Genomic DNA, 72,089 nt, shown 5'->3' on the forward strand with positions numbered 1-72,089 from the left:
CAGGTTGATAGATTGGGTCCCTAAAGAACAGCTGCCCACTTTCCCTCTCAGGCTTTGGGAGTAACCACAAAGGTTTGGGGAATGGTTTCTCTAGAATTATTCACAAGTCCTCAATGGTATGTTCTCTGTCAATTATCAATTGATATCAATTAGCCAGTCAGACTTCATTAGCCTTTAGAAACAGGTATTTTGTAAGGTGTTATAGTTTGTATAAAAGACACCCCCCAAAAAAAAAATCCCTTTTCCACAAGTACGTATGGAGTTCAGGGGAAAGTGGCTTCAAATTTAGAGATCACATGTGGCAAAGGGGTGACCTACAGTTGCTATTTACAGGAAATTCTTTCCTCCTCTTCATGAGACCCTTCTGAAGTTCTGCTTAGGGGGACAGTCTTTTTTTTCTGGGTCAAAAGGATGGGTGAAGGGAAGAGGAGTCTAAATGTAACAATAATAATATTGACTAACATTTATATATGCCTATTATGTTCCAGGCATGCTTAATAAATATTACATTTGATCCTGTCAAAAATCTTGGGCGAGAAATCTTATTATTATCCCCATTTTGCGACAAAATAGAGGCAAACAGATGTTTAGTGCCTTCTCCAAGGTCATATAGCTAGTAAGTATCTGAGGTTAGATTACGAACTCAGGTTTACTTTACACTAGAACCAGTGCTCTATTGATTTTACTCCCAAGTGGCCCATTTTATATATATGTATATGTGGCCAAAGCCATTACATGAAGATGTCCCTTCCTCTTTTTCCCTTTCTGAAAGATTGACCAGGGAGAGAAGGATGCATGAGCCACCACATTTTTCTCCCCTTCCCCATTCAACCAGTGATTCTCCTGGGCATCTTGGGAAGCATTCCTAGCCTCTATCTAATTTCCTGACATAAAACCTGAAGGTTCCTTCCTATTCTCCACCCTAGTTTCTATGGAATCAGCAACAATTTGGGTATGTATCTTGCCCCTGACATTTAGTAGTTACCGTATGTCCCCATGTATAAGACTCACCCTTTTTCGAAAAATTTGGGGTCTAAAAACCAGGAGCAACTTATACAGTGGTTATAGATTTTTTTACTTGCGTTTCCTGCTTTTTCGTATTTGTTGTCTTTGTGTTCATTGTTTTGCATTTGTTACTGGTATATTAGGTTATGTTTTGTCACATTCTGCCCAGAAATGTTTCAGAAAAGACTGTCATACAGTGCTGAATTCATGTTCAAAGTGATCCAGTTTGCAAAAGTGAATGGAAATTGAGCTGCCAAACATCAGTTTGGTCCTCCAGCAACTGAGAAAACACTCCAAGACTGGCTACAGGAAGAAGAAATTCTCCTGAAAATGCCCTGGCAGAAAAAGGCCATGAGAGGCTAGTCAGTCAAATGGTCTGAATTAGAGAGGGAAGTGAAAAGATGGATTGAAGAGCAAAGGGCCAGTGGAATTCCTGTGTCCACAAAGATGGGTCAGGAGGAGGCCAGAAGAATTCCTGATGAAAAAGAAGTGACTGATTTCCAAGGAGGACACAATGGATGCTTCACAAAATGGAATGGACTTGCCCCAGAGAGTGCTTGTAGTCAACCCCCTCCAGAGCCCAGGCAGGAGAGCAGTCAGAGCCTCTCCTAAGACAGTGATTTTTCATCAAACACAGATGAGAATGAGCTAATGGATGGGAGTTTTGACAGAGATGAGGCGTTGTATGAATTTTATGATGAATAACTTTATGCAATACTTTTTTTTTCAAATTCTGAGCCCCCAAATTAAGGTGCATCTCATATATAAGGAAATACAGTATGTGGCTATAAGCCAGAAGGTGAAAAGATTCCTAGGTAATTCCTCTAAAGACCTTCAGAGGTTATAAAATGTAGACTGTTTCAGTCAATCCATTAAACCAGTTCTAAATTCACCTAATTGTATTTTTATCTATAGCTTACATCTCTCCATTGCCTTTTCCCTCCTCTACATTTGACTGTTATGGAAAATGTTTCTGCTAATTTCTTCCATCACTGTCTTCCATGTTTTATAAATTAAACCTTTATGAAAATATAGTATTATCTTTGATTTCTTATAGCTCTCTGCTTGGCAAAGTGATCAAAAGTTTGCTGGCTGAAGTAGTTGGAGGCATTTTTTGGTGTCCTTGTTGTGACAACTATTATGCTTAAGGTAAGTTATCAGAAATGACTTTAATTGAGATTAATGTCTTCACTTTGTGGAATCAACAACTTGTTTAAGTAGCTTGGTTTAGTGTTGTAACTGTATGTTGTTATCTACTTATCTTTTCTCATAATTGTTTTTTCATATTGATTTTATTCATTCAATAATACAACTACATCCAGATTACTGATTATAAAATGACTGACACACTAGTAACCTCCTTTTTTACTGAGAGGCACTGTCAAATAAGATACTGAACTTGTAGTCAGGAAGACTTGAATTTGAATCTCACTTGAGATGCTTTTTAGCTTCCTACTAACTATATACTCTGGATAAGTCTCTTAACCTTGTTTGCTTCAATTTTCTCTTCTGTAAAATGAGCTGGAGAAGGAAATGGCAAGCCACTCTGGATTTTTTAAAGAAGTAGACATGACTGAAAATGATTGAACAACAAAAAAAGCATTGGAAAAGTCCATTAATTATATTAGTGAGGGCCTGAACTAGAGTGGAGGAAATTAAAATGGAAAAGAAAAGACAAAAGTTAAAGAGGTCTTGGAACTCCTAGGAGAGGGCAATACCATTCTTCCAGGCCCTCAGACTCACAATCTCTCTGCTTTCAGTTTCCTCATCTATAAAATAAATGAACAGTCTCAGCAACCTAGCATCCCTCCCGGGTCTAAAATCAGGATCCCATGATAAACTAGTGTCAATTTTGACTCTTCCTTAGTAGAAAATATTTAAGGTAAGAGCTTTTGAGGTTACAAACTTCTGCTAGGGATATAAAAAAGGCAAAAGAATAGTCCTTGTCCTCAACTAAGTTACAATATAATGATAGTGTTGGGGAGAAAACATGCAAACAAATTTATAAAAAGAAAGGATAAATACAAAATAATTAAGAGAGGGGAAAGTACTCGAATTAAGAGGTGATTTCCTGTAGAAGATAGAATTTTAGTTTGGACTTAAAAGAAATCTTGGGCAGCTAGAAGGTACAAGGGATAGACTGGCAGGGATAGAGTTAGGAAGACCTGAATTCAAATCTGGCCTCAGATACTTATGAGCTGTGTGATCCTGGACAAGTCACTTAACCCTGTTTGCCTCAGTTTCCTCATCCATAAAATACAATGGAGAAGAAAACAAATTACTTCACTATCTTTTCCAAGAAAACCTCAAACAGAGTCATGAAGAGCCAGACTTGACTAAAATGACTGGACAACAATAAGAAAGAAAGTCAGGGAGGTCAGAAATTGGAACTAAAGAGGGAGAGCTTTCCAGGCAAGGGAGATAACCAGAGAAAATGATGAGAAATTGAGTGTCTTGTTCATGGAACAGCCAGAAGGCCAGTGTCACTGAAACAAAGAGTACGTGTGAGGGAGGCTGGAAAGGTAAGAGGGGGCTAGGGTATGAAGGGTTTTGACTGCCAAACAGAATACTTTGTATTTGCTCCTAGGGTTAATAGGAAGCCACTGGAATTAATACTGAGTGGGGTTGGTGGGAGTGGGGAAGCTGACATGATCAGACTTTTGCTTTAGGAAAATCATTTTCATGGTTGGTTGGAGAACCAAGAGTGGGGAGAGACTGAATGCAGGTAGATGTACTATTGTAACAGTCAAGATGGGAAGTGATGATGACTTGCATTAGAAAGGTAGTAGTGTCAAAAGAGAGAAGGGGCGGGGCGGCTAGGTGGCTCAGTGGATAAAGCACCGGCCCTGGAGTCAGGAGTACCTGCATTCAAATCTGACCTCAGACACTTTATAATAACCTAGCTGTGTGGCCTTGGACAAGCCACTTAACCCCATTTGTCTTGCAAAAACCTAAGAGAGAGAGAGAGAGAGAGAGAGAGAGAGAGAGAGAGAGAGAAGGGGCATCTTTGGGAGACATTGAAAAGGTGAAACCAATAGGTCTTTTCAGTAGATCGGATATGGTGGAGAGGGTGGTGAAAGAGAAATCCAGGATAATTTCAAGGTTGTGAGTCTGAGGCCTGGGAGAATGGTATTGCCCTCTCCTGTATTAGGAAGGTAGGAGTTCCAAGACCTCTTTCACTTTTGTCTTTTCTTTTCCATTTTAATTTCCTCCACTCTAGTCCAGGCCCTCACTAATATCATTAATGGACTTTTCCAATGCTGTTGTTGTTCAGTTATTTTCAGTCATGTCTGCTTCTTTATGACCCCATTTGGGATTTTCCTTGATAAAAAATCCAGAGTGGCTTTCTATTTCCTTCTCCAGCTCATTTTACAGATGAGAAAATTGAAGCAAACAGGGTTAAGAGACTTGTCCAGAGTTATATAGTTAGTAGGTATCTAAGGTTATTTGAACTCTGGAAGATGAGTTTTCCTGACTCCGTCTGGTACTCCATTCCCTGAACCAGTTCTTCCAGTAGTCTCCTAATAGATCTCTATTGCAAAACATTCATTTTTAATACATTGTAAACATGGCTCTTAAAATCCACTCTTCCTAAAAGTTTGTTAGGAAAAAAAGCACAAATGGTTCTCTCTAGCCCCAGAATTAAAATCAACTAGCTTCAATTAGCCTAGTTTTCTAGTCCATCATAATTTTTTGGATCTTGACTATTGTCTACTACAGAAGGGTCATACATGAAGCTAGCAGACTATCAAGCACCAGAAGCATAAAGTTCCCCAGGGGACACTAACAACTTCTTTTAAAATGAGATGTATTCTTAGCCCAAAGGACCTGGGATAGGAAGGAAGATTGCTAATTATCAATTGATACCCCAGTCATAGGGAGATAATAAAATGTAATTCTGAATATTGAAAGAAGGGTAGAAATTGATAATGAGTCATTGACAGTGATCTTAGAAAGATCAAAGAACATGAGAAGTTCTACAAGTTTGGAGAAGGGAAATATTAAATTGTTTTTTTCAAAATATGGAAGAGAAGGAAACTATGAAGTAGTAAATTTGATTTTAATTTCTGACAAAATTGTAGAATATATGTGAAAAAGAAAATTAATGAAAATTTTAGAAAAGTAATCAGGGGGGCAGCTAGGTGGCATAGTGGATAAAGCACCGGCCCTGGAGTCAGGAGTACCTGGGTTCAAATCTGGTCTCAGACACTTAATAATTACCTAGCTGTGTGGCCTTGGGCAAGCCACTTAACCCCGTTTGCCTTGCAAAAACCTAAAAGAAAAAAGTAATCAGGGATCATACAAAGCAAATGATACTTTGAGGTCATGCCAGATCAACCTGATTTCCATTTTGATAGGATTACTAGACTGATAAATCAAGGGAAGGCTGTAAATATAACTTATCTAGATTTTTAGCACAGTATTGGACAAAATCTCTTATGCTATAATTGTGGAAAATGCAGGAAGAGGGCACAGATTCAGTAAAGACAAGAAGAAAAGTCTGCTCCTACAATTGTAGGTAAAGATGTGTACCTTGAAACACTACTGTTTTATTAGAAAGCAGGAGGGATGGGAATTCAGTGAGTGAGATGAGCAGAACCAGAGAAACACTGTATACCCTAACAGCAACATGGGGGGTGATGATTAACCTTGATGGACTTGCTCATTCCATCAGTGCAACAATCATGGACAATTTGGGGCTGTCTGCAACGGAGAATACCATCTGTATCCAGAGAAAGAATTGTGGAGTTTGAACAAAGTTCAAGGACTATTCCCTTTAATTTAGGGGAAAAAAACTGCTATCTTATTGTCTGATCTTGTTATCTCTTATACTTTATGTTTCTTCTTTAAGGATATGATTTCTCTCTCATCACACTCCATTTGGATCAATGTACAACATGGAAACAATGTAAAGACTGACAAATTGCTTTCTGTGGGGGGATTGGGGAGGGAAATGAGATTGGGGGAAAATTGTAAAACTCAAAATAAATAAAATCTTTAATTAAGAAATAAAAAATGTGTATTTTGAATCTACACATTAGAATTCTGAATGCATATCTTCCTCAGAAACACGTTCCACATATTTACACTTGTGTTAGTTTATACATGACGATTAGGTTTTATTTATTAGTAGAGGATCACACATCAGCTACATTATGAATTTTTGTGGGATGGCTTGTATGTAACCAATCCTATATTTATCTTATACAAACATGAATTTTTATGTAATGAGGTAAACATGATAGATATTTCTCAATATGAAAATTTATTTAATATAAAATAAATATAACACCAATAAACATTTACTTTAAGCAATCTTTTAAAGTATGATTTAGTTTAACTAATTCAACTTACATTACCCTGTAAAATTAAGGGCCCCTAGACTTTCACATTTGATTTCTGATCAGAAGCTTATAACTTGCAAAAATAAAATCTTGAAGTCTTAAATGATTGGATAATCTAAAAAAACCCAGGAAAACATACTTTGTAAACACATTTTATCCTCAACCAAACAATTTGGGCTTATGAACATCAAAAGTAATAATATTTCTCACAATGATTTTTTTTCATAACGTATGTCCTAATTCCTAAAGCTCTTAAGTACAATATGTTACATTAGTGCCATCTATAGGCATGAATGTCTTAGAAATACTTGCACCAATTTTTCTCTCACTGCTTTCTGGGGTAGTAAACATTACTGCTCTTCTGAATCCAAAACAAACAAAAAAAGCTACATTCAAAAAGCAGTGGTCTCAAAAGGCTAAAAAGATTCTTTTCATATAAGAATAAATGCCAATTTTCCATCCCAAATTATTTTGATTGTTGTGTCAGACTAAAGGGAAATCAAAAGGGCATTCTATTTAATATAACTGATGATTTTTTCAATGTTATTTTGTGAATTACAATTTTTAAAACCATCATCTTTTAACAGTTTCCAGGTTCCAACCCGGAAAACAGTTTCTTGACTCTTGAGCAACCTTCCATGATCCTTCCATGACCCTGCTGTTATAAAATAATTGGCTACTCTAGTACCCAACCATAATGAATGAAAGTGGAAACAGTCCTATGAGATTACTACCTTTTGAGATGTGATAGAAATAGCTAATCTCAGAAATCTCCTCTCCACATCCCCACCCCTTCACATCCCTTTTTTATCACTATTAGTGAAAAAACTTGATAATTAGGAGGTGAAGACTGACTGGCTTCTGGAATTCATGGTTCAGAAGAGGCCAAGTATCTCTTTAGCTCTAAAAGAGATTTGCAGTATTGAAATCTCTGAATCAGGAAGTAAACTTGATTCCAGTTTAGGAGTTTTGAAAAAGACATATACGTACAAGCTATGAGCAGGCTATGACAGAGCTAAGGGTACAGTTGTTAGAGGGTAGAGTATGAAATCAGGAAGACTCATTCCTTATTTGTAAAATGAACTATAGAAGGAAATCGCAAGAAAACCCCAAAGAGGATCAGATTGAACAACAAGAAAATGAGAAGACAGGGGAGGAAGAATGTGTCAGAATTTCTGGAGTGGAACAGTAGCACTGGTAGAGGCAGTGCCTTCAGGCCCAACAGGAACTTTTGGAACTAACCTGAAGAGAAGTGTTACCAAAAGATGATCATAGAGAAGGTTTCAACACAGGGAAGGAAGAGATTCATCATGGGTTTCATGTTCCTGCTGCCATCTTGGAACAAAGAACTCAGACTGAAGGTACAACTTGTAATCTAATCTTTTCTTCAAGGACTAAGGGAAGTTCTAAAAGTCTATTCTTTTCCCAACTTAGCAAGCACTTTTATAGGAATTTCTTATTTCTTTTTAGTTAAACTGTTTTCCCATGACCTGATTTTGTTTTATATAAAAAAAACCATGATCTCCCATGAAGACTTGTATGATATATCTGTAAACTTAGTCTATGCCAGGAAAAAGGGAAGAGAAGAACCCAGGGGTTAGTTGAAAAGACTTTAATTGGGGGCAGAGTTAAGGTTAAGAATTTTCCTAACTGGAGGCTGTAAGCAATTATTATTGTTAAAAATAAATTATCTTATATAACTCCATAAAATAGCCCCTAGTCTAATACTGAATTTATTGCTGTAACAAGGCATGACTGATTTAAATCTTCAACTTCTGATATGAAAAATGGATAGCTAGGTGGTACTGTGGAAAGGGTGCAGTATCTGGAGTCAGGAGACTCACCTTTCTGAGTTCAAATCTAACCTCAGACATTTACTTTCTGGTGGTAGGATCCTGGGCAAGCCGTGTTTGCCTCAGTTTCCCCATCTGTAAAATGATATGGAGAAGGAAATGGCAAACCTCTTCAGTATTTTGCCAAGAAAACCCCAAGTGGAATCATGAAGAGTTAAATATGATTGAAAATGATTGAAGAACAATAACAAGAGAAATGGGAGAGGGGGAGGCAAGGAGAAGGCAGTGACCAAAGTGAAGGACCCACCCTGAACAGGTCCTTGAGAAGAAATAATTGATGCCTGGGAGGATGAAGTTCTTTCCCTTTCCAGAAGGGAGGACATAATAAGAAGGAGCAAGTATTGACTAGCCTACATTGTCCAGAGATACCTACTTATTACATTATTAAAACCTACCTCCCTTTCCCCTCCATCCCTTACAAACCTATTAATAATGAAGAGGCATTGCTTGAGTGCTCAAAATGACTGAAATAATGAAGGCTTCACAAAATCCTAGTATGCCATGTCAGATCCCACATAGCAATGGTAGTGGCTGTGTTGTTAGGCTCATCAGGAACTTATGGAACTAACCTGAAGAGAAATGTTAACAAAGGATGATCATAAAGACGCTTTCAACACAGGGGATCATGGGTTGTCTTGTTCCTGCAGCTATCTTGGTACAAAGAATTCAGACTGAAGGTCTAATCTCTTCTTCAAGGTCTTTGTAGAGTCTACATCCTACAAATCTCAAAATTGTATCATTTTGCTATATGACTTCCAGCACTGACTTAGGTCCCCCCACCCAAGTCTTTGTATCTATTCTACTGGTTTATACCAAGGAAAATACTTAAAACCCCAACTTATTACCAAAGAAGCTTTCTGTTGAAGTAAATTATATTTATTTTGGTTGGCTTTTAACTTTAAAATTATTATTAGTTATAATTAAATCATCATAACTCTTATGTAAGAAAATAACACTTTGAGATGAACCTGAGGTCAAGTCCTAAAGGGTTATGATACAAATGGGAGTAGAGGATAGCTCTTTTATTGGATCTAATTCAGTATTAATCGGCCTCATGCGGAGCTCATTGCTAATTTTGTTTTGTCTTAAGTTGTAATGAGCATGCTTTATGTTTATAAGAGGATTCAAGTTCCATTTGAGGCTTATTTCATTACATGAATGAAATATGTGGATTATAATTATCCAAGTTTGAATGGCTGATAATAAAATAGCTGGCATTTATATAACACTTAAATGTTGGCAAAATACATGTTTTCTCATTTGATCCTGACAAAAATCCTGTGAAATAAGTGATATCATTATCTCCATTTTACAAATGAGGAAATTGAGACTGAGAGAGTTTAAGTGATGGCCCAAGGATACATAGCTAATTGTCTGAGGCAAGATTTAAATTCAGTGCTTCCTGATTCGGATCCATTACTCTATCTACCCTAGCACCCAGCTGCCTCTAAAATCTACCACAGCTGAGAAAGATACCTCAAAAAAAAAGATGATAAATCCAAATGCATGTAATGCATTACTGACAATGCTTACAAAATCATATTTATTTTTTCAGTCTCACTAATTATATAAAAGTTTCTGCTGCAATTAAGCTAGTTCATTTTCATCCAGGCAGCTGGTTTGACTCAGTTTAACTCAGATACCTCAATTATAAAAATGTTAATAGCATCTACTTTGTAGGGTTGTTATGATAATCAAATTACTTTCTGAGGAAGTAAACCTTACTAACATTTTATAACTATTACCTTGTAAAAAGTCTTAGTGTTTGGTGATATATAAATATTTATTCCCTTCCTCTTCCCTTTCTCCATTTTTCTGATGTCAGTCAATTGTTCTTGCAAACTTAAATAAATGGGAGTTTCCATATACATAGAAAGGATTATACACAGAACTGCAGATCTCTATTATGTACAGCTTATTTTTTTTAACGTATATAACAAATATATAACAAATTCAACATGTAACTTTCAAAGCTGTCCTCAAGTCACCAGCCTCACTTTCTCCTCCAGAGCCATCTGAGTCCAAAGATCAGATATGAATCACAATGACTGGAGATGGTCCTGGATGTGAGGCAATCAGGGTAAAGTGACTTGCCCAAGGCCACACAATTAATTAAGGTCAAATGTCTAAAGTCAGATTTAAACTCAGGTCCTCCTGATGCCAAGGCTGGTGCTCTATCCATTGCACTACTAGCCCCCATATAGCATAATAAAATTAAAATAAATGAAAATTTTGGCTCAGAATATTGGAGAAAATATTCCTTCAATTTCTCTCTGTATACTCAAGTAGTTTTTATAGACTTAAATTATGGGATGATATACTATAAAGGTGGAAACTCATACAACACAAATGAATGAAAATAAAGTTTGGAGATTTGGAAAAAAAATACAAGTTTGCAACACGAATGATTTTTTTTCTGGAATATCATGAATTGTTCATTTCTATGATGATTTCCCCCCTACCTCATTCTTATTTCAGGTGTTATTCCAAACTAATATTTAATGGACATTCCCCTTTCATAGATGACTGAGTCCTTCATTTTTTCCCTTTTTACGTGTGATAAAGGTTAGTATTATTTAGAAGTAATAAATTAAAATAATTATACCACCAGAGTCAGTGTGGTATAATGGGTAGTGAGCTTCCTCAGAAAAGGGAAGTGTAGGTGATAAACTTATTTGTTCAAGCCCCCCTCTGATAACATGCTGGTCATGGGACCCTGGTCATTAAACTCCAGTAGTTTAGGCAATTCTCTAAGACTATAAATAGCAGAGAAGGTTCCTTATACCAATTAAATCACTGGCTCCTATCCCTAATCTACCACGATGCTATTACTAGCATGCTGTGAACCTGTCCAAAGTACTGCCAAAGAAGCGTTGGTTTGATAAGAATCATCATGTTGATTATATTTCCTATATCCCTAAGGTGGCAGGAGAGCTCTGACTGCTCTCCTTCCTTGTATTTCCATCAGTGCTCACTATGTAGGTCTGTTTGGTACTTTGGTGCTCGGGTGTTCTTTAAATATATCTGACCTACAGGGTCATCCATTGGAAAGAGCTGACTCCTGTGTACAGAGATATGTACAAACACGCCCACACTAATACATATGTATACCCAAGCACACATCCAGAAATGCACATTATTCCTCAGAAATAAGCCTGACATCAGTGAGCTCATTTAAGTCAAACCTATAACCCTCTGCTACAAAGGTCACATCTTGTTTTCAGGCTTCCTTCATACTGTGGTTCAGTCACCACCTAGTCTGGTTCAGTTTCCACCCTGGGACAGTGGGATGACTATTTACCTGGTCTCAGACCCACTTTGATATTCCCTGGACATCCTTTCCTTATGGATCCTATTTTCCTAGTCTTTTCTATTTCTGAAAACAGAAACCAAATGAACTCCTCTTTGGCCATCACTCTCCTAGTTGTGTTGTCTTAGTGGAATGTTTACTGGTATTCACAGTCCAAGGACTTAATACAGTTTGCAATAAGTGCTGCTCCATTCCACTCCACCTGGCTTTTGCCTGCTAATCACTTTGCTTTGGCCAACTCTTGAGCCTCAAGGGCATGTGTAGTGTGCCTCTTTGGGGATTCAATGTCTCTGGATCCAGTAAATATTTTTGCTTGTTTGTAAGTTTTAAAGATCTCTGAACCCTCTTATTTAATAGCCCCCTTTAGGAAACCTGTGCTTCCTTTACATGTATAGGTCATCAAGATTGTGGGTCCTTATTACAACTCATTCTGATGAGTTGGATCCCTCAAGAACCCCATGAGGGTTCTATGAGTGTGGGGGATGGGAATTAATCTAACCAGTGCTAGTCACTGTCTCTTCAATATAGTACATGTCATTGATTAGTGCCACAGTTATTACTTAACCAATTAATATTAATTAGCTTTTTAGAAAGGAATAATTTGCACGAACAAAAGTACAAATACTTTCCTTCAACTATGGGCACACTATCCTATGCCATCTCAGTCTCTGGGGAGAGTAAACTTAATCTTAAAGCTTTTCTAACATTGAAATTGTGAAGACCAGTTCATTACCGGGGGCACTTTGCAGGTTAGTCTCTGGGGTATACTGGCAGCTAACTCTGGTATGAAGTTTGATGCCTTGAAGTGAAATCCTTTAGAGATCTCATTCTGTCTCATTCCATCTCATTCACTTAAGAGAAGGAAAGAACAAATGCAAAGAAGTACCATCTTAATGGCCATATATTGTCAGGTAAGTGGCAGCAGGAGGTTACCACTTCTTTCCCCATACAGATATTTATAGCAGTTATTGTGATGCAGAAAAGTAAAGGAGAGCTTGCCAAAGCTTACTTAGTTCACACTTAGTAGCCAATTGAAGATTACTAAATAGACAAATGATTGCCATAGAATACCTGTTCTGAAATTCACCTGGAGGTTTGCATCAGGTGAAGCTGTTGCACCTGCTTGGGTTCTCACTGAACAGTTTCCAAACTTAAGATCTTTTAATTTTATGAGATAATGTTTCTTGTCCAGTTGTAGTGAGGAAGGTACATTCTTGGAGCCCTTGGCAAAGGAATAATTCATATCCAGTCTTAGATACTTTCTAGTTGTGTGATCCCAGGCAGTTCTCTTAACCTCCATCTGCCTTAGTTTCCTCAACTGAAAAATGGGAATAACAATAGTAGCATCACACTCCCTGTATTGTTGTGAAGATAAAAGGAAATATTTGAAGAGTATTTAATAAACCTTAAACTACTATAAAACTACTAGCTATTAGTCATTTTTTTTAGGTTTTTGCAAGGCAAATGGGGTTAAGTGGCTTGCCCAAGGCCACACAGCTAGGTAATTGCTGAGACCAGATTTGAACCCAGGTACTCCTGACTCCAGGGCCGGTGCTTTATCCACTGCACCACCTAGCCACCCTGCTATTAGTCATTTTAATGAAATTTTAATCTAAGGACAAATTTCCAAATCATATTCATCAAAATCTGAATAAACCCAATCAGATAAATGATTGGTGCCACCAGAGCTTGACTTCAGCAAAATAAAACGTTCACCTTCGTCAGTTAGAAAAGAGAGACAGAAATAATTAAGATTCACAAGAATTTTTAATATATTTATATAAGCAAAAATGTTTAAGACAGAAGTATAAAGAGGTAATTAAGGCTATTTTTCTTTTATGGCATGAGGATTTAATCTTTAATTCATTTATTATTGGAGTGAGAGATGACTATGGCATATTGTCTAGGGGTAAATCACTATGAGGAAAACTCAGCAAAGTAGATGTATTGGCCTTGATGTGTTATTGGAGAGGTTGAAAGGTCTCTTCCTGCTTAGAAGTTGTAACTTTGAGAAACATCCAAGTTATTAATTAAGTCATTTGGGGTAGAAATTATACATAGTTTGCGGTTTGTCTCCTCCCCCTATCAAAAAGAGATAAAGCAAAATAAAAAAGGATACTGACCAGCTGGAAACATGCAGAAAACATCTTGGATAGTGAAGAACCTTGAATCTATGCCATATGAGCAGCTGAAAGAAATGGGGATTTTAGCCAAGAGGAGGGATGAGAATAGGAAGAAATTTGAATACCTGACAGGTTAACATGCTGAAAAGGATTAAGTTTGTTGTGTTCAGCCTAGAGGGCAGAACCTTTAAAATTACATTATATTGTATGTAAAAAAGCAAATTTAGATTGATGTTAGGAAAAACTTCCTGAAGAAAGCTGTCCCAAAGTGAAATGTACTGTCTTATGAGTTAATGGGTGTCTTCTTAATGCAGGTCTTCAAGAGGATAGATGATCATTTGTTAGGTCTGTTTTAATGTGGGAAATTGGGTTTGGAAAAGTTACCTAACCCATTACAGCTATAAAAATTTTGATCTTCAAGTTGCTCTATGATTTTTTGGGGAGATTAAATAGTTGCAATTTGGCCTTAGCACCCTAGAACAATGGAGTTGAAAGAGCATTTAAAGGGTAGAGCCCAAGATAGCATAGTAGCAGAAAGTAAAGTGAATTTCCCAACACAACTCCTCCAAATAGATCCAGAAATCATATCAGCTCTGATTTTGATAGGGAAATCAATAAGAAGTCCTAGCAATTCCTTTTTTCCAGTTCGAGTCAGCACAGAGGGATAGCGAGATCTGTGGATGCTGGGGACAGGGTCTGAGTTCACTACAGTAGCATTCCAAGTCAGGGAGAGGTTAAGGACTCAGACTCATACCAGAGTTAATCTAATGCCAAGGAACAAGGGCCAAGTGATAACTGCTCTGCAGAGCTAGGTCACAGATCTAGGTGGACTGAGAAGGGGACCCATGCTGAGGGGCAGCATTTCCAGGCAGAGAGTGAAGCCACAGAGAATGGAGCAAATTCAGAAGCAAGCAGCAAACTATTAAAATAAAATTTGATAACTATTAAAGCAATCTGAGAAAGACTGGAGGGTTAAATTCAAATATTTTCTCCTTCTAGAGGAGCAATGTTATATTTTCACTTCAATTAACATCATGCATTGAATTGATGATTGTACACTTTTCCTATCTGTAAATGTTTCTTGCATTTGTATATATATATCATTTCTTCAATTTTGGTAAAAACTTTGTTTAAATAAGTAAAGAATTGATTTTCTCACTGTTTAAATTTCTTCTGAATTTTTAAACATTTTTATTAAAAGTTTTGAGTTCCAAATTCTATCTCTCCTTCCCCTCCTCCTTCCCTTTCATGGTAAGTAGATACAAGTTACACATTTGTAATTATGTAAAACATTTCCACATGAGTCACTTTGTACACAAAGTCTTGAATAAAAGAAAAAAAAGAAAGTGAAGAATTATATTCTTTCTCAGGAGGCAAATAGTATGCTTCTTCCTTAAGTCCTTTGGGATTGTCTTATATGTTGCAGAGAATAGCTAAGTCATTCACAGTTCTTCATTGAAAAATATTGCTTTTATTGTGTACAAGATTCTCCTGATTCTGTTCTTTTCCCTATGCATCAGTGCATTTGATCCTTTCCAGGTTTTTCTGAAATCATAAAAGAAGAGAATTATAAAAGAAGGGGGAGGGGGAATCTTCTGTTTCTAGTGCATTGGTTCTTTTTAATTTTTTTAAGACAATGGGGTTAAGAATGACTTGTCCAAGGTCACATAGCTAGGCAATTAAGCATGTGCGGCTGGATTTGAACTCAGGTCCTCCTGACTCCAGGGTTGGTGCTCTATCCACTTGGCCACCTAGCTAGCTGCTCCTAGTGCATTGTTTAGATAAATAGTATGTTTAATTTAAAACAATTTAAAAATGTGTATTTCATCATAGTAAAAAAAACCTGACCTCGAAAAAGAAATTGAAGACATGATTTAAAAGTCACTGGACTATTTGAAATTCATCACCAAAAAAACCAAGCCTAGACATTATATTCCAGGAAATCTTAAAACTTCCTACCTCTCCTAGAACCATAGGGCAAGGTAGAAACTGAAAGAATTCAATGGGGAAGAAGCTTCCAGGAATATTATAACTAAAATTTAGAGCTTTCAAGGTCAAGGAGAAAATACAAAATGGGCCAGAAGCCAGCTCTCCTGAGTTTCCCTCAGAAACGACATGAATCAAGCCTCTTAACAGATTTTGAAGCTACAGAATGCAAAAAGAAAAAAAAAAGAACAGTATGGACCATCTCCTGGCAGTCTGTCACAGGGGAGCATGGGTGTGCCCAGAGCATCACCTGCAGCAGGTGAGTCAGGGAACTAACCTGACAATCTTATCTGTGGGAGCAGAGGCTGTGCAGCAGATGGACTGGAAGAGCTCCAGCGCTGGTGCTTAGGCCCTCCTTCAGCCAGCATTGCTGGTCAGGGCTGCTTGACCCAGAGGGTGAGCCCTGCTGATCCCCAGGGACCCTGCAGTTTCCCAGCACCAACAGTCCAGAAACAGCCCCAGGTGTTCTCACCTATCCCAATAGCTCAGGAAGTGGGCGGCAGGCTTCTCCAGCACTGACTGTCCAGAGAGAGCCACTGGTGCTTCCAGCCCTGACAGCCTAGCCCAGTGGGCAGACCAGAGATTGGTCTAGCATTCCCAATGGTCCAGGGAATGGGTGACTGACATGCATAGCATAGACAGTTCAGAGAGAGCCTCTGGCTTTCCTCCCATAGGCTCAGTGAACAGCCCTTTGGACAGTAAACAAGCCTTTAGGGCTTTCAACATTGAAGGTCTGTGAGAGAGCCCCCTTCCCCAACACAACAACCTTGGAATAAGTAACAAATTCCAAAATGAATAAGATCAGAGAAAAGCAAGATCTATTGAAAGTTACCTTAGAGAAAAGGATACTAGCTCAGAAAAGGAGGGTAGAAGAGATGCTGCTACATGTGAAGCTTTGGAGAATATGAATTGGTCTCCAGCCCAGAAAGACTTCTTAGGAGAGCCCAGAAAGGATTTTAAAAATCAAATGGAAGAGGTTGGCTAGGTTGCACAGTGGATGGAGCACCGGCCCTGGAGGCAGGAGGACCTGAGTTCAAATTTGACCTCAGACACTTAAATAATTACCTAGCTGCGTGACCTTGGGTAAGCCACTTAACCCATTGTCTTGCAAAAAAAGAAAAACCCTAAAAAAAATCAAATGGAAAAATTGGGAAAAGAAATGCAAGAGAATATTAACAACTTGCAACAAAAAAATGACAGAAAACAAATTCTTTAAAAATACAATTGGGCAAATGCAAAAAGAAAATAATTCCTTTAAAAATACAACTGGGCAAATAGAAAAAAAGATAAAATCTCCTTTAAAAACAGACTTGCCGGATATGGGCTCCAGGGCTGTGGCTCCGTCCATTGTGCCACCTGGCCATACCTACAATTATTACTATTATTTTAATTTTTTTCTCTCCCCTTTATTGCTCAAGCGAGTCTATATTTTGTGTGGGGGGAGGGGGTATTCTGTTTACTCTTAAACAAGAATATTTTATTAATGTATATAAAAAAAACATTATTTGTACAAAAAAACCAGACTTGCCTTGGGGCAGCTAGGTGGCACAGTGGTTGGAGCACTGGTCCCGGAGTCAGGAGGACCTGAGTTCAAATCAGACCTCAGACATTTAATAATTACCTAGCCGTGTGGCCTTGGGCAAGTCACTTAACCCCATTGCCTTGCAAAAAAAAAAGAGAAAAAAATAGACCTGACTAAATGGAAAAGGAAATGTAAAAGTTAAATGAAGAAAATACCGCTTTAAAAAATATTACAAGCAACCAGAAAGAATTCAAGTACTGAGAAGCCACAACTACCAATATAAAGGAGGGAAAATGGATCTTTAATGAAACAGAAAACTTCCAAGCTTTCCTGATGAAAAGACTAGAACTATGTAGAATTTTGAAGTTCAAACACAGAAATTAAGAAAAACTTTAAAAAAGTAAACATAGATGAACAATTTTAACCGATTAGAGAAGGATAAATTGTGTATATTCAAATATGAGTTATACATTTATTCTCTCTAATCATCATATATTTGTTCCCTAGTAGTATCAAGGGTCATAGAGAGTCCTGGGAGTGTTTCTGTTATGTCTTGATTTTAACAGAAGAATGCAAAGAGAAGGAGAGAGGAATACATTGGGCCAGGAGAGGGGAAGGGAAAATTATCTCACACATCTAAATAAACAATAGTGAGGCGGAGCAGGCAACACTTGAACCTCTTTCTTATCTGAACTGGCCAAAGGAAGAAAGAATAAACACATAAGTTCCCACACACAGAGTTGGATATGGAAATATTTCACTCAATAGGGAAATAAGAAGGAAGAGGAAGGGGGGGGAATTAGAGTGAGGGTAGATTAGGAGAGATATTAGTCATAGGTAAAAAAAACCTCAAAGATTTATAAAAAATATTTATAGTTCTCTTTCAAGGTGTGCCCATATATTGGGGGAATGGACAAATTATGGTATACAAATGATGGAATACTGTTATGGTATGAGAAATGATAGGATGATTTCAGAGAAATCTGGGAAGACTTGTATGAATTGATACAGAGAACAGACTAGAGAGAAATTTCTAAAATATTTTAACTACAAATAATTTGGAAAAATTAGAAACACATTAGTATAAATCATCCAAAATGATTCCTGAGGACTAATAATGAAATATGCTACCTACCTCCTGAGAAGTGAAGAATGAAATAGCAGAAATTCAATATGACCAATGTGGAAATTTGTTTTGCTTGACTATACATGTTTATAATAGATATTTGTGGGGGGTGGATCTCAATAGTGGGAAGGAAGAGGGGAAGAGGGATTGCTGACTGAGGTAGGAGGGTGAGGTGGATTTTTGCTAACTGAAAAAAATTTTTTTTAATTCCACTAGGCCTCAGTTACCTCATCTATAAAATCTGGAAAATGGGACTAAATAATCTCTTAATATCCTTTCAGGCACTAAACACCAATGAAGTTCTGAGAGAAAATGGTTTGCCTACAGTTAATGATACATCTGATTAGCAATAGATTTTTTCTTAAAAAAATGTATTTAATTTATTTACACAGTACTAAAATATTCTTAAGGGTAATCATAATACCCCCTCCCCCACAAAAAACAAAACCTCATGAGGAAAAAAGTGAAAGAAAGAGGGGAAAAAAAGGTGTTTCAGTCTGTGTTCTAATACCATCATCTCTGTCTCTGGGTGGATCATATTCTTTATCATAAGTGCATCAAAGAAGTTACTTCCATATTTTTCCACAGTTGCTGTTGTTGATTGTAATTCCCTCCATCCATTCCTCCCTGCTTCCATCTATTATATTTTCTCTCTCCTTTCACTCAGTCCCTCTTCAAATATGTGCTGTGGGACAGCCAAGGCAGTGGACAGAGCACCGGCCCTGGGGCCAAGAGGCCCCTACCCCTACATCCTACAGAGACCTAGCAGGTACCCGGCCCCATGGTCCTGAATAGATGCCCAATCCTAGCACCTTGCAAAAAAGTAAAAATGAAAATGTGTTATATCTGACTGTCCTTTCCTATGATTTACCCTCTCCTCTATCACCCACATCATCCCTCCCCTCCCCCATCCCCCTCTTTCCTTTTTCTTCTAGATTTCTATACCCTATTGAGTATGTATGCTATTTCCTCTCTGAGTCATTTCCAATGAAAGTGAAGGCTTCCTCATTCCCTTCCCTCCTTCCATACCATTGCAAAAACTACATGAAATATCTTTTATATGAAATATCTTAGCCTATTCTACCTCTCCTTTCTCTTACTCCCAGTACATTTCCCTTTCACCATTGACTCCAGTTTTACAAAATATTTTATCTTCAAATTCAGCTCTCTTGTTCCTCATCTATAAAAGCTCCTTCTATCTTCTCTATCAAATGAGAAGGTTCATATGAGTATTATCAGTATCATCTTTCTGCAGCAATAGATCTTGCGTTTGTAATATTTAAACCTGACAAGGAATAGAATTTAGTGATGCTAAGACAAATATCTAGAAGCAAATGTAATATTTCACACCTATTTTTTAAAATTTAATGCAGTTTCAGAATGGCACCATGGATTCAGAGTGAGAAGGGGCCTATTCCATTATCATTATTAGCAGGTCAGACTAACTCAGGCCAGTTTGTTAGTTTAAAGCTTGAGATTATAAAAGAATTAATCTCATTTTGTTACAGTTAACAAAAGGTTTACAAGGCATAGCAGAGAAAGGATACTGAGCAAGGTTAGAGCTTTGGTTCAGTGGGGTGTTTCATCCAAACCTTTACAATGATGATGCTCATTGAAGTCTGAGGAAGGAGATGCTTGATGACTTATTCAGTGATGGTTTAGTTTGTAATCCACCAAGAAGTCATGTCAATGGCATAAAGTCATAGGTTTCTAGGTCAACTATTAAGGATATAGGATAATTTCAACACCTTTTAAGGAAAAACTAGTTTTTTCTCACAAGGCTTTAGAATATTGCTTCCAACACATCTTTCATTTTTATAGCTAAGTCAATCTAGGGTCAGAGAAGTTGTTACTTTTTTTCAAAAGTAATTAGTCAGAGCTGGGATTTGAACCCAGTTCCTCAGACTCCAAACCTAGTGCTTTTTCTACTTGTGGGAAGGTGGTGTCAGTAAATGAGCTTTGTGTTTTCCTGAAAGCAACTCTGGGTCCAGTTCATTGTCCAGCAGATAGACTGCTGCCCCTTAGAATGAACCATATATGGTTTGTCTATATAACATCTGTATTAGAAGAAATTTGGTCAATGTGTGAATCCAGAAAATTTTGTTACTTGTAGTACACTAAATGGAACACATTATTTGTAATTATTGTATCAATTTTGAGGAAATAAATCTATTCTGAGATATGATAATAGGTGAAGAGGATTTAATCCTCATTTTAATATTATACATTTTTTTTAGTTTTAGCAATATTCAGTCTAAATTAAAGGTAACTGAGGAATTACTCATAATAATTTTTAGGCCTGGAAGGAAAAAAAGCTGATAGCACCATCCCATTTTTAAGCAATACTCAAGATTCCAAACATTTAATATCCCTATTTATTAAATGCAGCAAATATTTTTATTTTTTCATTTTTCTTCTTTTAATAATGTTAAAATGGTGTTCAACATTCATTTTTGTAACATTTTGAGTTCCACATTTTTTGATCTTCTTTCTTTCCCTTCTCTCTCCCCTTGAAGGCATAATCTGATTAGGTTATACCTGTTAATCATATTAAGCATATTTCTATATTAGACATGTGAAAAAAGAATCAGAACAAAAGGGAGAAAACCATGAGAAATAAAATACATAAAACGAATTTCAAAAATTGAAAATGGTATACTTTGATGTGCATTCAGACTCCATAGTTCTTTCTCTGGATGTGGATGGTATTTTCCATCACAAGTCTGATTATTTTACTGCTCAGAAGAGCTAAGCCCATCACAGATGCCTATCACATACTGTGGCCATTAATGTGTACCATGATCTCTGGTTCTGCTCACCTCAGCACTATGTTTTGGTTATTTTTGTTTTTAGGTTTTTTGCAAGGCAAATGGGGTTAAGTGGCTTGCCCAAGGCCACACAGCTAGGTAATTTATTAAGTGTCTGAGGCTGGACTTGAACCTAGGTACTCCTGACTCCAGGGCTAGTGCTCTATCCACTGCCCCACCTAGCCACCCCACGGCACTAGGTTTTTCTGAATCCCATCTACTCATTCTTTTACAGAACAGTATTCCATCATATTCATACGCCATGATTTGTTCAGCTATTCCCTAGTTGATGGGCATTCCCTCAATTTCCAATTCTTTGCCACTACAAAAAGATTTTTAATGGAATAGGCACATTCAAAAACATAATACCCATTTTTATGTTTCAAATATTCAAATGGACCTATGATATCACAGAGTGGAGAATTTCTGCGAGTGATACAATCCATTTTGGCTTGCCCATATTCTCACAAAATTTCACTACAGTCATGAATTCACTACCATGGTGGCTTTCCTCACTTTTGTAGACTTAATGAGAATAATATTGGAGTACTCTGGCTGTCTCTTGCTTTTGCCATGTGATAGATTCATCTTCTCTTCTTGTCAGACAACTCCACCATGACATTCTTGACCATTGTTCTTCAGAAATCCTTGATTATGTTATAGCTTGCTCACAACTACTACGTGTCTCTCCTTGCCATTGCACAGTCAGGCCTGTTCTCCTTTTCAATTCTATGGCCAGTTCATAGCCCATCTATACCATTTGTTCCATAGATACTGTTGGACACTATTGAATATAAACATCCACATACAAACTGAAATCTGAGCAATAGATGTTTTCCCCCTACTTGGTCTTTGACTTATGGATAGCCAGGCTGAATTCTTTTAGGTGAATACAGTAATAACAGATATCTGTCAGAGGGATCTGCAATGTTTTGGAAATCAATTAGCACAATGCTACCTGCAAACAGAAGTTCATGGAGGATTCCATCATTCACAGGGAATCCCTTTCTTGAGTTGTTGGACTTCCCATATCCCTATCATAGTGGGAAGTATAGATTTCCCCATTTTGTATCTTATTTGATATTAATTACTGGTCACCAGAGTTGTTTCTATTGTTATATCAATAGCAAACAATCTTGATGCATGCTGTGTCTACCTGTAGGAGCAGCATTTTGTTATAAGTAAGTGTAAATAGTATTCTTATATGCTATGCATCTGAATGGCACTTATGAAATTATGCTTATGATATGAAATTATTTTTTACTAATGTCTTATTTAGTTCAATTATGGTAATAGTACATCATCAAGGACAGCAGAATTATCACTTGGACTGTAATGTCACAAATACAAATGCTTCCATCTATACAAAATGAATTTAATTATCATGAGACAGGGTGTTAAAGCTTAAACCTTCACTAAGTCTTTTGGAATACCCTATATAGGGTGTGATATCTGAGAATCTTGTATATTGGAGGCATTTATAGATATAAGCAGAATTTACTGTGCCTTTTTTCTAAAAGCCATTTTATTGACTTGAAAATTACTAGTTTCCCTAAAAAAACAAATTAAACTAATTTTATTCATTCTGAGAATGCTTCATAAAATTATTTGTCTCTGAATGTTTCATAGAGGTTAAAACTATAAATTTATTATGAGAAATTATTCAATTTAAAATGCGTAACTTTCTTGGGGGTTGTGTTTACAATTACAAATACTTCAAAATAAACAGGGTAGTGAAAAGATGGTATTATTGAAGATTTAATTCTTCACATAGCAGATTAAATCACATTGCACAATGATCTCAGAGAGTTGTTACTACATCTGTTCTTTTTAAAATGCTCAATTTCCCAATGAGATAATTTGAAAAAATTACAGAGAAAATAAAAATGGTATAAACATTAACTAACCTAAGGAGTTTGCTGGGTTTAGATGTCTAAACCAATTATTCTAACTTTGTTGTCCACTTTGAAGATTGAGTTCCTTAAGTAGAAAATGGTCATCATCACTTGTAGTTACATGTTAACATTAAAAAACGTCTGAGACACTTAATTGCCATTATGTCAGAAAAGCAATTTTCTAATGAACAAAAATTCTCCCTATAAGAAAACAAAAAATTCCTAGAAATTATATCTTGATGTTGATAAGGATATATTTAGAACTAGGTGGTCTAAGTGTTGGACTTAGAAGAAGAAAGATCTGAATTCAGATCCTGCCTCAGTTATTTGCTAGCTTTGTGTTTTGGAGCAAAAATTTTCAAAAACTTAGTTTCCTTATTAAATGGGGATAATAATAACAACAACCATCTCACAGAGTTGTTGTAAAGGATCAAATGAGAAGAATACTCTTGAAGTACACTTTGCAAATCTTACATTTATTACTGCTATATTCCAGCTACAGAAAAATTTAATGTTGAATTTAATTCAAACATACATATATGCACAAAGAAGGTTCAAAGCATGAACAGAAGTAATTTTATCCTTTAATATTCTATTCTGTAAATATCTTATCATATACAACCACTCTAACATAAAAAAAGAACAGCATAATAATACCAAAAATAAACATCCAACATCAGCGATCAATGAAATCTCTCTGGAAATGTACTTAAATATTGTTCCTAGGATGTTGTGTCAACCTAACACAAAAATTTTCTTAGCCAATTTGTAATCTTCTGATAACAAAGTCTTACAAAATATTCATGAATGGCTTTGAAAGATTTTTAGTCAAGATTTATTGTGATTTTTTTTTTAATTTTAGTGATATGGTGGGGAGGGGGAACATAAGTAGTTCCAATTTTCCTTCGAGAAGATTTCATTTCTTATTTCCAGATGTTTTGTGTTCAAATGGATCATCTGATTTTCTATGCACAATCTTCTTTAGATGTACTGAAGGCTAAGGTAAAAAAAAAATTACTTAAGATTTTACAAGAACCAAAAATCTCAACACCATTTTCTAATACTGGGAGCAAAGGATACATTGACAATAAGAGTAGCTGGAACCTAAGTTGGAACAACTTTAGAAATATCCAGGAAGATAAGACTAATCATATTAAAGCTTTTTTTTTTTAAATCACAATATTCCAAACTAAGATGTCAGGATACAAATCATTACTATTGTATGTACTATATACTAAAAGTCAAAAATGAAAATAGTCTCTGCCCTGAAGGAACTTGTTTTATTGGGAGGAAACAGTTCTCCCTTCCTCATATAATGATAAAATATAACACTACAGAATGAGATGGGGGTGGGGGTAGAATATATCATTAACAACTAAGAGAAGGGTGTAAAAATCTGGAAAAGTCTCCTTCAGGGGGTGGCACTTGAACTAAGTCTTGAATTACTTTAGGCCAACATGACATCTGGATTTCTCTGGGCATGAAAATCAGGAATCAACCTGTCCTCCAAATATGACCATGAGCTCAGCATGGTACTATGAGAAAAACACTAAACTTGAGAGACAGAAGACCTGAGATTCTGCACTGATTCTGCCACTTACAGGCTGTATATATCCTCAGGCAAGTCACTGTACATTGCTGGGTTTCAGTTCCCGCATGTGTAACTCAGGGAGCACTATGCTTCATAATCGCTAAGGTCCCTTCTAGTTTGACCCTTCCATGGGTGACAAGATTGGAACAAAATTCAAGGCTGAAGAACAAGGAGTTTGCTGCAGTGGACTGTTAGTGACCACATGTTAGGATCTCAAGCCAAGGTCAGTTTCTAGTCCTGGAGAAGCTATACTAGGAATCACCCTCTCTACCAGAGAAAATTGTTTTATAAGTTGATCCAGGGAGCTAATGCATTCAGTCTGGGTATGGTCACTTCAATGTTAGACTGTATTAATGTCTATGTGTCTGCTGTACTACTTCCATTGAGGACATGTTCCCATTGGAAAGGAGGCCACAATACTCATCTGTATAAAAACCTAATTATAAGCAGCTTGACCTTATTGAATAGTTTCACTTGCTACTTCTATAAATTAAATTTATTCAACATTCCTTTTTATTACCTTATCCCAAGGCCAAGCTGTACTTCTTTCCTGTGTCAACAATGCTTAAAGGTATGTTCAACAGAATTTTGATGATCTACAACAGAGCTATCTACGCTGACTTTTAAAAGTTTTTATAGAAACAAAAGACAATATATTTTGATTTACCATTTTAGTGAGAGCTCTATAATAGCTTGGTTTCTTTTACTGAAGTATTTAGTAAACCGGGGGGGGGGGGGGGGGGGAGTGCATAAAATCTGTACTGCCAGTTGATCTACAGCCCTGATCTACAAGATAGGACTAAAGTCACTATCCTGTGTTATCTATTTCTATTAGAAAGTAAATTCTTGGAGGTAGAGCACTCAGTTTTGTGATGAGGCACATATTTAAGTGCTCAATTAATGTTTACTTTCATTGATGCATTCAACATGACTGAAGTAAATGTTAGTTCTATTTTTAAATGCACATTAAGTTAAGAAAATTATAAGAATAGGGCTGGCATTTAAAAAAATCAGGAATTCAGTTTTTTGAAGTATAGATCTAGTATCCATCCATAAGTTTTGTTTTACTTTGGACCTGTGACTTAATAAGGGAACTTTCATAAGAACTCCAACTGTGGAAACACATTACAGCAGAGGGACTCCTGGGGCATTAAGAAGTTAAGTGACTTTCCCATGGTTACACAGCTTACTCCACAATCTGCCCTCTATCCAGGTTTGACTTCAAAGTCATAGAATTTAGAGTTAAAAGGGACATTCAAGATTATCTGGTCCCATATTCTAATTTGAGAGATAAAGAAAAGGAGGGGTGGAGAGTTTAAGTGAGATGATCAAAGGATATAGGTAGTAGGGTTAGATCTCAGGTACTGATTCCAAATCCACTGCATTTTGACATATACTGCCTTTCTTCATTGGCAGGTAGAATCAGAGTAAGAACCAGAAGGATCATCCTTAATGATCACCTCTTTCAACCCTCCTGCTTCTGTAAAATTGGCAGAAACAAATGCTCAGAGAGGACAACTTACTTTCTCACAGTCACATGGGATTTTTTTTACAGGGAGAGCCAAGATTTGTGAAAAGATATTCTGACTTCAAATACAATCCTCTCCACTGCCTAACTCTGTAATACAAATACTATTTACCTCCATTTTAAAGGAGTTGAAATTGCAGCTCAGGGAGCTAGTGGTCAGCCCAGGTCATTTAACCATTAAGCACTCCAAGGCAAAACTCATAGCCAAGACTGATGATCTTTCCCCCATATTTTATTGCCTAAAGACCCTGAACAGAATGTTTACCAAGGATGAACTTTAGGTCTGGTAGCTAACATTACTCATTTCATATATTAACCAAGATTTAAATGTAACATCATTGAATAAGTAGAAAAAGTAGTGAAGAAAAAAGAGTATAATTTCATTGCAAGTACTAAAAACTGATTCAGGTGATATATTTTTTCTTTTTAAAAAATATTTTTAAATAGTGGAAGAAAAAAACCCTTATACCAAATATGCATAGAAAAAATAAATTTCCAATTCACTATGTCCAAAATATATACCTCATTCTGCATTTTGAGTCCAACTTAGTATATTTTCTTTTCTTTATTTTTAAAGGTTTTTGCAAGGCAAATGGGGTTAAGTGGCTTACCCAAGGTCACACAGCCAGGTAATTATTAAGTGTCTAAGGCCAGATTTGAACTCAGGTACTCCTGACTCCAGGACTAGTGCTCTATTCACTGTGCCACCTAGCCACCCCCTTAGTGTATTTTCTAATAATGTCATAGAAACCTATCAGGTATTAAAAAAAACAAAAAACCCTGAAGACTTAAGTATATTTGTTCCCAATGAGTAGACTGTCATCTAGTAGCAGATCTTTGAAAGTCTGACTCAGCTGTGAACTGATCCAGCCTTTCAGGAGTTTGGAATTATGCCCAAAGGGCAATGAAAAAGTGCATACCCTTTGATGAAGCAATACCACTACTGGGTCTACACCCTGAAGAGATCATGAAAAAAGGGTAAAAACCTCACATATACAAAAATATTTATAACAGCTCTTTTTGTAGTGGCAAAGAAATGTAAATCAAGAGGATGCCCATCAATTGGGGAGCAACTGAACAAATTGAACTCTACTGTTCTATTAGAAATCAGGAGGGAAGGGATTTCAGAGAAGCCTTGAAAAACTTGTATTAATTGATGCTGAGTGAGATGAGCAGAATCAAAAGAACATAGGGGTGATGATCAACTTTGATAGACCTCATTCCATCAGTACAATAATTAGGGACAATTTTAGGGGATCTGTGATGGAGAATACCATCTGTATCCACAGAAAGAACTGTAGAGTAAAATGAAGAAAAAAGATTATTACCTTCAATTTTTAAAAAAGTCAGCTTATGTTTTGCATAATTTTGCTATCTCTAATATTTTCTTCTTTAAGGATATGTTTTTTCTCTCAATGCATTCAATCTTGATCTTTGTATATCATGGAAAGAAATGTAAAGACTATCAGATTGCCTTCTGTTTGGGGGGAAGGGAGAAGAGAAGGGAGGGGGGAAAAACTGTAAAAACCAAAACCTTAAAAAAAAATTGGTAGAAGCTATTATTGTATATAATTGGAAAACAAATAAAATATTAATATTAAAAATAATGTTAAAAAAAGAAAGTCTTGACTCAAGATAATTACCACTGCCACACACAAATCTCTAAGGTTTGTTTGGCATCCACCAGGGAAAATAAAACAGCTAGGAGTCCCTCCTAAGGGACTCAGTCATTACTATTTTTCCCTCCTTAACAGCTCTAAGATTTTACCATCAGAAAACATGCAGAAAAATACCTTAAAGTTTGAAAAAGTGAAAAATAGCCCTTATTCACAAAATAGAAATTGGGAACCCCAAACTTAGACCAATAAAATTTACAGTACTGACAGATCTTCTTATTAAGGTTCAAACAAATTAAAACAGGGAAGGATACTTAAATCAAAATTATTTATACTACATCTTTTCATATTTAATTCTAGCTCTACTTATCTCCAGCTAACCAGGTAACCATGGGCAAGTCACTTAACCTTTCTGAGCTAGTTTTTTCATCTGTCCACTGATGACAGTTACTGTTGTGAAGATAAAATGAAATAAAAAGTGCAGAACTTTGAAAAAAATACACTTTAAAGAGCTCTTTACATATTTGTCAATCTATCCACACACTGGCCTTCCCTGGAAAAAAAAAAAATCATTGCTTGAAGAAAACATACTGCCACCTTTCCATTAGTTTATTTCCCTTTTTAGACCCTACACACATACAAGGTTCTACTTAATGAATTGTTTCAGCAACAGAACTAACCTGAGAATGACTTAACTGGACTTTCAATTCTGAAAAACCCGGCGTCAAAGACTATCTTGTCAACTTCCTTTGCTTTTGCTCCCACAGGAGCTGTTAGCTCAAACATAGGTTCTTCCTGCTTAAGTTTCTCTCTCATTGAAGCTTTTAGAGCAGCCAGGCGATTTCGAGCTGCAGTTCTAGCAGTATCGTCCTGTTTTGACTTGCATTTTTCAACTGGGACAGCTTTCTTCTAAAGAGAGAAAAAGTTATGATATGTATTAAAGATGTTTACTTCTACCTTACAGTAAGCTATTCAAGCAAATGTTTTGTACCATATGTGGATGACTGTTAGTTTCAGCTAAAGCAACAAAGGTGGGGGAATTCTTGTTTGTACAAAATTACATTTTGATATGGAGGACGTTAAGACAAAAATAAAACTCACAGACAACAAAATACATGATAGAATGACAATTTATTAAAATAGTTCAAGATAAATTTCACCAACAAAGGTTGGGGGGGAGGGGGAGAGATCAAAGCTATTTCATTGAGAAGCTGGCTAGAAATTGGTCTTTATAAGACTATTCCTTTGACTCTTCGAATCAAAGGTGAAAGATAACTTTTTGAGGATGTCTCAGAAAGAAAACTATCCCAGCATAGATCTTTGAAGTTTGTTCTGAAAATATAAGTGATATTTGACAGACAAACTGGAGAAGAAATAATAGCCAAGTTTGGCTAAAGAATACAGTATATAGAGGGAAACAGTAAAAGATAATGACAGAAAGGCATGAAGCCATCATCTGGAGTATTGGGCAAAGACCTTTGAAGAAGCAACAGTAAGCTATTTAGCTCTGTGGACAAGACAGCTATGGTTGGATAGGCATACAACCCTTAGCAAAAAGAAATTCATATTAGAAATATAAATTACTAATAGATGATAATGTGAACACTGAAAATTTAAGAAACTGGTGGTATCTTTGACATCAACAAAGAAATTCAAAAGTGAGTTGGATCCAGTAGAAAAGATAATGAGTTGTTTTGTATATATTGGGTTTGGAGATGCCTTGTAGCTCCATGTCTAATAGATAGCTGGTGATAGGGGATTGGTGGTCTGGAGAGAAAGACTATAGCTAATACATAAATCTGTGAGTCATCTGAAGAGTGATAAGGATTAAATCTTTGTGTTTCAAAGAGAATATAGTTGAGAAGAGGGTTCATAAAAATCTTGAAGTGTTATTACAATTAGCAAACTCAGGAAAGAACCAAGAGAATAGCTTCATAAAAACTCAGAAGAGAGTACCTGTCAACACTCTCAATTGTTAGAGAAGTTGAGAAGAAAGCGAACTGAAAAGAGGGTATTAGGTTTGGAAACACTGATAACTTTATAGAGTAGTTTCACTTATATAATGAATGAGGTCAGAAATCAGGTTGCAGAGGATTAAGAAAAGGAAAGGAGAAAGGTCAAGGTTATGAGTGTAGAGGCATGTTTTTAGGAATTTGGCTGAGAAAGAGAAGAGAGATAAAGGGCAATAAAACAGGTAGAGGAAAAATATGTTCCAGTGAGGGTTTTTAAAATGTGGAGGGGAGCTGGACTTGATTTTTGATAGCAGAAGAAGAACTAGTAGATAAAGAGAGCTGGAAATTAGGGAGAAGTGAGATAGATGATAGTATGGGTAATCAGCTAAAAAGATAGGAAGGGATTGGGATTTAAATTATGTAAAAGGATTAATCTTGGCAAGCATGACATTTGCATATCTTTTTTTCTTCAATTAAATTCCTAAAATTAGGGAATTTATCTTGCTGGGGACTTAGCACAGTGCCTTGCCCATATTAGGTGCTCAATAAAGGTTTGCTGAATAATTGTTATTTAATGATGAAAAATGAAATTGCCCAGTAAATATTTTTGAAGTTGAATAATGCAAATGTGTCAGTTGAAAGGCTATAAAAAATGAGATAGTTGTAAGGTTATAAAAAATGAGATAGATTATGACATCACTAACTTACCCGAGTAACTTTTTGACTCATATTGTTTTTTTCTTGCCATTCCGATTCCTGAAGTTTATTCAATTTTTCAAACTTTTTGTTCACATCTTCTACCTATTGATGGATGAAAAATCAACTGTACACAAATCCCTGAGAATTGTGACTAATTAAACAACTTCAATAACATTAGTATCTTTAAATAGAAATTCACAATCCAATATACTTATAATGGGCAACTAAAATCAGTAGTAAGTTAAAAAAAAAGTAAAAGATAAAATCTTGAAGAACTGGAAGCTCAGGTCCCAGTTATGTCTCCAATTGTGTGGGAACTTGCATTAGTCACTTAATTAGCTAAGTGTCTTCCCCAATAATTGCATCAGACAGGAAATATCTATCACCCATCTACTTCACAATCATAATAGTGATATATAAATAACTCAATACTTCTACATGCAAGTACAGGATAAACTGATTAAATGTAAACATGATAATAATAAATAAAAAAGTTATTAGTGATTACCTGATGCCACAAGTTAAAGGAAAAAAATAGCTACCAATTGTTCCAAAGTATCATCAAGTTTGTTTTTCAAAAAAAAAAAAAAATAATAATCTGCTTACAAGATTTAGAATAGTGTAGTGATGCTTGCATTTCCAAAACACCAATAAAGGATTATGTTCCTATGGTCATTTCTCAACCCTAAAACAGCAGGTTAAAAACCTTTAGACTTAGAATTCTTAATGAATATCCTTAGGAAAAAAATAGTATCTAGAAAAAGTTGGAAGTATCTAATAGTATTCAATCTGAAGTTCCACTTTAAACATACTCAGTCAGACTACACAGTAGTACTGCTCTTGAAAAAAATCCAGACTCCTATTCCACATGTTAAACATTATTACTATATTCATGGAAGAAACAAAAAAAATATTCTTTTTTGAATTACATTTCCAATAGACATTACTTACTTGAAAATTAACCATATCCCAAAATCCATCCAGATCCATGCAAGTAATCTTCTTTTGGCCACATTTAAAGTCACAATCATTCACCAATCCTTCAAACTGTTTGAACCTTTCACTTATAAGGAGTCTTGTCTGACCAACTGTTGTGCGTATGAGATCTTTGGCTTTTTAAAAAATAGGTTTAAAAAAATTCATTCATAAATCACAAATACCTAGCCTGAAAACCTGACTGTATAAAGATCCCAAACCCCAATTTTTTTTTTAAGGTGGAGATTGTGGGTGGGGGATTTATGTGAGGTGGAAAGGGAGTTCTAGACCTTTAATGTCACTGGTATAGGAAATTCAATCTATCAATCCTAGTATAGATAGATAATTTATAGTCTTGGAAAGCTGCTTTGAGGAAGGTTACTGAGAGATAAAATGATTTGTCCACAGTCACACAACCAAGAAGCTATTTTGGCTGGGAGTGAGGAAAGAGAAAAGAACAAGACAAGTATTTATTAAATACCCACTATATTGCTGAACACTATACTAAATGCTTGTAAATACTATATCATTTGGTCCTCACAATGACCCTGGGTAGTAGCTGTCATCCTTATGTCTGCTCATTTTTATTGCTGAGTAAAGTGAATTAGAGATGAAGTGACATTCCCAGCTTTTAGTGTCTAAGGACAAATTTGAACTCAGGTCTTCCTGTCCTTAGACTTAGTGCTTTTCATGGGAAGAAAGCTGTCTAATAGATAGGGGCAAGAGAAAGTCATTTGAATTTATTGTATGAGGAAGGGGTATGGGTGACGTGATCAGACTTGTGTTTTAATAAAAGTACTTGGGCATTTATGTTGAGGAGAGCAATTTCAATTAATGGAAGTCAGATTACTGAGGTAACAGGTAAGAATGACCAAAGGTGTAAGTCACAGGAATAATTGTCATCAGATGGGACAAACTATCAAACCATATTGAACTTTATCAGAAAAATTCAAGAAAATTCATGTTAACATTCTAAACTGAAATTTCCTCCTTGAGCAAAAATCAAGCACTAAAAAATCCCCACTAAAATAAATTCAAAACTACTACATAAATGATATCTTCTTACCATCATCAGGAATATCCAGTGTAAGTTTCTGTTCCCAATCATAGCAGAATCCTGTTAATCTCTCAGTTTCTGATTGAAGAATATTTCTAATTATGACAGAAATAATTTAATTTTACAACTGTTTCCCTACACCCAGTACTTGAATATAATTAACATTCCCATATTCATTATATAAAATAAGATGGGTGTAACTATCAGGAATAAATATCCATTTCTTTCAATATAAACATTTTAAAATATTATATATAGAGAGAGAATTTAATATAGAATATTCAAATTGAAAATTAAAGTTATATTAAGCAACTGCATAATTGAATATGCCTTCACAACAACATCAGTCTCAAAAAGAACAGTAAAAGCAAAAACATTAAATCAGTTTTCACTGTGACACATCTAGATTTACTCTCAAGTGAATGAATGTAGCCAGAGCAATTAGGACATCATGCATCTTGAATTTTATTTCCTCAACAAAATGAACTGTCTTTTCCTAAAGTTATCCTGTCCTTTCTGACAATGCTTTTGCTCATATTTCTAATGCTTAGAATGTCTCTCTCCTCTTTCTTCATTTGCTCAATTTCTATCCATCCTTCAAAACCAAGTAAAATACTAAGTCTTGAATGAGACTTTTCATGAGCTCTCCCCATGTGTTTCCACTCTTGACAACTCATGTCTCACTTTTACACTGCTAAAATGTACTTTCAATGTAATATTTAGCATTATATTTATTAGTGTGTGTATATTATATACCCTATATAACTCCATGGGGGAAGGGATCAGATGTTATCTCTACTTTATATCTCCCCTTATGTTTATGCTCTGTATAATCAACAAAAGGTTCATTAAGCTAAATCAAAAATCTTTAGCTACCAAGAATCAAAGTGACAAACCTGAAATATGGTACATCATGTTGTGGTGGTGCTGTTTGATGCTCATTTATTTCAAACAAAGGGATATGTGCATTTAATGAAAGGTTATCTGAATTTGTTTTAATATCTCCATCTTTATTTGAAAGATGATCTATAAAAACAAAAGGAACAAAACCCCCAAAACCATAAGTATGAAAACAAGTTTGTAAAACAACTCCTTGATTTGGCAACTTTTGCAAGTTAGTTTTGATTTTTCATTGCCATTTTCTCTCTCCAGAAGTAGCAGGTATATATAGTATAGTACAAGACATACCAAAGCTCTGTCTTAGGCCCCCCTCTTCTTCCATTTCTCTTGGGGTTTAATGACTATAGATTAGAATCCTAGTTTTTCTCTTGAGTTCTAGTTCCCATAAATAAGTTGTTTATTGGCCATTTTAAACCAGATGCTTCACAGGCATCTCTAACTCAATATCTCTCAAGCTGGATGTATTCACTTTATTTCCCAAATTCAACCTTCTTCAAAATTCACCTATTTTTGTTGAGGGCACTATCATCCTTCTAGTTACTCAGGAGTCACAGCCTCAGTGTCATTCTATCATGTGTTAACTCTTTTCTCTCTTTCACTTCCCATATCCAGTTTCCTGTGCATGCATGCGCTCCCCCCCTCCCATCTCTGTTGAAGAAAGCAACCTGTTCACTCATAAACACTATGATGGCCCTTATCACCTCTCACCCACACTATGGCAACAGTCTCATAATAGGCATCCCTGCTTCAAGTTTCTCCTCACTCCAAACCATATTCCACCTACCTGCCAAGGTGATTTTCCTAAAATCCACTGCTTTTCAATGATCTTCAGGATCAAATATCAACTCCTCTGTTTGATCTTTAAAACTCTTTACAATTTGGTTTCAACCTATCTTTCCAACATTCTTACCTATTAGTCCCCTTCTCATACTCTATGGTTCAGTCAGAGTGCCTGGCCATGAAAACTCAAAAGCAGAGAGGTTTCCAGTGACAAATGCCCCAGGATCAAGGAAAATATGTGCATAATTACACACAGATAAGACAGATAATAAACAAAAAGGCCATAGGTGGGAGATCACCAGCAACTGGTGGGAGGTGTAGGGGGGAGAATCAAAGTTGATATCTGAAGGTTTGAAGGAAACCCAGGATTCCAAGAGGCAGAAGTGAGGAAGGAAAGTATTCCATAGCCAGGCAAAGGCAGAGAGATGGGAGACAGAGTGCAGTGCATTCACAACAACAAGAAAAGCACTGTAATTAATGTACAAGACTGAAAAAGTAGAAAGGAGTTGTAAAGCTGTAAAGAGATTTAGACACCAAACAGAAAAGTTTCTATGGAATCCTAGAATATGGGATCTTTGAAAGTTTGAATAGAGGGGGTGAGATTGATCAGATTGCCTCTGCTTTGGAAGAAGCATTTTAATAGCTTTACTGAAAATAGTTTGGAATGGGGAGACCAAATAGGTGATTGCAACAGTCCAGGTGAGTTGTGATTAAGATTTAAAACAGGGTAAAGAGAGGCGAAATAAGCAAAAGACCTTGTGGAGGAAATTAAGAGACTTGATAACAGCTTGGATACATGGGATGAGGGAGGGTGAAGAGTTGAATCAATCTTCAAACTGATTCACTAAAGAATTGAGAATGGGAAGGGAAAAGAGTATACTCAGACTAGCAATGATAGCCAGGCAAAGTACTAAAAGAGGTTAAGAGGGATTGGGGAAAAAAAAAACAGATTTAGAGAAACAGAATGTAGATTATCAGGATAAAAGACTGAAGTGAATCTCTGTGGGTGATAGACATTCAAGGCTATGATAACCCTTTAGTCTTTTATTTCTCCATACTATTTAGTCGTGATTCTTTTTTTCTTTCATTCATTATTTCTCAGTTGGTTTTCCTTATTCTGTCTCCATCACCATTCTTTAATAATATTTTCTTTTCTGTACTTCAAGGTTTCTTTACGAACTAATTCTGAATCACACAGCAGAAATTAAAAACAGGTTTTAATAACTTGTACTCTAAACAGAACAAGATTTAATAAGTTCACTTATTATACCTTTATCCAGAATTTCCTGGGATCTTGGAGGAGTTTGCAAATCAATCAAATCCTGCTGAGATGGAGTATTACAGTGAGTTTTACTTTCTTTCAAAGTTTCTCTTTTTGATTCCTGCAAATTTTCACTAAAAGAACAAAAAAAAAATTACTTTAGGCACCTTGGAAAATAAACATAATTTGATATATTTACTTAATAGAATTTACATATTGTTTAAAATTTCTCCTTTCTAAAAAAAAATCTTACTTATAGACATCTTCCATATTTACTTTGAATTAAAGAAATTCTAAGATTAATTAGCATCTTATTGAAGTATTAGAGGAAACTTGTTCAGTTCACTCTTTATGAGCCTGTGTGGTGTTTTCCTGACAAAGATAAGTGGAGTGGTTTGCCATTTTCTTATCTAGTGGATCAGGCAAACAGGTTAACAAAGATTAAGTGACTCTAAGGCCTATTTTGATCTCAGGTCTTCCTGGCTCCAAGCTCTGTACTCTATCCACTGATCCATGTAGTTACCTCTGAAGGAAGGAAGGAAACTTACTAAAGCAAATTACTATCTAATAAAAGAAGACCTTAGAAAAAAGGAAGATAAAATTGTTGACTACCAGTGCAAAATAACTTTGTAACTATCTTGTAATCCCAGCCTTCTATTGGCTTTCCTTAGCCTTATAAAGTATTTTGACATTTGTTTTCTTCTTTTGAGATGTATTCAATCTTCAAAAGTGAGTTCTACAAATAAGTATTTCTGAAATATTACCACTGCAGCAATTGTTTCTGACTATTACTAGGTAAACAAAGACACTGAAGAATAAGACTAACTGTACTTCCCTCCCCAGAACTCTTCCAAAAAAATCCATAGGAAATATCCCTTAGGCATCTTTTGAAGGATAAGAACAAAAAAATACCCCTTGAATTTAAGAAATTACAGGTATGTAGTGCTTATTAAAAAAAAAATAGACTAAACAAAATACAAACTGCTAATGTCTATCACAAAACTTAGCAAAAAAATAAATTATAATAATTAAAATTAAATTCTTACTCTTTTGTTTGTAAAGGACTCCATAAATAACGAGGTGTCACATAAGTATGTTCCTTTTGTGGGGAAAGAAGTCTTATTCTATAATTCGCTAGACTATCTAGTGGTTGAAATACAAAATTTTCAGGTGCAAAGGAGGTTTTCTCTCTCACTTGGGAAGCAACATTTGTCTCAGTTAAGTAGTTTTTTCCAAGAAATTCCGCAATTTCTTCTGTTGGTGATTTTCCAAAGGTCTGAGATTCTTCAATAAGTGGGTTCTTTAAGGAATTTTCTTTCCCACCAACTTTAGAAGGAAGGTCCTAGATGTAAATAAGTAGTAATAGTAGGTTAATAGTTACTAGGTAAGAACATGTTAAATAAATGGATGAAGATATTAGGCCATGGCAAATGGAGTATCTTCAAATGAATTCACTAAAGAATTGAGAATGGGAAGGACAAATCACAATCTCTCAGTGACTCCAGACAGCTTTCTAGGACTAAACTATAGCACAACTGGCAATCTATAGCTGTAGAAAGAATTTCTTTACTTGGGAGTTATCAATGCAAATGGAATCTCAGAACTTTCTTCTCTCCTCATTCAAAAGTTTCTGGTTATTGTGCATTGAGAAAGTAATTCTAAGTGATGGTTAGCAATTTCAATGACAGAATGTTTGTCCCTAATTAGAAGTGAAGGCATTTTAGAAAATCTGGGAAAACTATAATATTGTACAACCATTTATCAAAATAATCAATACATCTCCTTTTCCCTTTGTGGCCTCTAAACACATGCAGCAATACAAGAAAACACAGATCTTGGTACTCCCAAAAGTGTCAAATTTTGTCAAAGTCTGAGCTATTGGAACTATGAGATAGATTAATGGACATAAAACAGATCCAGTTTCTTATTTATAATTGTGTCTTCTATTTTCATATTCCTTTTTGTCCTCTTAGCAATCCTCCTCTTATAAAAGCACTGATGATAATAAAAATAGTGACTGGATCTATAATTTCGTTGACATAAGGATTCACAGATAAGATGGATCTACCAATGCTAGTTGATAACCTTCTTGGCAATTTAAGTCTTAGAGTACTGTGAGGATCACATATCTGGTATGGGAGGCAAGTACTGAGTCCAAGTCTTCCTGGCTCATATCACCATGTATAGCTGTTAAATCTGAATGCCTTAAGATACCTAAAAAAGGGCCAATTAATCAATAAACATTTATTAGAAAAAATATGTGCCTTCCACTGGAAATACAAAGAGGTCAGAGTCAGACCCCGTCCTCCTGGGGCATATGATATAACAGGGAGATATGTAAATAAATATATTCAAGGCAAGTCATCTGCAGGATAAGCAGGAACTACTGAACAAAGGGAAGGTCCAAGATTTAAGAGGAGTTAAGGAAGGCTTCCAGCAGAAAGTGGATTTTTGTTGGGTCTCAGAGGAAGCCAGGGTGGTCAGCAGCTGGAGCAGAAAAGGGATATAACATTGAAGGTTTGGGAGACAGCCAGAGAGATTGCCTGTAGCCAAGAGACGAAGTGTCTTGATCATGACTCAACCATGATCTTTCATGGAAAGATCATTAAAGAAAAACCTGAACATGAGGCTAACCTAATCAAACTTGCACTACAGTCTCAATTTTTGCTTTCTTATTGCCTACTGTGTGATAGGTACCTGCTGTCTCAAGATGCTGATATTCTTCTTGAGGCTGGGGGCAGGAACATAGTTCCAATGACCTCTGATTGTCATCCCCAATTTCCAAATTCCAGAATTTAGTGAGGGAATAACAGTGAACTTATAAAAAGAGCCCGGCTAAGGGAACAACACCAAAGAATCTAAGGTCCACATAAAGTATTAAGAGATCTCATTGGCCAAATGATCCAACCTACTCTTTTTTTTTTTTGCAAGGCAATTGGGTTTAAGTGGCTTGCCCAAGGCCACACAGCTAGGTAATTATTATTGTCTGAGTCTGAATTTGAACTCAGATCCTCCTGACTCTAGGGCTGGTGCTCTATCCACTGCTCCACCTAGCTGCCTGATCCAACCTGCTCAAGAAGATGAATCAGTTCTATGACCAGTCTCTGGCCTTTGCTTAAAGATGTCCAATGACAGAGAATTCACAGACTTAAAGATCACTCATTCTATTTGGGAAGGAACAGTACAATGTTATTTGACTCATTCATAGATTAAATTCATACCTTTATTTTGTCCATTTTAAGTTCAATCTTTGGAGGAGGTCTTTCTTCAGGTGGTATTTTTCTTTCTTGTCGGTGTCCTAAAAAATGAAATAAAAATATTCAATTTCACTTGACAAACGATAGTACAGCTATTAAAGCAAATTATAAAAATGATTTATTTTGGAAGGATTATCATTGAAGAGTCTTCTGCAAAATGAGAATGTAAATGAGAAAAGCATTCCTCTTAAGAATAAGCTAATATTCTTTTCAAGTAATTTTTCCTTTTCTACAATTAAAAAAATAAAACATGCCCACACCCCTTCCAATCTGAAAGACTAACTATACAAACCATTAAGTGACCAGAAACTTCAGTTTATCTGATAATCCACGATCAACACTTTACTCACCACTGACAGTTTTTGATACTGGCTTTCTCAGTGGAAGAGATGAAGCTAATTTAGGGATCTGTGAAGCTGCTGATCTAGTTACTCTCATATCAGGTTGTAGAGCTATGACAAAAAAAGTTATTTTTATTGAAATCAAATTCTACTCAGAATACAGCAAGCTTTTCTTGTGGTAGTATCAACACATTACATTCTGAAATCTTCATACCTTTCCTTTCTTTGCTGGAATGGTAATCAGAAGTTGGCTTCTGGCCAGATCGGTCTGCTTCCATATTGTGCCCATTATTTACCTGGTCAACATAGATCTATTAAAAATTATTTGGTGCTAAACTGAGTTCTTACACTAAAATGGTATAAGCTCAGAGGACTTGAACACATAAACCATAAATAGCAACAACAAAAATTAAAGAGATATAGGATAATAATGGAAAGAATAAATACCTCAGAGTCTGAAGGGGATCTTAGAGGCCAACTGGCCCAAATGATAGCTAAACAAGAATCCTTTCAACAATATACCTGATGAATGATTATCCAGCCTTTACGTGAAGATCTTTAATAAAGAGGAACCCATTCTCTCTCAAAGCAATATACTTTATTTTTAGATCTAATCTTTAAATTTTTGGATCTAAATTTTTAAATATACTGAACCCAAATCTACGAAGTTCAGAAAAATAAAGCAAAGGAAAACATCATCAACTGAACTGTCAGGCTAAGGGAGAAGGTACAGGTCTGATAGACATTGGATAATGAAGGACCTGTAATGACTGCCACACCTTCATGGTTTGGCTTCAGGGCCTAACAGCAGGGATGTGGGCTCCTTTTCAAGTCTACTTCCCACTACTCTCATATGTATGTACATTCACATACATAGCCTTGGTTATATCTGGATTTTGCCACACCCTGAAAATATCTTAACATTTTCCACTTTAATTTTATTGGATATTTTTCTCAATCTCCTTGGACATTCTTTCTTCCCACTCCATCTACAATTGCCAAAAGTTTACTCATCCTTCAAAATCATATACCATCCTTGAGTTGAAATGACTGCTTCTTCCTTCACTAAACGCCATTTCTATCATTCCTGGTACTGAATATATAATTCATGTTCCCCTCTCACATGGTAGTTTCCTTAAAGGCAGGAAGCAAAGCATAGTTTTTGTAGCTCCCTCCTACAACACATAGAATCCCAATACATTTAACTATTGTTAAATGAAGATCAAGACCCATCTATCTGGGTTAATTTATTGCAGGTTAACTGCTCATTTACAACTCAGATTATGCTTATCTCATGATGAAGTGGAAAGAACACACTAGGCTAGAAATCAGAAAATTCAGTTCTAGTCTCATCACTGTTACTTAACAGTATGAACTTGGGCTAGTCACTTCATTCTTAAACCCTAGTTTCCAAATCAATAAAATAAAGGTGCCATCACCTATTTTTCTTAACAGGGTTGTTTTTGAACCTCAAATGACACAATATAAAAAAAAAACAACTTAAGTGGATCTGTGATCTCAATGCTCTCCAGTGATGTCTCTATTGCTCCAATAATTCATCACAGAGGAAATCACCACCTCCATTCTGGAGGACTTCCTCACTTTCTGATGGCACCAGTGTATACTTTGGTTATCCATCTTTTGGCCCTCTTGTCATGTGACAACGCATTTCTCTTCTCATTATTCTTTACTGCTATTCTTCTTCAGTTCTTCGTTGGTTATATCTTGCAGACTTGCTAACATCAGCATTTATCTCCATTGCCCTTTATACAATACTCATCTTTGGCTCTTTAGAGAGGTAGTGCTGTTCTGTCACACTTTAGCATAGGGGCAGCTAGGTGGAGCAGTGGAAAGAGCACCAGCCCTGGAGTCAGGAAGATTTGAGTTCATATCTGGCCTCAGACACTTAATAATTACCTAGCTGTGTGACCTTGATCAAGTCACTTAACCCCATCACCTTGCAACCCCCCCCCAAAAAAAAACCCCCAAGCCTTTAGCATTAAAAAAAAGGATGGACCTTTGCTTTCACAACCTTTGAGCTATTCATTTTAAGCCCAGCTTGGGGTCAGGCCCACTATCTGTCCCAGGTATTTAAATGTCTGTTAAAATCTGCACAATGGATATTATTAGTCCACTTAATCCCTCCTGTGCAAATGGACAAACCAAATTACTTTGAGTATTTACAGACCAAGAAACATTTCAGTGTCTTGGGGCTTGAGAAGAAACTGGAGAACCCCACCATCCACATGGTGTGTCTATTTCTTTATTTCTTCCTTCTTCCCTCTAAAACATTCTAATTTATTATTTATTTTTGATCCTTAAAAAAATTTTTTTAAGTTCCAAATTCTCTCTTCCCTTTCTCTTTCCCTCCTCAACCCTGAAACAACAAGCAAGATATCAATTATACATGTGAAATCATACAAAACATTTTCACATTAGCCATATTTAAAGAAAAATAAAGAAAATTATAATTCAATTTGCATTCAAAGTTCATCAGTTCATCTCAATACCAGTTCTCCTTCTTGAGGTAAATAACATTTTTTTTTTCATTAAGACTCATAGACCTTGACCTGAACTCTGCCTTGGATTGCCTCCATCACATCTGGTAAGCAAATATCTCCCTGTTTTATGCCTCACCTGATATTTTCTTGGACCAAGGGTCACTGAGTAGGGAAATTTCTGCTATGACTTCTGAGGAAATATGAATGATCTTGATGTAGAGATTAAAGAAACCTTGCCATAAGAGCTTGCAAAGCAGTTTGGTTCTAAGGAATTAAATACTTTTTGAAATCATCAATAAGAAAACTAATATCTTACTGTCTGATCTTGTTATCTCTTATACTTTATGTTTCTTCCTTAAGGATATGATTTCTCTCTCATCACACTCAATGTGTAACACGGAAACAATTTAAAGACTGACAAATTGCCTTCTGTGGGGGGTGGTACTGTAAAATTGTAAAACTCAAAATAAATAAAAACTTTAATGGAAATTATCGGGATCCACTGTTTGATAATACTCGCTTTTCTCCTTGTAATTTTATTGCTTGGCATAGAATTTACTTTAAGAGTTTAATAATTACTTTTCCATTCTTTCATCTTTTTCTAATTTTTCTTTTCTTAAAAAAAAAAAAAACCAATTCTTATCTTGTTCTTATCAATTTTGAGTTGATGATTAGGTTAGACTGTACAAAGATAGCTAAATCAGGTTAACTCCCATGTCATTACCAAATCTTTGTCAGTTTTATTCTTTCTGTTCCTGAGATGCTCACCATGTATGGCATGTAGGATTTTTTTAAGTGTTCATGATATAGAAGAATGAGGCTTTAATAAATTATAAATATTGATAATTTCTCATGAATAATGTTTTACACAGATTTCTTTCCATTCTTTCTATCCTCTACTTTGCATTTAAGTTACCAAAGATCAGAATATATGTTGATTTTATAGGTCTTATCAAGTTCTCTATAGAATTTTGCTAGCATTTTAGTTTCTTTAGGAACCAATGTTGATGTAAAAGCTGCAATTATTTTCATGGTGATCTTTTTGCAGATACTTGTTATAAAGATTTCACAAAATTAACATTACTTTACAGATTATAAAAATCTACAAATATGCAAAATTTACTACTCATTCTTTGAAAAGACAACAAAGAGACTTGCAACACTGTTTAAAATACCTTTGGCTGCTCCATTTGGCTCTTGGCCTTTGACCTTGTCATCTGGACAGAGGTTTGAATAGCCTAGGGTAGATAAACCAAAAGAATTGAGGGGGGAAAATTAAATAATAATATAATCACAAGATGTACTACTGGACGCTTTTTAAAAAAAATTAATGTTCCATCTTTTCAATACTATTCTATGAAACTGAGAACAAAAGAGATTCCACCTATCTACTTAAGGTTTTTGCTTTTCTGAACAAGGAATAAATTTCCCAAAAGTTTTTAAATGCAGGTTCTTAAAATATTTGAAGAAGGAAGTATTACCAATAATTCTATAGTAGGATCTAACTAGTCATTTTATTTAGAATCAGAGAATCTTTGAACTGGAAGGCACATTATACACCATCTAACTGAATATCTATCCAGAACAGGATTCTTTCTAGAAGATAGCAAGTGAAGCTGAGTCCGAAAATGTCTGCCAAGGGAGCCCACTGAATGATTGTGAAAGATGCTCACTTGTTCATTCCTGTCTTAAAACAACCCTAAATTGTCCTTTCTACTTCTTCCAGTTCCTGCTACTCATCCTGCTTTCCCCTGTCAGTTCTTCTAATCCTCCATTTGGGGACAGGAGTAGAGTGTCACTATTTTAACCTTCCACATTTTCTTACCACTGGAGAAGAAAAACTTGATCACTATGCAAATGTAAACACTTAAAGGCAAACAGAAGTTTGACAGATTCTACATCACTGAGGCTTTGATGGATCAAACACCCAATTCTGGCAATACAAAACTGGAACAGGAACACATGGTGAAGGAGTGGCAGGTGAGGTCACTCTGATGGAGAAGGGTTGAATATATGCATACACTTAGCACAGTTTAATATATGCACCAGGCGTAGTCAATTAACCCTTCACAATCAGAGGTGAGAATCTGCTCTGCCTCCAATGCCATCCCCTCACCATAGTCCCTGTATTTATCCTATCTCCAGGAGTAGCAAAGAAACTTGAATTCCACTCCCCTTATTGTCAACCCTATTAAACTCTCCCCGTGAAAGCTAAATTTACTTCCCTTTCAGATGCCAGGGAAAAACTACTGCTAATTAGGCAAAGTAGTTTTTGTTTTGTTTGTTTGTTTATGTTTAAAAGATTGGTAGCCCAAGTGGGCAAGATGTTCTTGGGAAAACTAAAGTAATTATTGTCTTCATCATTTCCCACCTCTGGAACTCTTTAAGTCTTCAACTTGCCAATAGCCCCTTTTAATTATAGTAATAAGGACTATTTCTGAATATCACTTAATATCAGACAGACCAAACAACAAAAAGATTTGTAATTAGAAGGATAGGCAAAGGTGGTGAGGTGGTTCAGTGGATAAAGCATAGGCCCTGAAGTCAGGGCAACCTGAGTTCAATTCAACCTTACTAGCTTGTGACCCTAGCAAGTTCAAAAAGGATAAGCAATAACTTGGTGTGTTTCCTGATATTGTTAAGGTTATGGTTCATCTACAAACACGAAACAGCATGTTTTCATCCACTTTTAGTCAACATACTGAAAATATCACAACTCCTACTCTGATTTTGATATATTTAAAAGTAGAAAGTCATTCAAAGTACTTTGATAGTTAATTAGCTTTGAGGGTAAATTAAATTTACAAATTGGCAATTTACTTGAGTCACAAATTAAATAAATTTTAGATGATGCATAAAATAAAACATAATCTATAGCACTGATATTGTTATTTAGGGAGTTTACTATCATGACACTGAACATATATAATAGCATGTTCTAGTGAATGGACTCAGTGATCTCAATCTACTACTCTGATGCTTATGCTGCAGAAATTATGTGATTGCTTACATAAGATTAACCTCAAAAGATTAGTGATCCACTTGGACATCTGAAATTCAAAATGAATCATAATCCAACTAATCAATTTAAATGCTTGATACTGTTTCAGTAGAAGCTTGGACTAGTGAGGTTTTAAAAACTTACTGTGTCCTCTGTGAAGTACTTGTTATTCCCTTTGATGTGTCATAAAACTGCTTCAATCATGTTTCAAGATATTTTTCCAAATACTATATAGTCATTTGGGAAACATGCTCAGAGCAAAATCATCCATTCCTACTTAAAAAAAATAAAATATTAACTATGTCAGCTTAGTTTAGTTTTTTCCATAACTGACAGAGGAAGAAGAGTTGGAATCTATTCTCATGAGATACCTGTCAAATATGAATTAATTACTTTAAGTGCTCCTCTTTGGGTCTCTTCTGGTTCTGTTTCTCTTTTGTAAGGCCCAAAGATCAGAACTGTGTGTGTGTGTGTGTCATATATATTCAAAGATTCTTATTATCTTTGATTCCTTTCTTTTTTAGATTTTTTTTTTTTGCAAGGCAAATGGGGTTAAGTGGCTTGCCCAAGGCCACACAGCTAGGTAATTATTAAGTGTCTGAGACCAGATTTGAACCCAGGTACTCCTGACTCCAAGGCCGGTGCTTTATCCACTACGCCACCCGATTCCTTTCGCATTTCTCATTAGAATAGGATGATTTGCTTTGCTTTCAAAATCTTTCCTAATGATGTCCATTATGTTGGTCTTTTTGGCCTTAGAATACAGAATTGAGTCCTTCACAAAACAATCCACAAGGACTCCAAGAATATAATTCATAGCTCATTAGTCTAGAAAGATTATTTTCTAAAAGTGTGTTATCTTTTATATACATAAACTAATCCAATACTTTTCTGCCTTTAACAAATAGTTTTGTGAGGTCTTCTTGCAATTTATATTCACAAGTTTGGCATTTCAATGTCTAGAAGAGTAAAATATTCTATCTGAAAACAGATATTAATTGTATATTCTCATTTCCAAATCCTTTTTAATGAACAAAAGAATAACCAGAGAGAACTCATTAACTCTTCACTCAGCTTAAAAGGCCGTCGTTGTATATGCAGTGTTTCCTACAAAATCTTTTTGTAGATACAAACTTACATGCTGATTCACAGAAATAAAAAGTAATACTTTGGATAAAAATGTGTCAATATTTTTTGGAAGTCTTGGAAAAATTAATTAAAATTTAGAGTGGCTAGCGGGTTTATTTTTATCTTCTGGAATGCTATTCAAATTTTACTTACAAACTATTATAACCCATTAAACATTAAAAGGCTAATTTTTATTTCTACCTACATTTAGACTTTTTAATTACAAATTTTGATACTTCTAGTGCCTCTCACTTTTTATGTCTCCCAAAAATCTCATTTCTAATATTCCTTATAGGAAACAAGGTTATCTTAGAATAGAAACTTCCTATAGTCTCTTAATTCATTAAATTAGTATGCACTTATCATTTGTAATCATTTAGAGGTAGCTCAATGTCAATGGAGAGAGCATTGGACTTGGGAGTTAGTAAAACCTGATTTCAAATCTAGCTTTAGACACTTAATAGCTGTGTTACCTTTGGCAAGTCATTTAAATTCTACTTGCTTCAATTTTATCATGTGTAAAATTGGATCATAGCCCCTAACCTCCCAGGATTATTGTGAGGATCAGATTTCAAACCTTAAAGCACTATATTATTGTGAGGTACTACTATTATGTTATTAAGCTTCCATAAAGATACAAGTTAGCTCATTTTTGTCCATTTAAGATGTCAGTTTACCTTCTTTGGTTCTGGTTTCATTGTCTTCTGCCTTGGAGGAGCTTTAAGAAACTGAGGAGGATCAGGTCTGTAAAGTCCAACTTTAAATACCCCTCCTCTGGCTCTCTCTCGTTGCTCTTTCATTTTTTCAAGCAGCTTTTTCTCTTTATATTGCTGAAGCATCTCCTTTCTCTGATTACTCAACATCTCTCGTAGACTATTGATAGTTAACTCTTAAGACAAAAGAAGCAATACAACATATAAGATAACCAAAAAAGATTGTCTAGCTTCAGTAAACTGACTTGGTAGGAGGCCAGTTTGTACAGCTGTGCAAGTCATCCCTTCCTGCACTTTCAGAAAGGTTATTCCTAACCTTTTACATTCTCTGTCCAACCCCAAGTCCTCTCAATTAAGAAAAGAGCCAATGTTTTATTTGCTTTTAAAAACCCATTACATTTGCCAACTAACAATTTTCAATGTTTTTAACTTATGATTTTACTGAAAACACATCCTTAAATACCTCAAGTTGCCTTTACCTTTCCATACTCAGTGGTCTTTTCTCAGTTCCTTATCAAACACTGTTGAATAGCCTTGATGTTCTCTCTTTCCTTGACTTTCTTGAAATGATGCTCCCCTGATTTCATTTTGTCTTTGATTTCTTTCTAGATTCCTTCCCTTCTTCGTCTTGGTCCCTAACTGTAACATTCTCCAAGCCTTAGTCCTTGGCATTCTCTAAACATATTTCTGTATGTATTATATATACTTTAAATATATTACATATAATTATACTTGCACACACACCCTTTACCACTTGTGAACTGATTCTGGATCCTGGCATCAAATGCCACTTCAATACAAATCATTCAAATTCATATTTGCAACATTTCTTTCTTAACCCAATCTAGGACTAGATATGTTAGCCCTGCATCTTCAATTACCTGGCCATCTCTTCAAGAATGTTTCATATATTCATCATATCCCAAATGGAATTTATCATCACTTTCCCTTCTACACCCCTCCAAACAACCTAAAATTCTTCATTCATATTGATGGCACCACCACCCTCCCAGTCACCAAAGCTTAAAGTAAATCACTAACTCTTCCATCTCTTGAACATCTTATCAGTGGCCAAATCCTCCAACTGCATAATTTGTCTTTGTTCCTCTACTATCTAGCATAGTGCATTGTATCTAGTGGCTGGTTAATAAATATTTGTTGAACTGAATTCCTATAAGTGGCTGTTTTTACTTCATTACATCATCTATATTTAAAAACTTTTCACCCAAAATGTTTAAGTGAAACGATACATTAAAGTTCTACCTTCTCCACAGAAGGGAATTACCCTTTAGATTTCAATGACTTCCCAGTTACAATAAGCTATACTCACTTGGCTTGACAGTATCCTTTCCCATGTTTTCAACAGTCTCATCCAGTGGAGGAAGACTTCTCTCTTCCAAGGCTGTGGTATTAACATCTATTAAGCCAAAGTGTCTATTCTGTTCATATTTCTTATATCTGTTTTCCTTCCAGGTAACTGATTTTCGGCGAGCAACTTTGGTTCTTATCATTTCTGTGCTTGCATCTCTTCTGTAGCGATTAGGAACTGATGAAGATGCCATTTTATTCCAAAAATAAACAATAATGCTTATTCCTGGATAAATATAAAAAAGAAATTACTGAGATCTAAATTTTGTGGTCTATAATCTTATGTTACTTAAGGATTTATCATGACCAATATTTTTTGGCACATCCCAAATGATAGCAATAGTTTGTTAGTATCACTGACAAAAAATAAACAATAAGAAATAAAAAAAACAGTAAGAAATCAACACTAGGGACAAGTTTGTATTTCTAAAGCTTTTTTTTAAATTAATTTGTTCAAACTTGAGAAAATGGAAAAGGAAGTATGTAGCTAGATAAGGGTGAGAAAGGGGCACGTGACCACTGAGGTTTTTGGTATCTATGGTTCAGGAAATGCCAAATGAGTTGTCTTTTTTTTTTTTGGTGCTTTTCCAAAAGGTTCAATATCCTTCCATAGAATCTTATTGGCAGTACCAAAACTGTAGAAGTTCTGAATTACAAATTACTATTCTCCATACTGAGTAGTAGTAAATCATTGACAATTTAAAAAAACACAAGTAAAAACCTTTTAAAATTGAACACACACACACACACATATATACTCCTCTCCCTCTTGTCCTTCTTTCCCTGGCATTAGACCAGTTTTAGATCTCTTCCAGTTTAGGTGCCTAGGCTTTTCTTGACTACACAGGAGAATATTTCATGCATCTAAAGCAAAAACAAAGTTGGGTATATAAAAGCAATCATTCAACTTACTTTTATGAATTTCATTTTTATGCATATATGCACATTATTTATGAGGGTCTTTTTCCTACCATGATTCCAATGAGAGATGATCTTCTGGAAGTTTCCTCATAGAAACCTTCCTTCATACAATTTTTGGGCTTTTGCCTAGGGAGATAGATTCTCAAGGATTTCATGTTGTCTACAGTTATTTCTCTTCCTATCTCTTGCCCTAGAGCTTTGTTGTTCATATGTAGAAAGAAAATTCTTATGCAGGTGGTAAGGATGAACTTCAAGTGAAGCTTCCTTTTATCATGGGGGGGGGGGGGGGGTCACTAAGAAAGTACAAAGACAAACACTATCTGGTTTCCATAGCACCTGCACTTCTTGGAAAATGAGGTAATTTTAAGAAAATTAGATTTACTCCTTTTTCTGGTTGGGTAACTTCTAATTTGGTCAAAGGAAATGCATGTTGAGGGTTTGTAGAACTTCACTTTTTATAGGGTATAGATTGACTCTGAATAATTATAGTAATAAGTGATTGAAAACTATGACTTTCTAAAAATCTAATAGAGATTAGCTATATAATTAGGAAAATGAGGATTGAATTTGCTCTGTATCTATTGGATAATATTAGTAAGAAGATTACTATAATACTATTAGTATATTAATTACTATAAAAATGACCTGCAAATTATTATTCTTGAACACTTCCTGGTTTTGCAATGGAGATGTATCCTTTTTCTTCAAAGAAAAATAAACTTTCCTGCTCCCTGACTCAGACTCTGGACTCTTGATTCCTTTGAGTGTCTATCTCACACAGTTCCCAACAGACATTACAAAATTAGCTTCACCGAGTAATCAATATTTACTGCTTCAAAAATTGCTTGTATTAGAGTCTTTTGGGCCACAGAAAAATAAAAGGCTGATAAATATGAAAGTGTGAGTGTGTGTGTGTTTTATAGAAGACTGGATTTATGCCAAGTCTTGAAGGAAGGTTGGGAAGAAAGGAGGAGTGAAAATGACCACTCAGGAGATAGAGTTTTGTAGATGAGGAACAGTAAAGAGTCTAGTGTCAATGGATGATAGAATACATGCTGGGGAATAAGGGCTGAGAGATAAATCAGAAGAAAATAAGAGTCTTAAAAGTCTTAAAGACCTTTGTTAGAATTAAAAGAAAACATTAGCAAAGAGTTTATAACAACACATCAAAAATTGTGCATTCTGATCAAGTAGGAAAGATTGGTTCAATGAATTAAATTATAAATAATGACCATATTGATAACAATCAAATCCATATCATCACTGTAGATGCAGAATAAGCTTTTTGATAAAACTCAACATGCAGTTGTTATTTTTTTAAAAGTCCACTAAGTATAGGAAAAATGAACTTTTCCTTAATATGTTAAATAGTATCTATCTAAAGTCAAGAATAAGTGCGCTCTCTCTCTCTCTCTCTCTCTGAATGATAAACTGCAGCTCCTGCAGTAAAATAGGGATAATGCAAGGATGCACATTAACAGTATTTAATGGTACAGATTAGGTCCACAATATACAGAACTGAAAGAATACAGTGAAATATGGTGTTTGATAAACTGAAGACTACAACTTCTCTGGCAAACATTCACTAACAAAAGCTAGAAAATAAATTAGGTTTGATACAAGAACTCATAAGATCTCATATTTAGCCCAATAAGCAAAAATCTAAACACCCCAAACTATTATTATTGTTATTATTATTTTTTCAAGGCAAATGGGGTTAAGTGGCTTGCCCAAGGCCACACAGCTAGGTAATTAGTAAGTGTCTGAGACCGGATCTGAACCCAGGTTCGCCTGACTCCAGGGCCGGTGCTTTATCCACTTCACCACCTAGCCACCCCCAAACTATTATTCTTAAACTATTTCCTAGAAGAAAGCCATTTGTATTCCAAACAGGTGGCTCACTCTCCTAACTTTTGATTAAGACTACTTTTACTGACTACTAGAAGGATAGTAGACTTTTTCCCAAAAGAAGAACCTTGCATTCTAAAGAAGCTCATAAGACTCTTCTTGCTTGATGATGAGCAGACTATTCCTAGACCATGCATTCCAAGACAAGTTACATTACTTCAATAAGATAGTTATAATCCTGAAGGTTATCTTCACCAAGTGGATGGTGAGGTCATATTTTATGAAAACCTTTGATTGTTTTCTTTGTTGCTAGGGTAGATTTTCACAAGTAGAATGGGACTCTGAAGACTAACCAATGAATTGACAGAGAAGAACGATAGGGAGGCGGAGGAGGAGAGAATTGTGTTAGGCCATATAATCTTGCTGCACTGTCAATTGGGGCAGCAACTTGATCTTCACTACCTTTGTAAGACTTGGAGTGTGCCTTTTTCTCGAGAAAAGCCAAAATAAACTTTTTTTTTCTTTTTTGCTCAGTGGAGTCTCTCTATTTTTTTTAGGGTTTTTTTTTTTTTTTGCAAGGCAAATAGGGTTAAGTGGCTTGCCCAAGGCCACACAGGTAATTATTAAGTGTCTGAGGCCGGATTTGAACTCAGGTATTCCTGACTCCAGGGCGGGTACTCTTATCCACTGTGCCACCTAGGTGCCCCAAGTCTCTATATTTTTTTAAGTGGATTTTTATCCCACAAAATTTGAAATGAATTACAGTAAATGATGGAAGGAAGGACTGTTTGCAGGGGAAATGGATAATTTGTATGAAATAATGCACAGGTGAACAGAACTAGGAGAACAATGTATTGACAAGATTGTACAGCAAGACAGCGGTGAAAAAACTTAAGAATCAAAATTGATGCAATATACAACTAAAACTCTAGAGGACAGATACTTCCCACAAATTAAAGGGGGGGGAGGGGGAGGGAGAGGGGGGGAGGGAGAGAGAGAGAGAGAGAGAGAGAGAGAGAGAGAGAGAGAATGAGAATAAATTAATAGAATAATTAAGGTACAGCAAGAATCTTAGTAAATGCCTATTATTGATTCACTGGGAAAGATGGCCAAGAGAATGGGCAGCTAGGTGGCACAGTGGATAAAACACCAGTCCTGGAGTCAGAAGGACGAGTTCAAATCCGACACTTAATTACCTAGCTGTATGATCTGGGGCAAGTCACTTTAACCCCATTGTCTGGCCAAAAAAATTGACGGCCAAGAGAAGACAAGAAATTGTCAGAGCTCTCCTCAGTTTCCCTCAGAAATAACATTTAAATCAAAGTCTTTAATAGAATTCTGGAGCAACAGAATCCACAAAAAGATGAAGTGAACAATTTTCCAGCTTATATAACTTAGGACTTCAGGAAAGATCTATATTACTTAGGTAAAAGAGGAATGCAGCCTAGCCCAGTGCAAGTGATGTCAAGGTAAGCCAGCAGGAAGCTCTTAACCATAGCATAGATCAGCAACTTAATCTCCAAGATCCTGGCTAAGCCAGTTTAAAAAGCTTCCAGCATCAGCACAGCAGGCAAATTGCCAATCCCAGAACACATAGCATGCCAGGCATGACCAGGCCAGACTACCCTTATGCAGAGGGCAAGCTGTCAGACCAGAGGCCCTGGTGCAAAAAAGTCAGTGATCAGGTCCTTGGCCTCTGAGTGGAATGTTCCCAATAAAACTTTCTTAGGGTTAATATTCTTAGTGAAGTTCTCTCAGGGTTGAAAAAATTAAGAAAACCAAACCATTATTCTTAGAAGATAGACCTTGCATTCCAAATGAGACTTGTAATGCCATTTGTTTTCTCGATAAGGATATTTCTAGTAACTGGGAGGATAGTAGACTGTTCCTAGACCTGGCATTCCAAGACAAGTTACTTTACTTCAATAAGATAGTTATACTCCTGAAGGTTCTCACCATCTGGATGGTGAAGTAATATTTTATGAAAATCTTTCATTCTTTTCTTTGTTGCTGGGGTAGTTTCTCACAGGTTGAAGACTAACCAATGAGATGACAGAGAGGGATGATAGGGAGGAGGGGATCCTGTTGGACCATATAATCTTGCTTGACTGTCAATTCAGGGAAATAAGTTTTCCAGTTTTCTGCACTTCTTTCTAATCTAGATTGCACTGCTTCTATCTGTGCAAAAATTTTTAAATTTAATGTAATCAAAATTACATTTTTGCAATTTATAGTCTCTCTCTTTTTGGTCATAAACTCCTCTCCCTTGGGTGTCTGAGGCTGAATTTGGACCTGGGTGATCCTGGCTCAAGAGCCAGTGATCTGTCTGCCATCCAGCCACCCCTACTATTATTATTAGTAGTATTTTATTTTATCTTGGGTCTTTTTTTTGCTTTTTTTTTTAATAGGGCAATGGGGTTGGGGTGGCTTGTGTGGGGTCGCACAGCTGGGTGATTGTTGGGTGCTCCTGACTCTGGCCGGTACTCCGTCCACTGCGCCGCCTGGCCATACCTACAATTATTATTGTTATTATTATTATTATTATTATTTAATTTTGTTTTTTTCTCTCCCCTTTGCTTTATCGTTCATGCGGGTCTATGTTTTTTGTGGGGGAGGGGGTATTATGTTTGCTCTTGAACAGGAATATTTTGGTGATGTATAGAAGAACATTGTGCAGAATGGGAATAAATACATAAACAAATAAATAAATAAAAAGTAAGCTCCTCTCCTTTCCATAGATTTGACATAACTATTCCTTGTTGTCCTAATTGACTTTTGGTATCATCCTTTATGTCTAAGTCTGGTACCCATTTTAACCTTCTCTTAGTATACAAGTATGAGATGTGGGTCTATGACTAGTTTCTGCCAAACTAGTTTCAACCCTGAGACGACTTCACCAGGAATATTAACCCTAAGAAGGTTTTACTGGGAACAATCCACTCAGAGGCCAAGGGCCTGATCACTGCTCCACTAGTGAGTACTGGTGTTCCTATATTCTCAAACCTCAATACAGTTAAAGCTAGTTAGTGCTTGGTTTTATCTACCATAGGGAGGAATGCATCATTCCTATGCTTTTTTTAGGTTTTTTTTTAATTTTGTTAAGCAATGGGATTAAAGTGACTTGCCAAGGTCACATAGCTAGATAACTTTTATTAAGTGTCTGATTCTGGATTTGAACTCAGGTCCTCCTGACTCCAGGGCCGGTGCTTATTCATTCCTAGCTGCCCCCATTCCTATGCTTTTTAATGGCAGATTGTCATTTTATTAAAAAGCCTTTTTCTTCATTTGTTGATATAAGAATGATATCGTTTTTAATGATGTTTGTTATATTTATAATTTTATATTGTTGAATCAGCCTTGTATGCATAGCCTGGTTTTTATTCATTGCTTTTTTAAAACTGTGCCCTTCCAAAAAAAAAAAAAAAAACACCTCCCTATCCTGATTACAGCTGAGGATATAATCACATCCATTTGCTTCAGCTGAAGCATAATATATTGATATTTGAATTGTTTCTTTTGAAAAGATTCTGTGTATATACACTGCCTATCTGACCCATGATATAAAACAATGAAGGAGGGCATTGTGTAATTGATGCCAGTTTCTAGGTAATCAGTATTGTTAATATGACTCCCATCACATGTACAGAGATGACACTTTATTTTGTTAATTTTTGGAGACCACTTATTGCTACTTTCTAGCCAATCCCCTCTTCCTTCCCCTAAAGGGGTAGAAAAACCTCCCTTATAGTCTGAGTAGAGTTATTCAAAATGTTTGTCAAAGGGGCAGCTAGATGGCCTAGTGGCTAAAGCACCGGCCCTGGAGTCAGGAGGACCTGGGTTCAAATTCTGTCTCAGACACTTAATAATTACCTAGCTGTGTGGCCTTGGGCAAGCCACCTAACCCCGTTTGCCTTACAAAAAAACCTAAAAAAAAAGTTTGTCAAATACAGCCACTTTTTGTGTCTCATTTTGCAAGTATAGATTCATGTCATTCTTCTGGAGTCATTGCATTCATTGATCATAGTTTTTAAGTGTTTCACAGTTTCTCTTTACCATGTTGTCATTATTTAAGTAGCTCACTCCCTGTTTCTGAATCTTTTTCTCAAATATTAATTCTCAATAACACTTATAAAAAATTTGTTCAGTAATTTTCCAGTTGATGGACATCCACTCTGTTGTCAGTTCTTTGCTTCAACAAAGAGTGGTGCTCCACATATTTTTATAAAAATGGGTTTGGGTATAAGCCTAGTAGTTGTATTTGTGAGTCAATGGGTATGCACAAATCAGTGCCTTTTTTGAGAGTGTAGATGCAAAAGATTAGTGCTCCGAGTCTAGAAGACCTGAGTTCAAATACTCTTAGACACTAGCACTGTGAACCTAGTAAGCCACTCAACCCTTTCTTGCCTCAGTTTCCTTATCTGCAAAATGCGCTGGAGAAGGAAAAGGCAAACCCTTCCAATATATCTCCCAAGAAAATCCCAAGGAGGGTCACGGAGAGTCGGGACTGAAATGACCTAACCACAAAAACATGACAGGGACAAGACTAGCGATTTGAAAGATAAGAAATCCCCTCCACCAGCGATGCTGGGCGCCACCTCCGCAGCGTACGGCCTTAGAGAACCGTCTAGAAGCCCGAGGGGCTCAGCGATTTGCCCGGGTCATCGGGCCAGCCCACGGGTTTGTAGCACGCGCTCTGGCCCCGGCCTGGCGGCATCCATAGGCGGGGCTAAACAGCAACTGGCTGCTTCTCTCTTCTCTACAACCATCATCCCGGCACACAGCGGCGGAGGCCCTGCCCCCCGGGGCCTCCAAACTGCCCCCCTGCAGGGGCAGAAGCACAGACCGGATCCCCCTCCGCCCCACATTAGCCCCCCATGCACTCCCCCCACCATTTTCCGCCCCCCCCCCCGCCAAGCCCTCCGGAAAGACCTACCAGCGAAACACAATTCTTCACTAAAAAGGATCCGAGGACACCGTCCAGATGAAGTTCTAAAAACACTTCTTTTGCCCCGAACCGGAAACGCCCAGTTTTCAAAATGACGGCCCACCTCCAGGACGCTTAAATTTCCCGCCTCCAGCTTATGATTGGTGGCGTTTATAAGAAAGCTCCTGATTGGCCGGTTGGCGGGGCCTCACGGATTGGCCGAAAGCCCGGAAACTAGGAAAGAACGCATGCGCAGGGAGGGGCCAAAGTGGACGAGCTTGTTTTGAAACCTGTCCTGGGCCCTGGCGCTGCGCTTTGCTTGTACCGCGGAGGTGGTGGTAGCTGCCGAGACGGCTCCCGTCGTTTCCATCGCTTATTTAACTGTGCTTGGTTTGTCTCTGTTGTTGTTCGGCCCACAGGGCAAAGATACTGAAACTCAGGGAATGCTGGCGGCCGACGGACTGGTTACCTGCCCCCTCTGCAGCCGCTTTGCAGGAGCTGAGGCCTAGTGGGCGGGCGGAAGGGAGGCTGGGGGGAGGGGAGGGGAGGGAAGTTGTCGGCACCCCCCACGAGTTCCCCTTATAAACCTGCACGATTCCTCCCGGGAAGGTGTTTGCCGCTCGCCCCGCCTCTGAGGAAAGGGCTGAGCTACCTGAAGAGGCTTCCGACTCCCTTTGCTCAGAGTTGTCGCTAAGCCGAGGGGTCGGGGCGATCGGCCCACCCCACGGTGGTTTATGGGGATCAAATGCCGGCAGGCGGAATGCGCTAGTTAGTTGTCACTGATGACCAAGTACTCCTCCATCTTTTCCTAAAGAGTATTCCCAGTATTCCCGAAGCGCGTGGCAAATAATAAATAGCTAATGAATGCGTGTTGGCATGAAAATGTTTTGCTGTGAAAAGTTTGTAAAGTAAAACCTGTGAAATATCAACAGCCTATTAAGTGCTCCAAGTCACTAATCCGTATAAACATATATAATACATACATAAATATACATAGATCTATATATTCACAGATATATCTATACATATATGTATTAGAATAACTTTGATATTTGAGACTATCAGATGAACGGGTGGGGGTGTGTGGATTGGGATAGAAAGAGAACCAAGATTTAAATCTAATTGGTATAAGAATCTACATTCATGCGGATTAGTAACTTTTCTGCAACTTCGTTTTGGAGAGTTGCTAAAGCACTTAGAAGTCAGTCTGTCAAGAACCCAAATCGATCCAAATCTATCCTGACCAAAGAGGCCAGATTTCTATCACAGGCTGTTTTCTCTTGATAAAGAGAATTTCCACTATCTTTAGTGGTCTGCATCTTGTCTGCTACTTCATCTTGAAGTGCCCTGGCAACTCTTTCAAGTTTCTTACCTAATTGTGGTATATGAATATGATGCAGTACTGTTGTTCTGTAAAAAATCATGAGGGAGAGGACTTCAGAAAAGCTTGGAAAGACTTACCCTGAACTGAATGAAGTGAAGAGATCCAGCAGAACATTGTGTGTAACACTATGTGATGATCCACTATGATGGACTTAGCTCCCCTCAGTAGTTCAATGATGGACAAATTCAAAAAAACTTATGATGAAAAATTCCACCCACATCCAGAGAAAAAATTATGGAGTCTGCATGAAGACCAAACCATACTATTTTCACTTTTTAAAACATGTTTATGTTTTTTCCCCCTTTAATCCCGATTCTTCTTTCACAATATAACTAACATGATTGCACATGTATAACATATTAGATTACTTGCTATCATGGATAGAGGGAAGGAAAGGAAGTAAGGTAGAAAAATATGGTACTTAAAAGCTTACAAAAGATGAATGCTGAATAATATCTTTTCATGTAGTTTTTTTTTTTTTAGATTTTTGCAAGGCAGTGGGGTTAAGTGGCTCGTCCAAGTCCACATGGCTAGGTAATTATTAAGTGTCTGAGATAGGATTTGAACCCAGGTACTCCTGACTCCAGGGCCAGTGCTCTATCCACTGCGCCACCTAGCCGCCCCATTTGCATGTAATTTAAAAAATAAAATAAAGTTACTTTTTAAAAATGTCTTGCTGCTATTATATGTAAGAGGCAGTTTTTGAATCAAGAGGTCTTCTTTCTTTTCAGGCCTGTTCTCTATCCACTAGTCAACATCTTTTTTTATCTACCAAATACACAATATTGGACAAGCTGTGAGAAGTCAAGTAGTCTTATAAACTGTAATGGAGCTATGCAATGATTTAGTTTTTCTCGAAAAGGTTTGAATTGTGCAAAAAAAAAATGACAATTGTTCAATCCTCTTACTCAGCTATCCCAGTACCAGGCTGGTAGCCCAAGTTGAAGACAGAAAAGTACTACATATGCCAAAATTCAATGGGGTGTGGTTTCTGTGTGATAAAACAAAATAGGAAACACTGGGTACCTCTTTATTTGAAAATGATGAATAAATCATGATGTATGAATATTAATATCCCAGATTTTCCATCATGCTTTTAGAACCTTTCTGTTTCTTAGATACTCTGACTGGCTATACCTCCCAGCAAATATCTTTTCTCTGCATACTTGGTCTAATTGAGCTGCTTTTCCCATTTTTGAGTGCTTAATCTATCTCCTGGGTCTTGCGTAAAGCTCCATGGAGACTAGACCTGAGGCTCCACATAGCTGAGGCCAATAGCTTTTACTTAGTACACTCAAATGATCTATGAGTATTCCCAACAGTGACATAGATTCCAATTCATCCATGTTTGCCTATCTTCTGGACTTTTTTGTCCTTCTGTAAATTCATCATGGTACACTCGAGGTGCTAGGATCTTCCTCCCTTTATCTTGGCATCATTTAGATGTTAGTGGATCTTATAGATGCAGTCCATATTTTCTGATAATTTTTTTGGTTATATCCTTCATTTCTTCATGATTCCATGTTTGGTATTATATAAGAGGAAATATTAGAGAAAAAATGATATGCCAAGTTATTATTTTCTTCTCTGCTAGCCTTGCAAATCCTATGGATTTCTGATTCTTCCCATTGTTATTTAGATAAATGGTTCCCTTCCTGGGCCACCAGGAAACAGAAATTGATGTTCAGATAAAGATACCTAAAGTTGACCATGCTAAAGCCTATCCCTTTGAAAGGGGGGGTCCTGAGGGGCAGCTAGGTGGCGCAGTGGATAGAGCACTGGCCCTGGAGTCAGGAGGACCTGAGTTCAAATCCGGCCTCAGACACTTAATAATTACCCAGCTGGGTGACATTGGGCAAGTCATTTAATCCCATTGCCTTGCAAAAACTAAAGGGAAAAAAAGGAGTTCTGAGATGCAAATACCTTAATTCCTTTCTTAACCTTTTTCCCAGTACACCCCTACTCCCAATACTACAGTACAAGACAGTCTACTTAAAACCTAGCCATGCTTACATCCCATTGTCTACCTATACTGATACCACTTGAAGATACATAGGACATGTGTGTTCTATATTTTGTTTTGTTTGTAGCTTTTGCAAGGCAATGGGGTTAAGTGGCTTGTCCAAGGCTACACAGCTGGGTAATAAGTGTTTTGAGGCCGGGTTTGAACTCAGGTCCTCCTGACTCCAGGGCCCGTGCTCTATCCACTGTGCCACCTTGCTGTTCCGTGTTCTATGTTTTGACCACTCCTTGGTCTTTCACTAAGTCCTGCCCAACTTCCAGGCTGTGCTTTAAAAGTCTTGCCTTTGCTACTTTCTCCAGAAACTCTTGCAATTTCCCTTAGAAATCCAGCCATTACAACACTCTTGTAACTGAACTTACTTTTCTACTTAACTGTTAAATTTCCTAGTTAATACTTACAACTTTCCAACTGCCTTTACTTTCTCTTTTTGCAGTCAGTTTTACAGTCAAATGATTTAGTAGTTATTCTCATCTCCTCATTATTTCTCACCCCTCATAGCCAATTTGTTGCCAAAGCTATTGATTTTTCCTTTTCAATATCTCTTGAATATGACCCCTACTTTCCTCTGACACTGTCTCCATTCTTCAGGCAGGCAGATGTGCTAAGAGACTATTTCAGTTATCCAGATGTGAAGCTATAGGGACTTGCAACAGTCTCTACACTCCTATCCCTCCTTCTTTGGGCCTTTGAAGTAGTTTTCCTAAAACTGCAAGTCTGATCACATGAATCTCTCTCCAATAAAATGCACTGTAATTTAAAGTCCTTCATTTAATCCCCTTTCATATGTCTAGTCTTCCTACACCTTACATCTTGTACTCTTTAACACAACGACACTGACCTCCTGACTTTTCTAGACAAGACACTCCATCTCACAGCTTTGGGCATTTTCTCTGGTTGTCACCATGCCTGGAAATCCCTTCTTATCTCTGCCTACTGACCTTCTGATTGCCTTTGTGTCAACTAAAATCCCATATTTTATAGGAAGCCTTCCCCAAACCCGCTTAATTCCAGTGCTTTCCCTTTGTTATTTCCTATTTATCCTGTATATAGACTTATGACATATATTTGCTAAGATCATGAGCTCCTTTGAGAGCAGGGACTATCTTTTGGCTTTTTTTTTTTTTTTGTTATCCCAGAGCACTGAATATTTATTTAAAAAAATGTGCAGAGTGGTGGACCTTCTTCAGGCCAATTCCTTGATGATTTAGGTTCAGTATTGCAAGTATAGGTTATTTGACAATTAATAGAAAGCTTACTTAACTATACCATAGAATGGATATTCCTCAGGGGTACTGTAGAACTTTAGTTGGAAAGATAGTTACCCTTAACCTCCATGCTTAAAATCAAGACATCACCAATGATGTTCTTTTAAAAAACAAAGGACTTGGGGTGGCTAGGTGGGGCAGTGGATAGAGTACCAGCACCGGAATCAGGAGTACCTGAGTTCAAATGCGGCCTCAGACACTTAATAATTACCTAGCTGTGTTGCCTTGGGCAAGCCACTTAACCCCATTTGCCTTGCAAAAATCTAAAAAAACAAACAAACAAAAAAACTGGACCAACAACAACAAGGTAGGGTATGATTACTTTTCCAGCTTTGGAATATATGTTAGGTCCCTGAAGTGCAAAAGAGGAAGAGATATTTCAAATGAAAAAAATCACAGTGATAGCAGTTCAAAAAAAACAAATTTTATTGATAGGACAGATGCCAATGAAGGCATCTGGGTGGCACAGTGATCAGGAAGAACTGAGTTGAATCCAGTCTCAGAAATTTACTAGTTGTGTGACCCTGGATGCATCATTTAACTCTTGTCTGCCTTAGTTTCTTCAACTATAAAGTAGGAAAAAAGAGAATCTAGCTCCCATGGTTATTATAAGGTTCAAATAATATTTACAAAGTGTTTATCATAGTCCCTGGTACACTTAATAAAAGCTTATTCCCTTTGCTCACTGCCTCCCCTCCCAATAGAGATGTTTAACTTCCATTGCCTTAGTCCAGCAACCAGCATATAATGGGATGGCTTAAGATGTGCAATGGGACACCCTCCAATTGGGTGCCATTCAGGGTCAAGCTTACATAAACGTTTTAGATAAGGAACTGATGTGGCACTAATAGGAAACTATCATATTACCAGTGAGGTAGGGCAAGAGCGTAGTCTGGAATACTGAAATGAGGATATTCTCTGAATTGCCTAATAATGAGAGGTATGGAACCAAGAAGCTTCATTCTAACTATGTCACAAGATAAGAGTGGTTGGACTGGGGAGATGGGATTGAGAAAGAGGAAAATCTGTTTTCTCTTTGGTTAGTTAAACTTTAATATACAGGTAAATACTGTATTGAATAATAATAATAATAATAATAAAAAGATGTGCCTGGATATGTAGCCATTGGATTATAAAATCCTACTTGTAGCTAGTGTTCCTCTTCCTTTTACCTGCTGATAATGGTTTAGTCAATATCTGAGATAATGGAGCTATGTTAGGGAATGGAGGTGTTCAAAGAACAGATTGCCTACCCAAGCCATCTGTCCAGTCAAAGGGGATTGCCTATTGTTGAAATAAAAGGTTTGTTTCAAGCGTCTTATTCATTATTCTTCAATGGTCTGAAGCTTGAGCGTGAGATGAGGCATGAGATCTAGATTTTCGGTCACCTATTGAGTCTAATAAATAGAATTCTGTTGTCACTGGAAATATTTTTACATCATGGTGGGTGACATAAGGTGTAGTTACCCTATAAACTGAATGCTTTCCACCTAATTTAGGCTCTTGTGTTATGAAAGATGGCCTACATGGAATGATTAAATACTTAGTCCCTCAGAGAGCTTCCCTAGGTATCCCTTTCTTCCAAGGCAATGGGAGATGGCAAGGAGCACAACAATTTTCTTTGCTTTTTCCTGGGTGAGGTGGAGAGATCTCACTTGTGAGCCAGTCCCACATGGTAAATTCATTTTCATGGCAGATTCTGGCATGGATCCATTCGGCTACTGAGGAGATCTGTTATGTGCAAACTTGGCTGCTGTTATTCCATTGGGAATTATCAGAAAAGGATCCCCTTGAGTATTCAGATACATGTCATCTATAACCATGTATAGCAATTCCAGTTAGGCTGCCATATGGGTCCACAAGAATGCAACTTAAACTAGACTGGACTTGATCTTTTGATTAGTTTGCTGCCATTGATTATAACAGATTACTAGGTTATTTGCTGGGGTTCAAGAGTCAGTATAGGTGAATATCTCCTTTTGAGTGCTCAGTTCAAAGGTGAAGAGCCTGCCCACCAGACTGTCTCGTTATTGTCTGAATGATCTGAACTTTACCTTAAGACACCTTGATAACTGCTCTTCTCCACTGGACTGGACTGCTTTTGAGGTGATATCAGAAAATCAGTCTGTGTCCTTTGGAAGGTTGGACAAATGAGGACTCCAGATAATTTGGAGTGTGGCCAGTGGATTAGCTTCAGGCATATCTCTGGTAGGGTGATCAGCCATGTGTTCCTGAAGCTTATTCATGACTCTAGGTTAGGGCCTCATTCTGCTTTGAATGTACTATTTTCAATAATAATGGATAGCTTTTCTCTGCCAGGCTTGTGGTTAGAACCCATTGTAATAAGGGGATTTCAGTGTGATAGCAAGCTCCTCAGTTCTCTTTGTTTCAATCTGGGCCCAGTGGTAATTACTACCTCTTAAAGGAGTCATTGTTAACCATTGCCTCTATAAATATGTAGATCTTGACTCTGAAAAGTTTCTGGGTCTCAGCTGCATCTTTTTGCCATGGGTTCCAGTCTGCTGCCACTAGAGAACCCTATACTTGGAGTGGTATCAGTGGTATCAGTAGATGGCAGAGGTCCAAGTGGAAGAGCCCTGTTGAACAACTTCCAATAGAACTTGTTGTGAATAGAAAAACATACTATGACACATTGTGGAGGGGGTTTTTAATCATGCCGTGCTGCAATTAGATGTTGAACAGCCTAATCAAGATCTAAACTTTTTTCTTGGTGTAACAAAAAGGGTTACAAGCTGTGAAGACTATTTGTTTGATCAGTTCAGATCTGTCCCTAGAATGACTCACACTAAATGAGAATTTAATGACAATATATTTATAACTAAGATTAATATACTTATAAACCCAAGAGATACACAATTACTTATGTACATATATATGTAGGAAAATATCAACATAGATAAAGAAAAAGCAAAGATAAGAGATAAAGAAGAGAGTTACCCTGGAGGCTACAACACCTGAAAATCTGGCTGGCTGGGAAAGTCCAGTCTTAACACAACCTCCAGGATCTTGATAGGGAAAGTCCCTTCAACAGAGTGTCCTCTCCGAAGGGGTGACTTCCAGAGCCCATTTTCCCAAGTAAGACCTTTATAGTGCTCACACAAAAATGGCACAGATCCAAGGGTTTACAAGACTGAACTCAGTAATCAATGGGCTCTCTCGACCAAACTCAGTGATCCACAAGTTTTGGCCAAAACAGCATCAGATCCTGAGTATAATCACTTTCTCCAGGTGACTTGTGGTAAACACCTAGGGATGGACCAAGTCCCCAGGTATGGACCCCAAAACATGTTTACTAAAAATGTTCCCCAGTACTCCCTGCTCCAGAACGTGCTTTGATCAATCTTCTTTGGTTTAGTGTGTTTAGGAAGTTCCTTCTCTCTCTTTTTTTTTTAAAGGTTTGTGCAAGGCAAATGGGGTTAAGTGGCTTGCCCAAGTCCACACAACCAGGTAATTATTAAGTGTCTGAGGTCGGATTAGAACTCAGGTACTCCTGACTCCAGGGCCCATGCTTGTATCCACTGTACCACCTAGCCGCCCCCGGAACTTCCTTCTCCTTGGACCATGATAGCTGATAGGGAAGATCTCAATTTAACCTTTCACTATTCACTCTTGGGGATTTCAGGACCAGGAGTATATTTTTTCACTTTTGTCTGGGATGTTCTGCTGAGCTCCTACACAGAAAATTCACATATTGGCATGATCCTAGTATATTTTTTTGCAGGGTTAATTTCCTAATTTTGTTACAGTTGGTTTCACAGTTGGCAACTTCCGACTTAGTTCCCACTATAATAATAATATTAATATTGGAGGACTGATATTTAAGTCTAGTTGGAGCTTGGTCATTGTCTATTCCACCCATTGCTGGCAAATGGCAGGGATATATCTTGGTGCAGAATTGAAAGGAAAATGAATCCACTTGATCTTTGTGTAACAAATAGGTAAAGACTACCCCAAGGAAGATTTACCTTGGAGAAATAATATATGAATGAGTTGGTGAAGAAATGCAGGTATCTCAGAAGAGTCATCAGTTATCAGTGTGAAGGGTTGTTTGATACTTAGGATCAGAAATTCTAAAGTGGTTATCCAAAGGCCTTCAGAAAGAAAAATCCAAATTCATGAACTGAGGTATCTATTTGGTTTACAGGTTCCAAGGACAAGTATTATTATCAAAGGCCTAGGACTGACACCTGAGGAGCCTTCTGAATAGAACATGAGACAAGGGGGAGCTAGAAGGTACATCTATAACCAAAACCTGTCTATTTGGTCTCTGAAATTGTAGAAGGCTGTGGCTACAACCAATAAGTTTTTTCCTTATGTAATAATTTAGGGGAGGAAAGGGGAAAGACTAAGTATTTATTTAGAATCTGTTTGGTTGGTTTTTTTTTTTAGGTTTTTGCAAGGCAAATGGGATTGCCCAAGACCACACAGCTAGGTAATTATTAAGTGTCTGAAGTCACATTTGAACTCAGGTCCTCCTGACTCCAGGGCCCGTGTAAAACTCTCAGAGCTGCCCCTTTATTTAGAATCTGATCTGTACCAGGCACTGCTCTGAGAGTTTTACAAATACTACCTCATTTGATCCTCACAAACCACCCTGGGAGGTATGTGCTATTATTCTTCCCATTTTACCATTGAAAAATGAGGCAAATAGACATTAAGTGATTTGTCCATAGTCAAAGACAGTTCATGTCTAAGGTCAGGATTGAATTCAGGTTTTCTTTAGGTACAACACTTGATTCAGTATACCACCAGGTGCCTCTTAGGAAAAAATCTTGTTGAAAGTAGAAGTTGGGAAGAATCTGTTAAATGATGCAAAATGTGAGTTGAGCAGTTTTCAAATAGTCCAGAGTTTGAATGGATTCCCATGGCCTAAAAATTTTAGATGAGTGAAGATAAAAAAAAAAATAAGCTAAGAAAGCATGAAAAATCCTTGAAGGAAATTTTAAGGATAGAAGGAAAATCTTGATCTGCTTTAGTAGTCTAAAGCAAGAAACTTTTAACAGGTTAAGAATCAAGAATTAAAGAAGATGGAAATAAGGGCGGATAACATGTTATAAATACCAAAGTGTGATTGGGTACTATAAAGAACAATGTCAGAAGTACCAAAATTCAAAAAGATCAGAAACTGGCAAGGAACACTCAAAAAAATATCTTTTAAATTTTTGCAAGGAAAAAAAAAATCATCATTTGGTTACATTAATGATGATGATAGAAGGATGTTTCTCAGCTCTTAAACTACTTGGTTTTTGTTGTTGTTGTTGTTTTTGCCAAGGAATAACTTCTTTGAGCCAGAGAGGACAAAGAAAGTTATGGAGTCAAGACAATAGGAGAAAAGGTAATGAACTGCTCTTAGAGAGTTTGAGTCAACAGGTTCAAACAAATTGTAAGAATTGGCTCAAAGCAACATTAATTCCCCTCTAGTGATCTTTCAAAGATTATAGAGAACAAAAGAGGGCTCTCAGGACTAGACAAAAAAAAAGTCCTGGTTTTCAAAAAATCTAGAGAGCCGAGCCTGAAAACTATAAGCCAGTGAACTTGACATTAACTACAGAAGTGGTTAGTGAATATCTATGAAAGGAAGAGGCACTCACAAAATGTCAGTATTTTTTTTTAAATTCAAGATCAGGTCACACCAAAGAAAACTCTCCCTTTTGACAGGTTTATTATTACATTAGGAAGATATAACGTAGTTTAAGAAATCTCCTATGCTATTCTTTTTTTTTGTACTTTATTTTATTTTTTAAATTACATCTAAAGGTAGTTTTCAATATCCATCCATTTGCAAATTTATGGATTCCATATTTTTCTACCATCCTCCCTTCCCTCCCCCTTCCCCATGGCAGCAAACAATCTGGTAAAAGTTATACTTATACAATTTTGTTTAATATATTTCCATATTAGGTTGTGAAAAAGGAATTAGAACTAAGGGGGAAAAATTCTGTGCTATTCTTGTGGAAAAGAGGGGATATAGGTTGCATGTGTGGCAAGGATTATTTCCCCCTGCTTCAACATGTAACATGGGAGTATCACCCTGTGGTTTGGAGGGAGGTAGACTAGATACCTTTAGTATCTTCTTAGCCTATATCTTGACAAAGGATTCCAAATGACTCTGGAGGAATGAGGCTGATGATTTTGTATAGCCCTGACTCATTTAAATTCAATTCACTTACAAGTTAAGATCACTTTGGTCCTCTTTGAGGTCAAACAATAAAGGGATACACAATAAACATCTTTTGCCTCTTTTCTCTACCCTTCTTCTAGGGAGATGAAATACTGCCAAGAGGGCAGAAGTTTAGCTTCTCAGAAGGAGGCATTGCCAGGCTAGAATTATATATGTTATCTATTAATATTAATACTAAATATCTGTTTTTATTGCTAGTCTAAGATATATGATTTTCAGGTTCAATCTTAGTTCTGATTGCTGTTTCATTAATGGGGGAAGCAGGAAAACTATGATTTGTAGTCAAGGCCTGACTCCCCACCAAAATCAGCTCCAAAATGAACACATATAGGGAAGTTACAAATAAACTATTTGTTCAAATCAAATAACAAAAAAGCAGGCATCAGAGGTATTTATACATTGGAGAATTTATACAATACAGACAATAAGTGAAACAGCTCTCTCATCAGGAGCTAGGTGACTCAGCTCAACTTAGGAATTCCTACAAATGGGAATTGTACAAATATGATGTGGTAGCCACAAGTCTCATCTATTTATTGAAGATGTCCAGTGGAGCAGTAGCTGAGAAGAAGCATGAGGCTTATATGGTTGCTAGATTTGTAACTCCTTGCCTCTTTTTCTTTTCTTTTCTTTTTTTTTTAGGTTTTTTTGCAAGGCAAATGGAGTTAAGTGGCTCGCCCAAGGCCACACAGCTAGGTAATTTTTATTAAGTATCTGAGGTCTTATTTGAACCCAGGTACTCTTGACTCCAAGGCTGCTGCTCTGTCCACTGCACCACCTAGCCGCCCCCCCTTGCCTCTTTTCCATTATACTTGCTTTTAAACTTTGCTAAAAACTGCACCATTATTTCCTTCACATTTTGTTTGGACACTTTATGAATCACATCCCAGACTATACCTTATTTTACTGGTTTCTAATGTCACTCTTAACTTGTATGCCTTTCCAACTTTGGCCATAATCAGAAAAGAAAAAGAAAGACTTTAATTTTTTTAAATTAAAGCATTGAAAATTTCCAAGATTCACCTTTCCTTTCCACTCATTGTGAATATCTATTCTCCATCATCCCACAACCAGTCAAGGATCAGGATGTGGAGGATGGGGTGGGCAGTCTCTCCTCTCTTTCCATTCATTCTTTGATAACAGCATTGGGAACAATGGGTAACTGAGTCAACATAACTTTCAACAAGAGTATGCCCTTGGTCCACATGTTTTCTTTGGAATACGAGGGAAGGTGGTGATATAGTTTTTCTAGTTGCCTAAAAACATTGGGCATGGTAGGGCTCCTGTCTAATTTTGGAGGAAGTGAGTTCAGTTATAACTCATCATTGCCAAGCAGGCCACTGAATGTAGCTAACACTGCACTAGACAATGGGTCTAGGTGGTCTGTTAATGCCAGAGTTAGCAAACACAAATGATGCCCTCTCCTTGTTTTACAGTGCATACTCTTAAGACACCAAATTCTTACCACATGTACCCAGGAGATGCCAGCTGCCTGAGAGAATGACTCAGAAGAGGCATCTATTTTCCTAACCTCAGTAAACTTTCAAGCAGGTTTGAGAGCATTAGGAATACCCAACAATTTGTCCCAAGGGGAAAATTCAAAGCATTTGAAGAATTTTGAACTCCCCCCCTTCTCAGTGTTTTAACAGTCTTAGCTAACAATAGCAGTACTGTAATGCAGACAGCCCAGACAGAGAGATATACAGGTTCCTAAGGAGTCCATCAAAGAAGCTTATATCCTACCCAAGAAAAACTTGAGCACCCCAAAACGATGAGAAAACAACTTCTAACAACTAATAGCTGTGAATTTCATCAATCCAAATGAGATCTTTAAGCTTAGGTCCACTTTTCCCTTGGTACTCTTGGAACTTTAATGGAATCCATAGTTAATCTGTCGGTTCATGCAACTTAAAAATCAACAACAGGGTCGGCTAGGTGGTGCAGTGGATAGAGCACCGGCCCTGGAGTCAGGAGGACCCGGGTTCAAATCTGGCCTCAGACACTTAATAATTACCTAGCTGTGTGGCCTTGGGCAAGCCACTTAGCCCCATTGCCTTGCAAAAAATAAAACCCTAAAAAATCAACAACAACAAAAAAAACAAACCTAGGGAATGGGAAGGGCCAAAAACACTTGTTTTTTTAAAATTACCACTTCACTGTCTCTGAGGATCAAATATAAAGATTTTGCACATTTATAAATTAAAAAACATGATGGAATGTAGTTGGAGTATTGATATATAAATATATGCCTTACACTCAATAATTCCAGAAAATGGACAAAAAAAAAATACTTTTTTGACACCATTTCTCCAGCTTGGAAGATCCTGAAAGTCTTAGGCAGCCCTATTTGCTTTTCCCCCCGGTTTTTGCAAGGCATTGGGGGTGAAGTGGCTTGCCCAAGACCACACAGCTAGGTAATGAGTGTCAGAGGGCACATTTGAACTCGGGTCCTCCTGACTCCAGGGCCGGGGCTCTAGCCACCGTGCCACCTCTCCACCCCACCCCACCCCACCCCCCTTTTTGTTTTAAGGTTCTTGGAGTTCTTTTAGGAGAGACTGTATTTCGATTTAACGGAAGGAAATGTGAGGCTGCAGAAAGGCCCACTGGCGCTGGGCTGAGGGCGCGCGCTCCATGCTCACGTGGCGCGAGCTCACGCGGCGCTGACGCAACAGCGCGCTGACGTCGCGGGGCGGGGCCGAACTTGGACTTCCGCGGCCCGCTCGGCCGCCGCCATCCCGCCAGGGCTATGGCTCAGTACAAGGGCGCCGCCAGTGAGGCAGGGCGCGCCATGCATCTGATGAAGAAGCGAGAGAAGCAGCGGGAGCACATGGAGCAGATGAAGCAGCGCATCACCGAGGAGAACATCATGAAGTCAAACATCGACAAGAAATTCTCGGCTCACTATGACGCGGTGGAGGCCGAGCTCAAGTCCAGCACCGTGGGGCTGGTGACCCTGAATGACATGAAGGCCAAGCAGGAGGCGCTGGTGAAGGAGCGTGAAAAGCAGCTGGCCAAAAAGGAGCAGTCCAAGGAGCTTCAGCTAAAGCTCGAGAAACTTCGAGAGAAGGAACGCAAGAAGGAGGAGAAGCGGAAGATCTCGAGTCTGTCCTTCACCTTGGATGAGGACGAGGAGCGGGAGGAGGAGGACGCAGAAGAAATGGACGGGGAGGATCTAGAAGGCCGGGCAGCCCGGACCGAGACCAGGCCCGGGTCCTGCCTTCAGGGAGCCAGCGGCCGGACTGGAGAAGAGCTCGCCTCCAAGAAGAGAAAGTTGGGGAAGAACCCGGATGTGGACACCAGCTTTCTACCTGACCGTGACCGAGAGGAGGAGGAGAATCGGCTCCGCGAGGAGCTGCGCCAGGAGTGGGAGGCCAAGCAGGAGAAGATCAAGGGCGAGGAAATCGAGATCACCTTCAGTTACTGGGATGGCTCCGGGCACCGCAGGACCGTGAACATGAAGAAGGGGAACACGATGCAGCAGTTCCTGCAGAAGGCCCTGGAGATCCTGCGCAAAGACTTCAGCGAGCTGCGCTCGGCCGGCGTGGAGCAGCTCATGTACATCAAGGAGGACCTGATCATCCCCCATCACCACAGCTTCTACGACTTCATCGTCACCAAGGCCCGGGGGAAGAGCGGCCCCCTCTTTAACTTTGACGTCCACGATGATGTTCGGCTGCTCAGCGATGCCACGGTAGAGAAGGATGAGTCCCACGCGGGGAAGGTGGTGCTAAGGAGCTGGTATGAGAAAAACAAGCATATTTTCCCGGCCAGCCGCTGGGAGCCCTACGACCCAGAGAAAAAGTGGGACAAGTACACCATCCGATGAGTGCCTGTAAAGCATGTGATCTTCCTCACCTCCATCACCCACCCATTCTTTCATTTGTCAGGCCTGTCATAGAAAGTTAGCAGCCGCCTCCAGAAAATACTTCCTTCACTCCCCCATTGTGGGGCATCATCCTTCCCACTAGTTTTCTAGGTGTATCTGGGTCTCCCAGAGTTCATACACACACCTATGTGTGCAAACATATTTAGAAAGGAGAATCATAAGTTTCCCTCCTGGTCTAAGGCTGAACAAAACCAAAACCCTATTAGAACACTAGATAGAAAATACAGTACAAAATTAGCCTGGTTCCACAGACAGTGTACCTTGAAAGCCCAGGGGCAATGGAAGAAAGGCCCCCAAGTACCACAAGGTTTGATAGCCTGTGAGCCCCAGACACAGTAGGAGAACTAGAGTTAAACCACAGCAGGAGATAAGGCAGAACTATTTCTGCAAAAGGTGGAACCTAATCTTAATCACTGTACTTGGAACCAAGCAGGGTCTGGCCGTACTCTCCAAGAATTTAGAATTAGAATTGGACTCAAGTATAAGTACCCAAAGTAGACACCTGTAAGAGACTGTTGCAACATTGTATGGCAGTACTAGCCTGAGGGAGTAAACACCTGCTTGATTGGCTACTTAAAGAGTTGGGCGTGAAACCAAGGACAGGGAGGGATATTTAAAGCACTTGTTTTCTGTGAAATAAAGAGAGAACTTACCATCTTTGTCTCTCCACTCTTCAGTGTTCACCTGAATAAAATATAGGTAAGGAATAAAGTATAATTTAGCCAGCAGGCACCTAACATATGGTGCTCAAGCATGGGGCATGAAGGCATGAAATAAGCATGTTTGGGACTATCTAATCGGAGTCCAGGAGAAGGAACAAATAGAACCAAGTATCAAAGTGCTGAGACTTTGGGCTGTCAAGGAAAAAAGCTTCAAAGGACCCAGACTTTGAGTTGTCATACAAGCAAGGAAAAAGCTTCCAGGCAACATCCCAGAGTCAAAAAGATTTCAGAGAAAGTAACAGGGTAATTGTTATTATGGGACAGATAGTAAGGATATTTAAAAGGGAGTGGGAGCAAGAAAGTATGGAGGAAACAAAGTACTGAGGAAAAATAAATATCATGAAAGGTCTAGGATTAGTCCTACAGTACCATCTAGTAGAGAAACTTCAGCATTACAAAAAGCCATTGAGAGGGCCAGAAATGAGGCTGAGAGTTTAGGAGATTTAGGAGCTGAATTTCAGTCATATCCTGTTATTGAGGTGCAAGATCCTTTTAATCCAGGAAGCCTTAGGTGAAGACATGAGCCAGAGATTTAAAGAAGGCAGTGGGGGAATATGGGGGAAGATCACTTTTTGTCCAGTTACAATTGGATACTCTTGCACACTCCATATTAACACCTAATGATTGGAAGCAGATAGGACATGTTTATCACCTGGACAATCTTGTCTTTTGAATGATGGAGTTTGCAGAACACTGTAGACAGATGGCTCTGAGACATGCACAAAGTCCCAATGCCACCACATATTATGAACAATTATGTGGCATAGGTCAATTTCACAACAATTCAGACCAAATAAATTATAGGTTAGAAACATGAATCACTTACTTGTGTAAAGAATGCTTGGGAACGTGTTCCAATACAAAATGAAAAGAAAGAACCATTTGCACTTATCCAACAAAGAAACTATGAGGCTTTTGTAGATTTCTTTGCCTGATTGCAGGAGGCAGTAGGAAGAACCTTAGGAGATATAGCAGGAATAGACATATTAATAAAACAATTAGCATGGGCTAATGAAAATGCTTATTGTCAGAAAGCAATGATTGGCTTAAGAAGGGATGCCACCATTGAGGAAATGATTCAAAAATGTGACAGAGTAGGGTCTCAAGTATATTATGCAGAATTGATGACAGAAGCATTTACTAATATCCACATGGGAAATACAGAGAAATGGACTTGCTTTGTTTGTGGAAAACCTGGACGTTTAAAGAAAGATTGTTGGAGTGCCCTAAGAGCTAATCCCAGAAAGGTCAGGGCACATTGTTCTAAAACTCCA

General features: G+C 37.4%; 1 protein-coding gene and 1 pseudogene across 4 annotated transcripts; one reads left to right on the plus strand and one right to left on the minus strand.

The window, feature by feature from the left end:
- Positions 1-14,803: 14,803 nt before the first annotated feature.
- Positions 14,804-55,473, minus strand: DLGAP5 (DLG associated protein 5). Of its 4 annotated transcripts, none has more exons than XM_074213281.1 (15): positions 55,343-55,473; positions 47,603-47,866; positions 46,237-46,448; positions 42,606-42,668; positions 39,144-39,240; positions 38,939-39,040; positions 38,553-38,629; positions 36,378-36,673; positions 35,341-35,465; positions 33,287-33,416; positions 32,400-32,485; positions 31,310-31,470; positions 30,368-30,460; positions 28,388-28,616; positions 14,804-15,181 (listed from the first exon to the last, which is right to left on the minus strand). In XM_074213281.1, the coding sequence occupies exons 2-15, from the start codon at positions 47,832-47,834 to the stop codon at positions 15,153-15,155; spliced, it is 1,932 nt and encodes a 643-aa protein (XP_074069382.1). In that variant the 5' UTR covers positions 47,835-47,866; positions 55,343-55,473; the 3' UTR covers positions 14,804-15,152. The 4 variants fall into 4 exon arrangements, with proteins under 4 accessions (XP_074069382.1, XP_074069383.1, XP_074069381.1 ...); XM_074213282.1 differs by lacking the exon at positions 14,804-15,181 and adding an exon at positions 22,761-23,969 and having other exon boundaries at positions 39,144-39,225; positions 55,343-55,472; XM_074213280.1 differs by lacking the exon at positions 14,804-15,181 and adding an exon at positions 22,761-23,969 and having other exon boundaries at positions 55,343-55,472.
- A 13,411-nt stretch (positions 55,474-68,884) lies between these two features.
- LOC141518883 (protein FAM50A pseudogene) lies at positions 68,885-70,746 on the plus strand (annotated as a pseudogene).
- Positions 70,747-72,089: the final 1,343 nt, after the last annotated feature.

Source organism: Macrotis lagotis, chromosome 1 (assembly GCF_037893015.1).
Source record: "Macrotis lagotis isolate mMagLag1 chromosome 1, bilby.v1.9.chrom.fasta, whole genome shotgun sequence".
NCBI classification, from domain to species: Eukaryota; Metazoa; Chordata; class Mammalia; order Peramelemorphia; family Peramelidae; genus Macrotis; species Macrotis lagotis.

Bases quoted from the DNA above. Each gene is read 5' to 3' on its own strand.
- DLGAP5 (XM_074213280.1), bottom strand. From the start codon at position 47,834: ATGGCATCTTCATCAGTTCCTAATCGCTACAGAAGAGATGCAAGCACA. The intron at 39,041-39,143 runs GTATGAAGATTT...TTTTTGTCATAG, and splicing joins TTCCAGCAAAGAAAGGAAAG to CTCTACAACCTGATATGAGA. The intron at 30,461-31,309 runs GTAAGTAATGTC...ATCCATCAATAG, and splicing joins GGGATATGGTTAATTTTCAA to GTAGAAGATGTGAACAAAAA.